We start from the raw sequence: 71,458 nt of genomic DNA on the forward strand, positions 1-71,458 counted from the left end.
TGTGATGTTAACTTTACATAATGGATTTGTGTTTTACAAAACCATATAGAGGGTTTTTAGTAATATAAAAATATGTTACTAACAAAATGATCTTGATGTATATGTCATTTATTTTGATAAAGAACTAAGGTGTTATGACCATAATTGTTTTTGTTTGAGAATTACCTTATTAAAAAGAACCCTAAATCGGTAGTTTAACCAACAAGTTTAGTCTCCGTTATCTTATAAAATAGGCTCAAGCTAAGTTTAAATCGTGCACAACCCTATTTATTTCAAACCTTGCTTGGTTACTTAACCGAAATTTACCAAAATCGAACCATAACCGACTTCATAACCGATTAACCGTAACCGAAGTTTGGTTATGGTTATGGTTATGGTTACCAAGACTCCATAACCGAACTAGCGGTTATGGTTATGGTTAATAGTAAAAACCGAACCAAACCGACCCATGCACACCCCTAACACCAACAAGGGGCATCATCAAGGGGCGATAACGAGCGTTAGAGATGATAATGTGGGGGTCAGCTTTAATCCAACCAATTAGATTTCTTTCTGTGTTTCTTTTTTTTAGTTAAACAAACCGGGGCTAGTTAAAGCTCCATTACTTACATGGTGCAGACGTGACGTTTTAACCAGCATGAGGACTTTGTTCTCAACATATAGCCTAATGGTATATAATTTTATTGGATACTTTGTCATGATGTACTAATGATAATGATGAAAGAAGAGTCTTAAAACCTTTTATGTTTTTCATGGTAAATTACTTTTTCGAGTCAGTGTGTTTTTAATGATTTTAACCATTTGGGTTCAAAATCAAAAAGTTTAACACTATGAGTCCATAACCATTCATTTTGTAACATTTTGAGTCCCTGTGTTTTAGTTAGGGTTGTGCAACTGTTCAGAACCGGGCCGGACTGAACCGAACCGGAACCGTTTAATGCTAAATATAAGAACCGAAGCCGAACCGGAACCGCATTGTAACGGTTTTGGTTCAGTTCCGAACCAGGTTAAACGGTTCTCGCGTAACGGTTCTTGCCAGAACCGGATGTCAATTAAATCCTAAAACTAACAACAAAAAAAAACAAAAAAAAACAATCAAACCGTTTAAAACGTATACCTAAGAGTGAAGTAAAAATAGCAACAATAAAATGTTTCAAATGAAATGAAATGAAACTATACAATGTAAAAAACAACATAAAAAAACTTTTAGTTAACCATTACAAAAACTTCATTCAAAATTCAAACTTTATGTAAAAACTATTTTTATATTCTTTAATCCTATAACCATAATTTCGAAACATCAAATTATGGCAGTTTTGTGGCAGTTACGTCTTAATTTTGAGATAACTTCCTAATGGTTGTTGATTATCCCCAACCACAAATTCGTAGACAGTTTTCTTAGATCATTCTTTTTCTGGTTGGGACAATTTTGCACAAACATACCTTGGTTCAATTTCTCGAAGAGCTGTATCTGATTGAATTATTCGGGTGAACCACAAAATTAATTTGATCTGAGAGTGACTACACGCCTCTCTGATCATCCAGTAATCTGAAAATTCCCCAACACTTTGGATCAAAGTTATCGTCATCCGTCTATATAAGGGGATAGGGTGCTCCACTTTCCATCATTCACCATACCCAATCATTGTCCGTCACATCATTGAGCTTGATTCCATCCACTAGTGATGGATTTTAGGGGTGCCTATCACTCACCACATGTGAAGGAGAGAAGGAAGTATGAGTGAAGGAGAAGGAATCAGGAGAAATCTTCAACGTGTCATGGTGGCTACGAGTTATACAATTCACGCGTGAAGTTCGATGGTGACGGCGGTGTATCACGTTGTTTGACGCGTGATATTTGGGAATCAAGGAGCGCCGGACCCCCTAATGCCCCTAATGGTGATGTTTTTTATCGAATTTTATAGTTCAACTATAATTTTATACACAACATTAAAACTAAAACTTTGTATATTTTATTTGTAATGGTGTATTACTCCCAAATGCCATAAGAGTTTTATTGCTTTTTTTTTATCAAACTAGAGTTATGCACCGTATGCGTTGCGGAGCGCTAAACCAAATATTTATTAGTTTAATAATATGTGCGTATTTATTTCGGTTAGTTATACATGCTATTTATAACACGATATAAAAAAAGATGCATCGAGTTAACCAAATAAAGAAAAACACTATCATGATAAAAAAAAAATAACTAAAACGATGGCAAGCGTGTAATTTAGAGTTGGGGGCAAAACAATAATTTGTCAGAACAATTAGCGAGTGCTAGGCAGATGTTTGGCACGAATAAAAATTAAATTGAGTAAACCAAGTAAAATAAAACACTACCATAGTTTTGCCCAAAAAAACTATGGAGACATTGCAGTTTTTAGCTTGGGTAAAATCGTAATTTTAAAATGGAGGTAAAATAATATTTTGAACTGAGGGCAAAACCATTTTTTTATTTTGAATTGGGGGCAAAATTATAATATTTTTACTGAGGGCAAAATGGTAAAATTTAGCTGGGGCAAAACAAAAAAATTATTTTGAACTGGTGGCGAAATTGTAATTTTAAACTGGGAACCAAATTATAATTTGGCAGGATTGTAGCGGTGGGCAAAAGTATAATTTTTTTTAACCAAGGCAAAATCGTAAATTTAAGCTGGGAGCAAAACATAATTTTAATTTCTAACTGGGGACAAGATCGTAATTTTAAAAAGGGGATAAAATCGTAATTTGGTAGGGGCAAGATCGTTATTTTAAACAGGGGATAAAATCGTAATTTGGCAAAACCTATAAATAACTATTTTATGAAAAAAAAAAACAAAAGAAAGAAAAAAAAGTTGGCCGCCACTTTTGGCCAACCAACAAACAAAACTATTCCCGCCGACATTAAACAGGGGATAAAATCTTAATTTAGTGGGGGCAAGATCGTTATTTTAAACAAGGGATAAAATCGTAATTTGACAGGACCTATAAATAACTATTTTATGAAGAAAAAAAAATTGACTGCCACTTTTGGCCAATCAACAAACACAGCTATTCCCGCCGACATTTTACAAAATTATGTTTGTATGTATTGTAAATGATTGCTCATTTTCTCGTTTATACATGCTTGTAATTTTTGAAAAAATCAAATTATTATTCGTTTCTCGTTTATACATTATAAAGCTTGTTTTTTTTTTTTTTTTTTTTTGAAAAAAAAAATTGATCCAAAGCTTGATTTTTTTCATTAGCTTAAATAAACTTGATTTGTTCAATACTAGTACCAACTGCTAATCAAGTTTCAAGTATAGTAGCCGAACCAAATTCTCATATAACTAAAGACGATTCGTTTTTATACAATTGTGAAAATTTAAAAATCGACAATCCCGGTTACATGTTTGATTTCAATTCATAACCAAACCAGCCTGGCTTATGTTCACCTTAAAAAGTTGAATTTACACTTCAACTCTTCTTGATTTTGAAAGTGGCATAATACATTAACACACCCTTGTAACTAAGGGTATCCGGGGCACCAGCGGGGAGGCATTTCGGTGACCCTATCCATCGATCGGGAACACCGCCGCCATCCTTGCGGTGACCCGATTCGGTGAGTGGCAGCGGCGAGAAGTTACCGATGAAGGAGAGGGGGAGATGGTGGGCCAGCCTCACTTTCAACCAATCAAAACCTTTTCCTTTTTTTTTTTTTTGAATAAAAAAACAAGGTGAGTTAAGAGGGGTGTGGCGCCATCAAATTGTGGGTGTGAGGGAGTTTAAGAGGGGAGTTGACGTGGCACACGAGGATTGGTTATGCGCAATGTTTTAAAAACCGGTTTTTAAATCAAACCGGATAAAGCTAAAAAATGGTTCAACCGGTTGAACCAGGTTGTACCAAGCGGTTCAACCGGGTTGACTAGCTAACTCTATAAATTCATAAATTACAACATCAACTCAAAAGTTAATCCAAAAATGCATGATTACATATGTTTAAGCCATTTGAGTGTTGAATACATCAACTATTTTCGTTTCATACACTATTAAATAAGAACTTTTAGTTACGAATAATCATAATATATAAAAATTACGTAAGATAAGTAACATATATAATAAAAATAAGTAACAACCCAAACTAAAATAACCATGGGCCGGTACCGGTATTACGTTTCAAACCGGTATACCTGATTTTACCGCCGGTATAAACCTTATGTCGTTTCACTTATTTACCGGGATGTTTCGCACCGGATTTACATCTGAAAATGGTAATACCGGTATAACCGGCCGGTATTTACCGGTTTTTAAAACATTGGTTATGCGTAAGAGAGGGGACTCCCCTCTTAGGGGAGTGCCCCTCTCACCCTAAGGGCCTAAGGCTATAGCCTCGATTTATGAAACTTTCATTTTTTTTTTCCTAAATGGCATCGAATATTAGTAAAACAACTAGCAAGATGCTAGATACAAAGTAAAGCACCCCAAGTGAGGCCTTAACGTTAAGAAATTAGAACACCAAAAGGACCACTCCAAAGATTACAATTTTGACCCATAAGAACCCGCCTGTCTTGATTTCTACAAGGATACTTGGTAGGGATAGTGATTAATTTGAACAGACCAAGTCATTGCAAGCTTTCCAAATACCCCAACATGTTACCAAAACCACTGATTGCACCATCTTCTTTCATTAAATCACCTACTTGTACATTTTAGTGTAGCTCCAGCAAAACTTTAATAGTGAATGCACAGATCGGCATAATTTTGCACCACAATCGTATAATTAACGAAATTAATAATAACATGGAAAACTAATTTCAAGGATATCAAACAACACAACAAGAGATTGATAAACGTTGATTTTGTTAAAAGATAATATATCAGCAACAAACTGAAAACCTTCATTCAATATAACAAAATAGAAACACAAACACCAATATTTCAGATCTACATTCTAGGGTTACAAACGAAAACCTAAGCCCTCTCACCACGAATCCTCCTTGCAAGCTGCATATCCTTGGGCATAATGGTAACTCTCTTAGCATGAATCGCACACAGATTAGTGTCCTCAAACAGTCCAACAAGGTACGCTTCAGCAGCCTCCTGAAGAGCAGCCACAGCAGAGCTCTGGAACCGCAGATCTGTCTTAAAATCCTGAGCAATTTCTCTCACAAGCCTCTGGAACGGAAGCTTCCTGATCAAAAGCTCAGTGCTCTTCTGGTACTTCCTGATCTCTCTCAACGCGACGGTTCCAGGCCTGAACCTGTGCGGCTTCTTCACTCCTCCGGTGGCTGGTGCCGACTTCCTTGCTGCTTTTGTTGCCAGTTGCTTTCTCGGAGCCTTTCCTCCGGTGGATTTCCTTGCGGTTTGTTTGGTACGAGCCATTGGATATCAGAAAGATGGAAATGAAGTGTTGTTGATATTCTCTGTAGTTGTTGTTTGTGAGTGTTGTGAGTGATTGTGATGTTTAGGGTTTATATAAGATGGGGATTTGGGGGAAATGGCGGGAGAAGTTGGAAAACTGAAATGATTTTGAGATTTTTGAAAATTTTGGATTGATGGTACACGCTGGCAATCCGGATGTAGTGTGTTTTATCCGATGGTGGTGTCTTTTGAATTTGATGAATAAATATGGACCGTTGGATTGGATGTTTTTGCATTATGCGGATTAGGTGAGTTTTCAATTGGGATTTTTTACCCTTTTAAGCAACCGACATTCCACCTAAGTTTTTTTTTTCATTTTAAAATATAAAATAAAATGTTTTATTTAATAAGAATACCTTTTAAAATAATTACTTAAAGTGAAGTGCAATTTGCGTCCATGTGGTTATCCAAAAAAACACAGGTTGACCCCGTAATTGTTATATTACAACCCAAGAGTCCCGATGATTACATTTTTTTTCTGCAAGGTGAGTCCTTAAGGCTAACAAGATTGGTTGTTTCAGTTAGATGTTAAGAATGGGATGTTATGTTGGGAGGCATAAACGACTTTCCACCAAAAAATCATGTCCTAAACCTTTTGCATCCTGCATTTTCAAGAATTTGAGTTCGAGTCCAGTAAATTGAATACGGATTTATTATTTTAAATTCGATTTGATCTAAAATTCGAATTCAAATTAACATATTTATATATAATACACATATAACTTTAAGGGTAAAGTTCTTGTACAAATAATCTTAACATACTAAACATACAAATTGAAGGAAAACTCAAAAAGACAAGGTGGCATTTTTGTAATTATCAATAACTATCAAAGTTACTCTACAAATATACCTAAAAAAACCTAACCACTCCCCCCACTCCCAAAAAAAACCTAAACCCCCCACCCCCTAAAAACCTAAAAAAAACCTACCCCCCACCCCCCAAAAACCTAAAAAAACCTAACCCCCCACCCCCAAAAACCTAAAAAACCTACCCCCCCACACCCCACCCCCAAAAACCTAAAAAAAACCTAACCCCTCCCCCCCCCCCCCCACCCAAGCTAAAATGCTAAAAACTAAATCCCCAAAAAACCTAAAAAAATCTAAAAAAATAAAAAAAACACACAAATTATTTTATTTTATTTTTTTAACATTTTTTATTAAAAAATCGCTACTTTTAGTAGCAGCCAAAAAAAAAAATTTTTTTTTTCTAACGAAATGTAGCGATTTTTTAATAAAAAATGTTAAAAAAAAAAATTTGTGTTTTTTTAGGTATTTTTGGTTGTAACTTTGATAGTTGGTGGTAATTACAAAAATGCCACCTTGTCTTTTTGGGTTTTCCTTCAATTTGTATGTTTAGTATGTTAAGATTATTTGTATTTGATCTTTTGTCATAACTTTAATCTATAAATTTAATGTAAGTCATAATATAACTCATTACTAAGCCCAAACAACCCATAACGAATGTATATATTTAAAATGAAATTGAATACAAACATATTTATTCGAATTTATCCGAATTCAATTCGAATTGACCATTTTTTAATGGATTTAGAATTCAAGAAGAAAAAATATTCGAAAAATTCGATTCAAGTAATTCAAAAATTCATTAATCGATTTGATAAACACCTCTATCGAACTTGAACTTGAGCAGTTGTAGCCGGAATTAGGGTCACTGCTACCCCTTAGCCACCTTGTATCACAACACAAAAAGAGTGTCAAAAACCATAATCCTATGAACTAATGAGGCCAAACAACATTATTATATATACTTATAGAAACCTTGAGCATTCTTATCAGCTTCTCTAAACATGTTCCTATCTCTATATATGAAGGGGTATGGTCCCAGATCTCGCGTCAGCATCGACCGCGAGTGACCATTACCCTTATCAAAACCCCCACTAGCTAACAACCTACTTGTGCCCATGCGGGAACGCGTCGACACAAGGGTTGAATCCAATCTATCTAGTAACAAAGGAGGACTTACATGGAACATGAGAACGGTAGAGTGATGCGACATAGCATCACATCTGGTGTATGAAAACGGAAGTATTCACAGCGATGCGGCATCGCACCGCATCCAGTGAACACTTCTATCAATACAGGAAAGCCTTACCTTAGGCATAGAAGAAGATGAACGTAGCGGTACGGCTGACACCGCACCATACGGACATTTTCGTCACGACAAGGGATGCAGGCAAGACGACGATGCGGCTAGCACCGCATCTCGCGTATTCCTTGATCACAAGTAGGAGACGCGGTAACTTCAGATGTTACCGCACGTAGCGATGCGGCTTGCACCGCATCCTATGCACTCAAGCAAGTGGTACTGACACCACAGTGCAAGTGGCACCAATGGCAGTTACCTGTCAGAGCTACGTAAGCAATGGACTGACGTGGCGTAACCTCCATAACCGACGAGCCTGACACACCTGAAAAGGTGCAGCACGTCGTCAGTCCATCCATCATCATCCTCCTTCACTCCTCGGCTATAAATACCAACCCCAAACCAGGTTTGAGGTATCTTCTCACAACTCTCTCACTACTACTACTATCTTACTTTGCTTCCCAAGCAAACTACTGATTCTCACGCCGGAGAGTGGTAACAAGGAGCACCCCCCACCTCATCCTCCTTGTTACGAGTCACGGCTTTGTTTCCTTGTGCAGGAGATCAACCACCGGTGATCCAGCCAGCGATCCTCGAGAGGAAGGGATTAACCCTTCTTGACGAGACCAGTGTGTTAACCCTGCCCGATTAACCATTGTTTCATCAATATATTAAAGAAAGTTTTAGAAAAGTCACTTAATCATTCACCTAATTGGCTTATTTAGCAAGCATTCAATTAAGAAAACTAATAATAACAAAGAAAAATACAATAAGTTGCTAACAAGGAAAAAGACATACAAATCATACGTACCTTATTTTCCTATCTAATAATACTAGCTGAAAAATAATCACAAACATCAGCAACAAGATCATTGCATGGGGAAGAGATTTATATACAAAATCGAGAATTTCTTGTATATCTTCTCCTTCCTCTTCTTGTCTGCAAAATTAGTGAAGAAGTTCAGGTTTTATTTGCTCAAACCATTTAACATTTTCGTCCTTAATGGTATGTAACTTATTTAGTAATGAGGAGTTATGTAGTATCGATTTACTTATTAACCGGTCGATTTGGTTGTGTATTCTCTTAAGTCTAATGGGTTACACAGGCAAATCATAAGAATTAGAATTACTGAATTAGTTTAAAAGGAAACGAGTCAAAAGTCTCCCAAGTGAATTAGAACATCATTATTATTATTATTATCAACTTGTTCAAAAAATGAGATTATTAACATAATATATATTTGTTATTTGACACGTTAAACTTTTTATAAATGAAGTTGGAGAAGAAGCGTATCACCATTTTCGACTCGTACCTAAAAGTTTCCAGTATTGACGTTATTGTGTTTTGACCCGTTATCCTAATCGCCCATTTTCTATCTGTAAAAAACGGAAGAATAAAGTAGGAACAAATTAACAGAACCTGAAAGCGTATAGTTTCGGAGTTTATAGATATCATGCATTGAAAAGTTTTCGGAAAGGTCCATCCTTTCTGTCTTTTGCTGCTTCTGTCAAAGCCAGAAACCTTTTGAATCCAGTTGTGGCTGCACCTCTACCAAGTGCTGCTGCTCTGGTAAGCACATCTTCTCTGGAGGCTATAACTGCAGCTGATGATGTTCTGGCTATGGGAGGTGGCACTGGAGTCACCGCCACCTGGACTGCTTGGGTAGCGACTGGTGATTCAGGAATCCCGGACCCACGTTTGTTGAAATCATCCAATATGGTTTGTTGGTCTGCTTTTTTCAGCCCCTGAGGAGTTGATGATTGTGAATGGAAGATCTAAACCTATAGCATAACTAAACATATAGCATAACTCAACATCTTATCCGTTTGATCCCCTTTCGCATCTCCATTTTGTGGGTCCCATTTCCATCTCTACTCATGAAAACAGGTCCAATAAAATGGAAAGATGGAGTATGAAATAAAATCACCATAACGAATATAGATTCGTTTTTCCCATTTGCTCCCTTTCCCATATCAATTTTGTGGTCTGATTTCCATTTCAAATCAAGAAAATGATACGATACCCACGATGAGAAACGGGGTGAAGTTGAGGAAAATGAATATATAGATACAAAGCTGGAGTAGCTGATAGACCTATAGCTAACGATTCGAGTGTGTTAGCCGTTGGAAAAGATCCAGATCCAAATGGGTTATCAAATTGGGTAAAACTAGTCTACATGGAGCCCACTATCACTTAACCATACATGCAAACATGCAGATCACTACACGTTGCCTGCTACTTTTACTTTCTCTTTTTATTTTATTTATTTAGTTTTAAAGTTGGTTTATTTTCCCTAAGTTGTAGCAAGAGTGGTGGGCCATGTTCTTTTCTTTTTCCTTATGTAATTGTATTTTGCATTCAAGGAAGACAGTTTTTTGAGTTTCATTGAAATTAGTTTCTCTCTTTGCATGAGATTTACTTTACCACTGCTATTCTAATTTTGGCTGAATTAGAAGGTGTTCTGTGGAATTCCAATTGAACTGTGTGGTGTCTTCTGTATCATAGTTCATTCGGAAGTGCCCAACGAGTAGATCGAGTGGTGATTTTTCTGTATCTCGATTCCGTTCGTTGTTTACCGTTACCGTCAATTTCTTGTTCAAAATTTTGAAATACCAAGTATTTGCCTATCATTTGGTATCAGAGCCGAAGACACGATTCGTTTTCGACTCATTTTCCTTTCTTCAACATCACAAAAAAAAAAAAAAAAAAAAAACCCTCAGTCCCAACAATGGCCTATGAAAACAGAACGATGGAGCAACAGTTAAAGGAATTGCAAGATCAGATGCAGGCGTTGACGCTAGCCATGCAGAGACGAAACACTGACCGAACCCCTCCTCGGTATATGCCTGATGATGATGACGACAGTGATACTGCCGGTGACTACAATCCATACGGGCGCCGACATCGTGATACTCATCACAGGAGCGATATCAAGGTTGATATCCCTGAATATGATGGACGTTTGGATCCTGACGAGTTTGTAGAGTGGCTGCGTACAGTCGAAAGAGTGTTTGATTACAAGCAAACGGGGGAGGAGAAGAAGGTAAAACTTGTTGCTTTAAAGTTAAGAAAGTACGCTTCAACATGGTGGGCAAATGTGTGTTTGCAACGTGAGAAACTTGGCAAAGAAAAGGTCCGATCTTGGAGTAAGATGAAGAAACTCCTCAAGACAAAATTTATGCCTCCATACTATCTTCAAGAAAGCTTTTCTAAACTGCATTTCATCAAGCAGGGATCAAGAACTGTCGAAGAGTATTCCCAGGAGTTTGAACATCTACTTATGAAGTGCGGTTTAAGCGAAGACGACCCCCAAACACTGGTGCGATACCTCGGTGGGTTAGAATCACCAATTTCTAATGTGGTGGAGTTACAGCCCTACACCACATTGGCTGAGCTTACATTATTGGCGCACAAGGTGGAGGGTCAGCAAAAGGCACGGGGTAAAGTTGAGGCGACCAAACCACCACACAAAACAACGGTTCATACACCTACACCTACACCTAATTCGACCCCATCTTCGAGTTCAGGCACTTTAAAGACTTTGGAGTTACCAGAAGGTTCAGCCACCGCCTCGAGACACACCCGCCGTTGTTTTCGATGCCAAGGATTGGGTCATATTGCGTCCGAGTGCCCCAACAAACGGGTCATCACTTTAGCAGAATTTGAAGCCTTGAGCGAGCCCAAGTTCGACGAAGAACCGAACCACCAACGTGATAAAGAAGAGGTAGTGATTGGACCTGATGATGGAGATTGTTTGATGATACATCGAGCTCTAAGCGGAACTGCCGTTCATTGCGACAACTTGCAACGTGAAGCCCTATTTCGTACCCGGTGCACCGTTCGAGACAAGGTTTGCTCACTAGTTATTGATGGCGGGAGTTGCACCAACGTTGCATCACAAACTATGATCTCCAAACTGAATTTGTCCACAGAATCACATCCTTTTCCTTATGCTATCCACTGGCTAAATGAAGGAAAAGGTATACGAATTTCAAAACGTGTTTTACTTTCATTTTCTATTGGGCAGGAATACAAGGACGAGATCTGGTGCGATGTTATTCCAATGGATGCATGTCACGTGTTGTTAGGTCGTCCTTGGTTGTTCGATCGAAGGGTTGTTCATGATGGGTATAAGAATACATACTCATTTACCAAGAATGATAGGATAATAACCTTGCTTCCTATATCAGCCAGTAGTGCCAACCGTCACCAAACCTTATCTGTTTTTACACTTTTCCGATCAGAATTAGACGGATTAAAGCTTCCCAAAGAGCTTGCCCAAATTGAGCTCTCCGAAGATGAAGAACCTGTTCCACCAGATCTACACTTCTTAGCCACGCTTGATAATAAAGATCAAATTTCAAGTTTGAGGACAAACTTTTTACAAGAAGGGGAGGATGATAGACCTATAGCTAACGATTCGAGTGTGTTAGCCGTTGGAAAAGATCCAGATCCAAATGGGTTATCAAATTGGGTAAAACTAGTCTACATGGAGCCCACTATCACTTAACCATACATGCAAACATGCAGATCACTACACGTTGCCTGCTACTTTTACTTTCTCTTTTTATTTTATTTATTTAGTTTTAAAGTTGGTTTATTTTCCCTAAGTTGTAGCAAGAGTGGTGGGCCATGTTCTTTTCTTTTTCCTTATGTAATTGTATTTTGCATTCAAGGAAGACAGTTTTTTGAGTTTCATTGAAATTAGTTTCTCTCTTTGCATGAGATTTACTTTACCACTGCTATTCTAATTTTGGCTGAATTAGAAGGTGTTCTGTGGAATTCCAATTGAACTGTGTGGTGTCTTCTGTATCATAGTTCATTCGGAAGTGCCCAACGAGTAGATCGAGTGGTGATTTTTCTGTATCTCGATTCCGTTCGTTGTTTACCGTTACCGTCAATTTCTTGTTCAAAATTTTGAAATACCAAGTATTTGCCTATCAGTAGCAGTTAGTGATGATTTGACTACCACCTTGAGCTCTAGAATTCGTTGAAACTCTGAAGGTGTTCCCTCGGGTAGAAGTGCTCCATACGTATCTGCCACAGAATCAATAGGGGACAATATAACCTGTATATAACAGACAGAGTAAGTACATATGCGAAGGCCATCGAAATATCATATGTGAATCATAATCTTCTCAAGGGAGATTTAACTGGTTTAGTCAGTCACCTTCAAGAGTGCTTCGGCTTTGCTCATCTCACGACTTACAAATTTAGCATAGCCAGCAGCTCCTGATGTCTGTTCAAGAACATGAAAATTACGATCGATAAACGAAGAAAAATCACTAAACCAAATGTAAAAAAAAAAATTAGAAGCCAAAAAAGCTATTTTACCTGTCTCCCAAGGGATGGAATATCTAAAAGTATTGTCTTTACAGCCTGAGTATCTAACAACATCTGCATAAGAACCGTATTAAATTGCATACAAGGATCAACGCTGCTTTTTGTAGCATATGCTAATAGGAGGGTAAAGGAAAAACAAAGTTAAAATGATTGATACTTGTTGAGCTCCAGTTTCTGATATCTGCTTGCATTTAAAGATATTGAGGTAGAAACGCGGACCTAGAGATGATGCAAGCTGTGCACCATATAATCAGATGATGATTGATAAGAACGTTAACACAATAATTATTACAGCAACCGCTAATACAAAACACAAGTATTAAACATGAAATAAAGACTATTCACCTTGTCTAAGAAGAATTGAAAGTAAACCGGAGACAGAAGGCTTCCAAGTGTGGGGACACTACCAGTGAGGATTATATTTATGTTATTGACATACCTGCAACAGTGAATAACATTTCTCACGACAGTGGGGGTCCTATATGTGATATTGTGATATATCCAACTGGGATCTTACTCGGATTGATCACCCACGCTTTCAAGCGTACCCCAAGGAACACGTGTCATTGCAGCCATTTCAATATCTGCTTTGGTTTCCACACCATGGACTAATGTTACTAATGCTTTTGTTATAACTGCTGTAAATTCATCCTGCATACATAAAAGAAATATTGTGAGAGGGTCTAAATTATACATATTCTCATGTCAATAATCATGCAATTACTGATGATGTTACCTGCACTTCTGACATATCCACTGCATCACTCAACTCAGAATCTATTATCTTCGAGACATTTTCGGCCAACTCGCCAGCCTGTATAATTAATGAACTCTCAATTAGTCAAGGAGTAGTTTTTATTAATGAAGATCAACCATACAAGAATGCAACATTTGACCACACACTGTAAAGGTCACACCCAAATTCATTAAGATCTGACCGTTTTATGACAATATTCGGCAGTATTCACAATATAGCATATTAGCCTTTCGTCTTTGTCAGATGTCTGCACATAGAGACTTAACAGTGTTAACACAATAGCGGTTACAGCGGAAAGCAACAATCCTCATCAAGATGAAACTGAATGATACCATGGCAGCTGCAACAATCCCCATGCCGCCTTTGGGCAACTTCATTAGAAGCTTTGCAGCATAAGCTCTAAGAACTCTTTGGAAAACCTGTGTGCCAAAATGATAATACTATTTATACCATAAGTTGTATTCACTAGTACATAGGATCAAATCAAGGAATACTATTAGTTTATTATATATTACTTGTATTCATCAGCAAAAAGTGTACTTACCTACATTATGGGCCAACACATACCTTGAATAAGTTAAGGAGCGTTTGGTTCCTTGTCAAGGCGCAACACCTTTTCAAGCTCCTTCTGATGATCAGAAAAACCTTTAGCAAGGGAAAATGAACATGTTAGCAGTTCAGCAGAAATACTGAATTCATTAGACTAGTCATCGGGCAGATTTCTATTTATATGAAGACTTTACTTGATGAAACAAGTTATCTTTTTATTATTAAAATGCTATTTGTTAGAAATATGTCTCTATGTTCATGTCAACAGGCTATTTGCATCAGCCTCTCTAGTAGCTTACCTGCATGCTACTGGATAAAATGTTAGTTTGGCTTCCATCATCCATACCCCATGCTTCATCCTGTAAGATGCACACATGTGATGAGAAAGTAAAAGTAAAAGCAAAAGACCAAAACATTCCAATCGACAAAACCTGAAGAAGCTTCTCCAGATGCTCCATAAGTGTTCTTTCTTCTAAATCCACATATACCATCAAGTGTGGTTCAAAGCAAGATGATATAATGCCACGGAAATTGAACTGCAAGCCGTGGAGAGTAGGTAATACGTAGTAGTAAAATCTATCACATTAGCGTATGAAATGAAATGCAGAAAGACGATAAAATGGTATGGGTATGATGATAAATGACCATGATGCGTGGTGCAGAGGACATACAACATTTGGACTTTTCCAACATGACATTGACATTTCAAGATGCAACAAAAATACTTAATAAGATACTTGATAACGGGTGACAATATGTGAAACACGTCTGTTCCTGCCAATAAACACAACCTAGCATATACAAAGCTTTCCATAATGTGGTACCATACGTCATGTAATGCTCATCAAAACCTCAATCTTTTATGTGTAGTAACCTATATCTAATCAAATACAATATAATCCTAGTATATCAAGACCAACCAACCCCAGGTAATAGGCTTGGAAGATGAATAGACTCTAGGTTATATCAATTATGTTATCTATATATATCCTTGTAACTCTTGTATTCACATATACAAAACACTTTACAAATTACCAAGTTTATTTTGGTATTAGAGCATTGCTTTAGGGTGAAGGGGGCACCCCCCTAATGAGGTGAGGGGAAACTTTTTGTAATTCAATCATACGTTGCCATGTCATTTCCCCTCTATAACTTCCCTCTTGTCCAAAAACGTACGGGGTGCACCCCTCTTAGGGGAATTGTTTTTTTATTCAAAAAAAAAAAGGAAAGTTTTCATTGGTTGAAAAAAAGGGTGGCCCACCTTCTCTCTCCTTCCTTCTTGGGTGACTTCTCCCCCAAACATCTCACCGATTTGACTCCCCTCTTGGATGGCGGCACCATACCCGCTCGGCAAAATTGGTCCCCGAAGGGAGTCACTGAGGGTGCCCCGCTCAGCCTTACATTGTCATTGTAATCAATCTTGTTATCTTCCATATGAAGGGTGTCTACTATCTCTTTCGAACAAAAACCAAAATATATTCCGTTGTTCAACACAAAACGCTTCCTTGAAGCCTCGGGATACTTGCATATTGCTGCAACAAGGGTTTATGAACTCCCACTTTTGTTGCTCACTGTTGAAAGAGATAACCCTTCATCAAATCGACATTTTCCTCTAAATTCAAGATATATATTTTTTTTCTTTCAAATTGGACATGAGTTTAATGGGTTGTTTCTTTTTTTGGTTGTTGACTTGGACTGGTCTATTCCATGTCTTCCACCTTTGCTTTAAATTCTGACTTCAAAACAGGAGCAACACCCATATAACTATGTTGACCATGAGCACCACCCTCCAGCCAGGTTTTTGTATGACTCGTAGAGGAATGAAGCTGTTTAATGTCCTTTTTACTCGGTTGACGGTTTTGAATGTGCCAAGATTATTGATCAGCTGCCACATTGAAATGTGCGGCTTCTTGGCATTGCTAGAACACAAGAGCACTTGCTCTACGAGATAGTACGACATCAATGCTCAAAATTTTCTGCAAAATTTCCTTGTTATTTGAGTGAACTAAGAGGAAGGTTTGTTGAAGGGGGTGATACAAAATGAGCTATCGTGTCCTCACATCCGAAGGAAATTTCGAGAAAAAATACTTTTGATGACGCCGAGAGCAAGCAACAGTTCAGAGAGCTGATGTCGTACTATCTCATAAAGCAAGTGCTCTTGTGTTCCAGTAACGCAAAGAATTCGCACAGGTCACTGTGGCGGTTGATTAATAATCTTGGCACATTCGAAACCGTCAACTGGGCGAAAACAACATTGAACCAACTTCATTCCTCTATAAGTCATACAAAAACATGGCCAGTGGGTGGTGCTTGTGGTCAACATAGTTTCATGGGTGTTGCTCATGTTTTTGAGAGTCAGAATTTAAAGCAAAAGCGGAAGGCGAGGAACAAACCAGTTCAATTAAATAGCCAAAAAAGAAACAACCCATTAAACTCATGTCTAATTTAAAAAAAAATATGTGACTTGAATTTAGGAGAAAAGGTGGATTTGATGAAGGCTTATGTTGTTGGTAGTTTTTCAATAGTGAGCAACAAAATGGAGAGTTTAGGAACTCTTGTTGCACACTTGCAGCAATATGCAAGTATTACGATGCTTAAGGAAACTTTTTGTGTTGAATGGAACGTATTTTAGTTTTTGTTCGAAAGAGGTAGTCGACATCTTTGGTATGGAATGACACCGGGATTGATTACGATGACTATGTAAAGTAATGCTCTGATACCAAAATAAACTTGGTAGATTGTAAAGTGTTTTGTATATATGAATATGAGAGTTACAATGATATATATAGATAATGTAATTGATGTAACATTGTAACCTAGAGTCTATTCATATTCATCTTCCAAGCCTATTCATATTCCAAATCTATTCATATTCTGAAACTGTTTAATGTACATAAACATTGGAACACGTTCTTTTAAGAACCAACAATATGTTGATAAATGCGAGAACCGCATAGTTCACTTGTACATAATGCAATCGGGATAATCAAGATAGTAGGAGGAAGAAAATGTGGCGCTTACGTAATCTTCTTATGTATCACATTTAAAGCACCACGTACAAATGTATTATGCGGTTCTCTGTTCTCACAATTCTCAACATATTTTATTGGTTCTGATTTGAACACTCCCCTACATATATAAATTTGGCATAAAGTCGGAGAGTTGAATCTGATGTGTAAACCACTGAACATGAAAATAAAACTGGATGTTTCAAAGTTACTATTCCTCCAAATTTCTTTATTCTTAAGATTTTCTTTTCCTACATCATGTAAGTGATGTCATATAAGTAATGCATTCAATGGACCATACTTCGGAACAACATATGATAAGAAAAAAATTATCTAAGAGGGAAAGCCTTTTCTCTGTAAGTAGGATTCACCTTCAACCATTATAATACAAGTTTAAAAAGGTCAAAAACGTACCCCAGCTCCAGGTACAGCCAAATCTTTATATGCATCTTTATCCTAAAATCAAAGAGTCGGTGTGTAAGACATGACTTTAATCAGAAACAAATATTGCAGAAGTAAAAATGGCTTTATATAGTTTAATAAGTAAATCAAGCAACTAGTGTTACACACATCATCCTGGTTTCCTTGATGTGCAACAAGTTTTTTCTCATATTTTCTTCGAATATCCATCACAATTTGATTACTTTTTTCCCCTATATCTGATTCCTCAACGCTGCTTGTAACCTTTTTGGTATCACCACTACCACCAAACTTCTCTGCTAGTTCTTCCTCGAATTCTATTGTCCGCTGCAATGCCTGCACATAATAGATATGTTATAGAATCAGATGCAATGAAGAGATTAAGAAAGTGGACTGAACAAGGGCCATATAGTAATCACCTTATATTATACTAATCATATCTTATATTATGACAATAAAGATAAAAATAGATGACGTGTCTTTGTAATTACCAACAGTAATGTTCCAACATCTGGCTTCTCTTTTAAGTTTTGAAAGACCTCCATAAGTTGTGTCCTAAAATCAAGGAAACTAGTCAATGTGCTCCCAAAAGTCCAATATATCAATTTATATAGAAGAAACAAGATCAGCAATGTTAGTGCATGCTCAAGTTGGAAATTTTGGTTCCCATGGTTAATGGTTATACAGACCTTACCTAATATTTTATTACATTTTTCAAGAAAATAGTTTTGCATTTAGAGATAGAATAATTAAGAATTAGAGCAATTTGTAGTAGATTTCTTAGAAGAGGATGTCGATACTTAAAAGAAATCAAAGGCAACCCTTAATTTATACGCAAGAATATACAATTCAAATAGATTAAGCATAGAAACCTGGTCAATTTGCTGAACTGGATACACAACAGGTAATCAACATGCCATGAAGCAGGAAAGGTTTTCCATATCTCCTCATTTGTCCGTAATCGTCGTTTGACCCAAGCATATCTCCTCTCTGTTTTATCTAACTTAGCTAACTCTAAAAAAATGCAGTAAGTTAGTAAATTAACAAAATGTATTTTAGATTTAGTTTGTATAACTACCAGGATAATAGTTATTAATAACCAACCCGCTCCTTCAAATATCTGTTGATAAGAAAGAAGCTCTCTATTGCAGAAGTTCTTCACCAATTCTTCTCTCACAGATGGCTCTAGTGCATCTACAACCAAACAAGCATCTGATAATTGTTGCAACAAATTACTCTCCTCTGTCTCTTTTCCTGTACCTAAGCTGGGATGAAACAAATGCGGAAAAAGAATTTAATGTAAGATCTTAAACTAAAAGAAATTATAGTTTGTGTATAAAAGAAGAGTATTTGTTTTCCAATAAAACTTTAAATAACAATGGTGGAAATAACCGGTATGATCAGGCACTCAACTCAATTTTTATAAGAATACTAGGAACATGCTCCACATAAATTCAAATTCACAAACCTTGAGAAATCAGAGAAGACATGAGACTTTAGTATTTGTTTAATATTCTTGAACTTGTCTCTTAGCTCGATGATCTTTGGAATATCTCTGTATGCATCAAAATGACTACATAACTGGTTGACAGCCTGAAACACATAAATCATATATATTACTCTATAACACACTTTCTTACATGAACGTATTAAGCAACATGGGGGAGACAAGGAAATGAAATACATTGAGCAATAATAATAGAAAAAAGTTATATATTCTTTGCCCAGCTCATCCGTCAAAAGTGTGTTACTTTCATGTGTTATAATCTTTCACTTACATGCCTATATCAACTTTACAGTTGTCGCTTTGAATAACTTTAAGGAGTTAACCTCGTAACATTTTGGTGTTGAAGTAAGATCAAAGATGTTAAATCAACATCCTTAATCACAACCTTGGTTCTTACATAATTCAGTATTTAAGTAAACCTCAACTGAGTGCTTTTCCACTATAGAGCAATTGTGGAAGCTATCATTCAAATATCAAAGTAAACTACATAATCTATTCATCTAAACTCCCATTAACTGGACATGTGTAATGTTATTAGGTGGTAAAAATATGGTGCCATAGCAGTCGAATACTTTGAATCTATGATTGTCTTAATGTACACAAGATACAAATAATTCTTATGTAGCTTGTTAACGGAAAATAATAGAAAACAAGCTTACACACCTCTACTTGTGCAGCAGCCTCTTTATATCTTCTTTTTGAAGCCATTACTTGGAGTTGCTCGATCGCAGAGACTGTCACAAATAGCATAAGATATTGCATTAAAAGTGTGTAGCCTCAAAATAAGACATCTTATTTTGTATCGGGATGATATCTTAAGTACTTAAAACATAAAAACTAAGCTTGTCTTCATGCAAAATAACCAACCTAGCATAGTAAGGCGATGGAGGGCAGTGATGGTGGTCGTTATGTGCTTCTTTGCACAATCTAGCTTTTTAATGTCCCGACATATTTCTTGGACCATTGTTTCACTTTGCTCGGCTTTCGTTTTAATTTCTCTGACCTTATACATTAGTTCCTGCAACAAACCCCAAAGTAGCACAGGAAATATTAAGTGCTTTATTCATGGAATAACAATGTCACAAAGACGACATTAAAACTAATTTTTAATTTGCCAATGTTGACCAACCTCCACAGCATGCGTAGCTGCAGCTAGATCCTGTTTTGCTTTGGTTCCTGAAGTACTCTGGATAAATAAATAAATATGATCACATTTAATAATCAGTTAAACATAATGACTTTAAATTGATAAAAAAACACGAAATAAAAGTGACTGACACTTAAAGGTGTAACCAACAAGAATCGGACCCGCAATAAATGTTTTGATTGAGAGAAAGGAACAGAAAGGGATGCCATATAACCTGTTGACGGACAGCCGCAAGAATTTCAGCATCCACCACACGTATCTCACTATGTATTTTCTGCATCAGTGGCTCTACACCTGATAAAGATGCTTCTAGACAGTGAACAAGTTCCACAATGTTAATCGAAGACAAAACATGATTAAAAGGAAAGGCATAAAAGACCAAATCAGGATTAGAGATCAGTGTAGGACTTAGCACTTAGCAACACTAGCATTATATAGCTGAAATAGCAATTGTAGGTAAAACTCTTCATGTATAACCACACAAATAGTAAAGCTACATGTAAGTAGGGTCTGGGGAGGGTGGGATGCAGGCAAACCTTATCTTTACCCCAAGAAAAAATTTCACATAAAACATATAAGCATTTTAACTTTGAATATGCATGTGTATTTAATTACATTAGCCTTTTCGTAAAGGTTTTCAAGCTTGTCCTAACAATCTTTGATTGCGAATAATTCAAATTTATTTGTATCTATTAACATGGACACACATGCAATTCAAGTATGAATAAACTAATAGTGTATGTACGGATTTTGTGGAAACATATCCCTTAAGTCGTAACGATTCTATCTCGAAACACACACAGACGCAGAATATAAGATAAATAAACCTGTAGGAAACATGTGGTTGATGTAATCCATGGTACTAGCCTTCTTCTCCATTTCTCTATGCCAAATCTAACGACAACATATAAATAATCAATGAATAGTCAAAATGTTTCGGAAATCAACACGTTAAACAACATGCAATCACGCATATATGATTGTTGCATAGATCTAAATCACCTAAATTGCCATCACGAAGCGGTTGCGGCGGTTGAATTGTAATGATGAATCACCAAAGGACAGATTGTGTGATTTTCATGAAGATAATAATGACAGAGTGACGTGAGAATCTGATGACGATTATGGTTTTAAGAAGGGGCAGTGAAAGATCGTAAACGTCCTACAGTAATGAGACTTTCGAAACATGCACTTTAAGATTTAGTTTAGTTTTTGATTTACAATACATGTGTGTTTTCTATAATTAGTATACATGTTTACCATATATTTAGTTTTGTATCTTCTTTTTAATGTAAACTCTATAAAAGAAAAGAAGTGGTTGTTTAAATTTTTATCTATACAAAATTAATACATAACTATAATTATATTAAAACCAGTGTTTTTAGACACAGATCGGGCGGTCGGATCAGGAACCGGAGGTTGGGCCGGTCCGGGTCAAGGTATCGGACCGGAATAACATTGAACAAGAGGTTGAACCAGGAAACCGGCCAGTCGAACCGGTTTTTAAAGGGGTTGGACCGTTTTTTATATGTTCTTCAGATCTAACCCTATTAATTTTTATAATATTTACGACACATCCCGATTCTTACGTCCAGTCCGACTGATCCAACTGGTCGGGCCCGTGAACCGGTAAAAAGACCGGTTCTGAAAACATTGATTAAAACTAGGTGAGACACTCACGTTATGTGACAAAAATTAAACAATGTAAAGTGACGAAGATGCCTCTGAGTTAATGTTGGTTTTTGAATGAAGTCAGTGGGTGAAATGGCAAAATAATTATAAACGGCAAGAACAAATGATAAAAAAAAAACTTTTTGGATTGAAGTGACAAATTTGTTCAAACCAGAATGACTAAAATGACAATTTATTCCAAGAATTATAAAACAAATGTCTTCTAAAAACAATATATAGTTGGTTTTAACTATTAATACTAATAAAATTTCAACATTCTAACTCTTTAAATAATGTTTCAAACTCAATATATGAAACATTATATTATACTATACATAGATAAACGTTGACAATGAATAGTGTTTGGCTTTAATTGGTGGAAGAGGGTGGCTACCCAACTTCCACCCAAGTAATATTTTTTTTTCAGTGAGTTATTTTGTTAGCATATATAAAATAACTTTTAAATGCTATTGTAACGTCGGAGTAACCTTGGTTAGTTTGGGGTAAGCTTGGTTAACCTAAACATTCAGTTGAATTCCTTTCTGGCCCTTACATTTTGCTAATTTTTTAATAATAAAACATTTAGAATTTTACATATATCCCTTATTAAGTGGGTTGTTACATATTTATCTAAACCTTTAATTTAATTACACATTTCCCCCTTTTTCACGTGAATTTACCCAATTACCCTTTTTCCAAGCCTTTAATTTAATTACATATATTCTCTTCTATCAAACGAATGGTGCTTCAGTTTTCTCCGTCCCTTGGCAAACCCTACGCTTCTCCCACCCTTTGCTCTTGGATCGTAATTCGCAAACCCTAACAGGTAATGAGAGGATATGAATGTTCCTTGCTTCTGTTCCATATAGTCGGTTTTGGCTGTAATTCACAAACACTAACAGGTAAGGGCATCTTATTTAATCCATGCATAATCTCATATTCTAGCCACATATATGCAAGCACTCAACATATAATTTCTTCTACCTCATGATCCATGAGTTAGTAACCTGCAACATTTGATTACCAAAAAAGCTCTAAATTGATATAGCTTATGTTTTGTATTATTGCTTTGATTATAAGATAATACGTAAGAGTAGATGAACCCGGTGTAACTGGTTCATTTTCTTCCAGTCTACATGTTTTATTCATGAGACCAGCCTGCAAAGGCTATAAAATTTGGAATAAATAAATAATCCAAAACAAAAGTTTGTTGTTTGAGTTCACAAAGAGAAAAGAAAAACAAAACAAGAGTAGCAATTAATTAGTATGTAATTGGACTTTGACTTTGGCCCAAACAAGTTTGATCCAAAAACCAAAACCTTAATCCAATTAACCTTCCTTCTTATCTCGACAATTCCCTTTGATAGATTTCTGCTGCTCTCTTCATTACACCACCCCCTTTGGTTTTGGCCGACAACGGTACTTTGATCTCCTTCTCCATCCAAACACACCAGCGAATATCCTAGCTACGGGAAATTGAAACCGGAACCTTTAATTCGAAATATGTGTTTTTTAAGCACATTGAAGTAGAAACCCCAACCCAACTTTGGGTGGTAAATTACCTCACCTGTCATGTGAGATGAAGATGCATACATCCGTATGCTCTTTTGAGTGGATCAAATCAATACCGACTGAGCAATTAGTTAGCTAGTTAAGCAAACAAAGCAGTGTACGTCATTTGTATAGATTGTCATTATTCTGTATAATTGTATGGTGATTATGTTTCCTTATTAGATTTAGGGGTAGGTTATGATTGTATCTTTCCCTATATAAAGAGATTATTATTATTATTATCAATAACAAACAGAAGATCATTCACCATAAACACTTTTATGGTATCTGAATATCACCTAAGACTAAACTCAAATGTCAAAAGAAAGGGGGTGAAACGACATGTATTATAAACTTTGACGATGGTTTTGCTTTGGAGGCTACTTTTATACGGATATAAAAGAAAGGGGGTGAAACGACATGTATTATAAACTTAGGGGTTTGATATGTGAAATTGAGTAATTGAAACACGTTGAGAGGTTAAAACGAGTTGTATAGATCAAAGAGTGGAACTGAGAGAGCTAGCAAAGAAAAAAATAGAAAAAATTACTGCTGCGGGGACTAATTAGAGAGTGACATGTGGACCAATGGGAGTATACTACTCTAGATCCTTATTTTCTTTAATATAATATATAGCTAGTTTTTCTCATTTCTATTTTAATCTTTTAAAATATTGCAACAACGATCCATTGCACTACTTTAGTATTTTTCTTACTAACCCCAGATGTAAAAAAACTAAGTATTTATCAATGTTGATAACTTTACGGAATCTTGTTTTAACTGGTAAACTGCAAGCTAACATGCCGAATTGGAAAAATAAAAGAAATAATAGAAAAAAGGTAGTTAAAAAGAAAACGGGTCAAACACGGATGAATGTTTGCCTAAATTGTTTTACTAATGCAAAAAAACCTCTTACAATGTTTTTACTTAAGAAATCACATTATTAGTGAAAAAAATATAACTTCTTATTAATATGAAACACGCTAACTGTTTATAAAACACATCGTGTTTTGGACAAAGTGTCCTAGGTCCATTTGACCCGACCAATTTCAACCCATATCGGTTATTACCTTAATTCAAATGAATAAATACTCATCAATCATTATTGGTTGAGACTATTATGTCATGCCTACACAAAAAGTGAGACATAAGATCACACCAATAGTTGTTGATCGAAATATAGGCGTGTGTGCGCGTGCACGGGGTGTGGTGCATGGGTGTGCTTTGTTTTAAAACCAAAATTTTTAATAATTCAATAAATGATATGTGTGTGTATATATATATATTTTAAGGCCCTTTAGCTGTCACACCCCGAATTTATCAGAGCTGGCGTGACTGGACTGGTATCTTCATTGCACAGCGGAAGAAAATAAGCTAAGTCTTTTAGAAAATGAACGCCACTAAGTACTCGTCTCCACATGGCTCTCCTATTCCAACCGTGCCTTGACTTTGAAAACAACTAGAGAAAGAAACATGCGAAAAAGTCAACATAAAGTTGAGCGAGTTCATAGTGTGTTTGTAAAAGATCTGAAATAAATCTTTTGAGTGACCAGTTTGTGAAATAATATTGAGAAAACGAATTTAGAAATCATCTTCTTGCCAAGTTATATGGAAAATTTGTATTTGTAACGCATATGTTCATAAAACCATGTATTTGTAAAGTATGTATAACCGTCAATGCCCATCCTGACTTTGACTCTATGCCCGTATAATCCTATACTCTGAATTTGTATAAAACATGGTTTTTGTTTTGTATAAATCAAGCATTTTGTAAGTGTGTATGATAAAAATCCCTGGTATGTAGCAAATAAGGAAAAAGAGATAACCATTGGGTTGCAAAGCCAATGATATGTGTGAAGTGTTGTAGGAAGACTCAAACCTAGCAGATTTTTCCGTAAACCACCGTTCTCGCCCTGTAAAGTTGGTTAGCCTTTTCTAGGCACTCCAAGGCCTAATAAGTTAATTTGCGTCATAAACATTATTTATTATCGCGTTAATCGCCTGTTAATCACGTAATTAGGAGCCGTAAATCACCGGTTGTCACATTAGCTACCTTTCAATGATCTCGTGAAGTCCCTCTGAGGTATTAGCTTGTGATTCTTTCAACTCAACAATCTTCTTCATTTCTACAATTTCATCCGCACATAATAAACATATAGTATGCGTATATTTTGGAATCAATTATTTAGCCACAAAACCAAAACTACCGAAACAAATTGATAGGATCTTCATTATTTTGGCAATACCTCCAGTATGATTACGATTTTCCAACTACTCGAATTTCATTTTATCAATAACTACTGACACTTCTTTGATTATGCGGAGCTTGTACAGTAGCGACTCAACTGCTTCTTTCTCATGAATAATTTGATTGTGCGCCTTTTCCAATTTTCCTTGCATTTCTCGGATAGCATTCCACAACTTTATGATTTCTTGTCCCTTTCCTTCTTCAAGATCGACATGTAAGTAACATAAAACATTTAGAAAATAATTTTTTTATTACTATTAACATGTTAATCTCTGTTGGACATATAAAAGATGTACCATCAAATGCTTTTTAAAAGTCTAACTAGATATTAGACCCGCGCACGTTTCGACGCGGGCTACAAAGCTGAAACATCGCCAATACGCATTATAACTTATGATATCAAACGGACTTTTTAACTTCGTCTTGGGTAATTTCTTTGCGTTACAGTAACGCTTATGATGTCAACCATGAATTTACTGAACTTTGCAATTTTGTAAAAGCTGCCATAAATATAAAAAGGGGGAAAGTAATAAAAGTTAAGTGACACATTCATCAAATTCACAGTATTTATACCTCTATACACATGGATCAAATGAAGCAGATCCTTTTGTCACCCTATCTCATATATAACAGAACAAAGTGAGTGTTGCAACAATGCCTTATACTGGTTAATAATATCCTTTATAATCTTGTTTAATGCATGTCCAATGTGTAAATCACCATTAGCATATGGAGCGCCATCATGAAGAATAAAACGTCCCTATAGAATTCACAAACTATATCAGATAGTAGAGAGAGAAACTTTGTAGCATATAAGAACTCGAGTAATCCTCAAAACTGACCCATTATTCTTTTCAAAAAATTGATTATCATCCCTTCTGGATTTCAGCATCCTTCACAACTCGGCAACCTTTGATAATGTCATTCAAATCTTAGATACTAACCCAATTTTGACTGAAATACCATTCAATCATCACAACCATACATAAAGATACCAATATTTTAATAAAACTAATGACTATGAAATAAATTCGTTAGTTCAAACCCGATTCCTTATTCCTCCGTTGTCCAATGGAATAAATGATTTCGCCAGTGAAAGTATCTCAGATCGACGCTTAAAAACAAAGAAAGTGTCAAAATTTCGAGAAAACACCCATCACTTTTATTTTTTCTTATACCATACAAAAGAGACCATTAAAATATAAAATGATAAACGATAAAAACCGGTCAATATGTCACCTCGTAAGTCATAAAAAATAAACAAATTTATAATAAATAAAAGATCCACATACTCGTATTTATTATTTTACCCTTATGTCTAATGTTATTCCCCTCTTGTTCAATGGCATGGTTATTACCACCTGTCATCACGAAGTTTCCGCCTACACACAATCATACCATCAGTTAAACTTAACCATAGATCTTTAGCTTTGTCACACTTCCAGCTAGATGAAGGATTATTCTAGGGTCAATGCATGTACACAAATTCGCTTTTTTATTAGCTGTCCATGATGCAATTTCCTTCTTTCGTCAAGATAGACCATTACTAATAATATCCGAATAAAAAGATAACCTCTAAAAATACTGCACATCCAAACACCCCTTATACATTATACATCGAAACACCCATTTATATGATATCATATGATATCCCTAAAACTACAAAATAGAGCACACAACACCAACTCAAATAGTTCAAAAATTAACAAACAGAACATATCCTAAATATCACAAACCAAACCTTGGACATTTTTCACAAAAAAAGAAATAAAAAAAGTCAAACAACAATAAATAAAATCAGCCAAATTTTTACCAGAATTAGGTCAAAAAAAGTGGTTTGATCCACTTTGACAAACTCAGAATCAAAAGCTTTCAGCAGCTTTCTCGTCTTTCTTGGTCGACTCCACATGTTTCTTACAGTATTGAATAACCTTGGAAGGGACCTTACTGGTGACGCTAGGGAGGGGCTGGTGGTTGCCGGTGCTGAGAATCGGAAAGATAAAAGAATAGAGATGTAAATCATTAATTCCTTGATCGGTCGATCTACATATCTATACCTAATCACAAACAATCTATAAGTTTCAATTAAACACATGACAGTAATATTAACAACTAACAATTAACAACTAACAACTAACAACTAACAACTAACAAATAACCATTAACAGCTAAAAATTAACAGTCAAACTATACTCAAAACTGCCTCCGACGACAAATTAACGCCGTACCTCGAACACCTGAGACCAAAAGACGACGAAGTCGGAGTGATCAGCATTCAACGACGAACATGCGTCCGTCATTGGCACTTTTAGAGACGTAAAAAAACGTATTCAGCCCTAACACAAGCTCCATCTTCCTCCGTTTACTCTCACCTGCCATAATTCGAATCCTCAATGCTGAATGAAAACGTATGAAGGAGAATCTCCTTCAAACATGAGTAAACTTCTCTCCGATGCAAGCTAGGGTGAGGATTATACCTTCAGAGAGACGGGTTGTTGATCCGATTCACTCTCAACTGTTCATAACTTCCCAAATCTAACAACAATCAATTGGTAAACAACAACAAAAAGAAACCATAAACAATTTCACTTAAATCAAACCCCAAATTGCACCTTAATATAGAGACAGGGACGCCGGAACCCTAAGCACCGTCGTGAACCACTTCGAGACACCTAATCGTTGCTAGAAAGGTTGCCCTCACCGGTGGTTGAGTGAGTCACCACCGTCTCTCTGTCGACGGAACCCTCTACACTTCATCTCCCAAAACTCCGATTTGGCGTTGATTGACGACATTTTTTTTGGGGTTTAGGGTTTAGTGAGAGTTGTGGGTCTTATTGTTTAAGCAGAGATGGTATATTTTGAGGTAGTGGGACATGTGGGTGGACAATTTTTTTTGAAACACACCCTAAGCACATGGTACAACCCATAGAAGCCCAAAGTAGTTGCTAATTTATATATGGGATAATATTCATGTTAGCTTTTCACGTCGCTTCTCCAGCTTGTCTTTAGCTTCTCTAAGGGCTCATGCTTCAAAAAATCTAAAACTTTTGCAGATAAATTATGAGTAGGTTACGTTCCAGTAATAAAAAGAAAATACAAAGCTTTACGGAAATAAGAACCTCCTCTGAAGAAGGAAGTGGCTTACGGAAGCCATGTTTTGCAAAACAGGAGGAGTTGGGCAGGTGGTGAGTTTTTTATGATAAATTGACATTCTGAAACTAATGAGAAATATGATAGAGAAATGTGTTTGATCTAGAAAAAGAAGAAGACACGTGAGATGAAAAACATGTTAACAGCAAAAAAAGCTTTGTTGGGTAAAAAATAAAAATCATGTTAACAACAAAGATAGAGTAAATAAAAAAACTCAAAATAATTAAAGGTTATTTGTTTTTTACCCATGACAGTTGACACTATTCATTAGCTAACTAGTTGGATTTCTCCGCGCTACGCGGCGGAAACTTGGTTGGTATCAGTTCGGTTTGTTATAGTATCGACACTCGCTATAGCAACAGTAAAAGAAAACCCAAAAAATAAAATCGTGACATATACAAAAGAATATCAATACATGTGTTTTATCTGGCGAAGACCATAAAGACGAATACCTATCGAAACGTCGATACCGGTTTGGTTCGATACGGTATGGCGCGATATTGTTACGGTATCGGTACTCGTGTATTTTCTTATGAAAAAAAAAACAGTTAAAAAAGAAATTAACATATCTACGCATTTTTTTAAGCTAACAAACTCAAATGATTCAAATTTAATTAAATAATAAAGGAAGCACTTGCTCTTGTGTTTGCAGGAATTTGGCCCTGAATCACTCCAAGCCTAATTGTCCATTTTATTACTTAAAGAAACTCCCCAGAGCTCATTTTGAATATCAAGAAGTTGTTGGGCATCTGGCCCATTAGCAGGCACACGTACCCAGTTCCAACACCAACGATTCTTGCTTCCTTCTTCAATAATGGCAGTATGGTAAATAAGCTTCAAATGTTGGCTAGTTGCTATACTGTTCATAAGGTCCAACATTAATTGTTATATACAAGTCCTTGCAATTAGGGTTTAGGTTAATCACCATATTCACTAGAGACTAGAGAGAGATTTCATGAGAGCAAAAGCTCGGACGAATTTGTGTGGTTAGAGATTTTGATTGATTGTAATCGTTTGATAGATAATCAATAAAGATCGGTTTGTTGGTGATTTACGTTTCTGCTTATTTCTGTAACAATCTGATTTAGAGGATTCCGCACTCTAGATTAGATAGACAATTCTCTTAAAATCCATAGGACTAAAGGGACCTACAAATTACCTATATTATCTCTAATAATAGGGTTAAAATGATAATTGGTCGGATTAATGAATAAACTAATGATTTTAACATGTCTATGGTGAATTTCTTCTTTACAGACACACCAGTAATGAAACCAATCAAATAATATTAGCAAACAACAGTACACATAATTATAATCAGCAACAATCAAAAATATTTTAAATTTTAAACATAAACTTGGATAAAAGTAAAACTGGACAAGTAAAAAACACATGATTAGTTCATCAAACCTAGGCGACTACAAAAGTTTAGCCTCTAAACATGTTTGTATAATCAAAACAAAGTTCAAAAGCAATAAACATCATGTTCAAAACAAAAAAAAAAATGAATAAAACTTGAAACCAAAGCCTTAGAGTAGTTGGCTTCAATATGCGATCTCAACCTTCGAACTTCAAATCTTTCACCACGTTGTCTACTCTTATTCTCACCAGATTCACCTCACTGCATAACAGTAGCAGATGGTCTCCATAACAGTAGGTTTGGTATATTAATACCGATTGCATGTGTTATACGGTGGTACAATTGGAATAAAACTCAAATTCTACTAATGGGTTGCTAGGTGTTTACTTTACTACGGTTGTATTTAAGTTTTCAAACAATGCATATTATAAAGCAAATAATTTGTACTTGAGTGAATGTTTGTTATTGTAATTTATTTTAATTACTTTTACAAATTACAAACCAAATTTATTTTGTATGTAAAATAAATAAATAAAAACTTATTTTGTTAAAACCGGGTATACATGAAGCCGATCATACCCTACCGTACACAAGGTATGGCTTTTCTCCTCAATACACGTACCAGAACTCTACCCGGTTTCTCTCAATATTTCATTTTTCAATACACAATCATACTTGAAACCGGATCCATACTCCATGTATTAGAAAAAGAATCCGATTTATGCACCTCTACCACCCGAAAAACCCCTGCCTTAGGGTGTGCGGGGTGGGTTAGGCAACCCCCTTCGGCAACCCCCTTGCCGCACGACATGTCCACCGCCAACATCAACTTGCCGATCGGGTGGAGGATTTTCGAGGAAACTATGCCGCATGCGGCAAAGATGAGGAGAGGGAATAAATGTGGGGCCCACTACTTCTCAACCAATCACGTGTTTTTTTTAATTAGTTTGCCTAATCTCATTTTAGGCATGCACCCCTTGTGTTTTTTGGGCAAGAGAAAAGAATAAGAGGGAAAATGACATGACACAATAAAATTGGGTGGGGAGAAATTTTGCTAATCTCATTAGACATGCACCCCTTACACCTTTAGAATTTTAAAATGGCCTAAATGTGTATCCTTAAAGCCTAGTGTAGAACTTTAAGATTAGACTAATCAAAGGCCTGAATGTGTATCCTTAAAAGCCCAGATGATACTGGGTTACACAAGCCCATAACGTTCACCTAAAACCCTAATCAGGCACACTCAAACGCCATAAATACGCATAGTGATCTTCTCTTCTTCCATCATTCGTAGTTCTTCTCTAATGGCTGGACACCTTACCATCACTGGTAAGTTGGTAACTTCATTTTTTTAATTTCTGTATTCAAATCGTTTTTGAAATTGTTAATTTGTGCGGTGATGAAGCATATATTGTGGACTAGAGTTTCTGATGTTGGGCTCTTCTTCCCATTTCTTTTGACGACAAACCCTTGGCTGTCTGAGCACCAATTATCAATCTTTATTTTTTCTCCAAGTTTTCTTAATTTTGTAAAATATTTTCACTCAAATTTTGATTGTTTGTAAATTAGGTTAAGAGCTAATGATGAGAAATACAATTATCTTAGCGGATTTCAGTGAGATTTCTTTGAATCAATGATCTGATTGTTACACACACTGAAGCTCTTAATAATTTATTTTTTATAAAATGGGATGTAAATAATAATAATAATAGCAGTGATGAGGTAAAACACATGAGGATGTGTTTAGGGAAGTGGACAAGACGATTAAAACCGTTTTGCCGTGATCCCCAATTTAAACGACTTCTCCTTCCACTGAGCTTTTTTTTTTATTTTCATTCCAACTTTTATTCAAAAATACAGTTTTTGTCGATTTTGAAGAGATATGGTGCGTCCATTTACCAATTCTGGAGGATAAGTTGGTTCCTCACGGTGTAATGGCTCGGACGCTATATTAATGTTTGTGGCCATCCTGATCAATGGGTTCTCAATACCATTGCATCCTGGAAACACCTCATACATTTTATTCTTTGTTAACATCCAACTATTTTAAACATAGATTTTTATTTTAAGAAACGTTTTGTGTATATATTGAGACTCTTTTCTACTTGCTATGAACTTGAGTTTGATTTGCTTTTAAAAGTATAATGGGTTGTGATTTGCTAGACAGGTACTGTTGGTCGGACTCAATTTGCTGCTTAATGATTTCGAGTAATAGTGAAACTGTTACAAAGCAAAATGAATATATGGTCATCAAACAATTTAAGGGTGCTGAAAGTAGTAGAGAAGGAGAAAGGACATCCCATAAGGATGATGATGATAAGTATGTTTTTAAGTTATTATTATTGTTTACCATTTTTCAATTAGAAACCTGAGTTAAAAGTTTTTTTCAAGAAGCTTTGGTAAAAAAGATAATGCAGTTGTGATATTGGCAGTTCTGCTGGTGGTACGATGATACTTCAGTGGTCCGTTAGTAATTCAAATTTGCTGTTCAAAAAATATATTCATGGGTGCAAAGTTGTTGGGCGCTCTCTAGTTGTTTGACTAGGGAGCTGAGAGAACTTGGCTTAGACAGGGAGAGAAATTAGTTTTTGCAAATATAAATATAAGTCAAATAATTTAAAGTCAAATTCGGCTCAGTTGATGAAATTTGTCTCTGCAGCTACTAAGGAAGTAATTGGTCTTAGAGATCTTGCTTTACAACCATGGTAATAATGTATTATTTAATTTGAAGACATGTAAATTGTTAGTTAGTGCAGTGATGAAGTATATATTGTGGACTAGAGTTTCTGATATTGGGCTCTTCTTCCCATTTTATTTTGACGACAAACCCTTGGCTGTCTGAGCACTATACCTTTCATCCTATTCATAAGTTTTCCACTGATTTTTTAATACTCAGAGTTTATTCTTTTTATAAATTTAGGTTAAGAGCTAATGATGAGAAATACAATTATCTTAGCGGATTTCAGTGAGATTACTTTTAATCAATGATCTGATTGTTACACACACTGAAGCTCTTCAATCTCTTTATTTTATTAAATGGGATGTTATAGCAATAATGAGGTAAAATAGAAGATAAGTAGTTATTTATTAGGCCACTCGGTGTGGAGTGTCCCCTGGCCGTCATGGGGTGGCGCCGCCATATCCTCCCAATTTCCCTTGGAGTGCCGGTGTCAAGAACAGCATCCACAAGACGTTGAAGACTTGCCATGTGAAGACAAAATATTGCTCGTTCCAAATCCACCATCTGAAAGCTCTGAATAACCGGTGGGTAAAATTGAAAACTTGAACCAAGATAAATTTGGTGAAAATTGAATTTGGGGTTCTGGGTCTGATTCTGTTGAGATTGAAGATCGAGTGAAGTAACGATCTCTGTTGGTTTCCAAATCGAAATCTTCTCTGTCACAGTTGCCGGAGAAAGTGATGGAAATGGTGAACCAGATGGCATCAGTGATGGTGAACCATCTGCCATTCTTGGTGGTGGTTGGTGATTTTTGGTAGGGAAAATAATTAGTTTGGTTTTGATAGTGTAGGCAACGGCGGTTGGAGATGGAAGATGGTGGAGGTTGGATGAAGGTGGTTGTGCTGTGGTGGTTTTGTGGAGGTGGTGGTGGGGATGGTGGTGTTTGTATAGAGAGACTGAAATTAGTTGGTTCTCTCTATTTTTTTAATACTGTTAACTTTTGTTTAATATTTTAAACTAGAGGATGATCCGCCGCGGCGGGGTATTTCGTTCCGTGGCAGGGCATATCGTTTCGTTTCTCTGTTGATAGTATTAGTTACAAATAATCTTCTCAGTTTTCCTTATGAGTTTAGGCTTCTTGCAATTGGTGTTCGAAGAATACTGTAGTTTACAGGTTCCCTTGCATTCCTATTGAAAACTACCTTAATTCCCTAATTGCTTATGGAAAATGATTGAGAAGATAAAAATGAAAATAATCTCTTTTACCCACGGCCCCTTCTACCAACAGAATTTATATATAAACTTGAAGAACAAATAGTTGGATAAATTCAATGACGAATACAGTAAACATGGATGTATTAAATTTTAAGAGTTACTTTTTAAGAGCAATGTTGTAAGACATTCAGAACTTTGGCACAGACTGTATACCACACCAGCAAGTTGATTACCATCAGAATTGTTCAACCACTTTTGTCCGCCATGGAAGTTGTAATTACATTACCATTCTAGCAACAACCTACATTAAAACCATATCATGTCCACTGACCAATACGTGTTTTCGAATTGTACCTAGTTCTCATGACTTGTAACTCATTTAGTTGTGGGTTGTAGTTGTAGATGGTGTTTTTTGACCATTAATTTTACATTACAATCAGTGTTATTAAAGATATGAATTAACTGTTTTTCTCAGTCATGTAATGCAACCAGAACGCTTGTGGGTAGAGGTATTAAAGACACAGTTGAACACACAGAATTCCAAAATATGCTTTTGTAGTACTCAACAAAAGCACACATAATTTCAACCGAAGTGCATATAGAATATTATATATAGATGTTAATCTCACATTAAGCTTTATGATCATGAAGTACACAAATTCAGGAATTATATTTATCTACTATTTTCTATGGAGTCAAATTTTGGACCTTTTGGAAATCAATAACCACATAGCAGAGTAATATATTTTTTTTTTTGAAAGTAAACTTCATTAACAGCAAGCCAATCCAAACCGGGCCAGCCAACACTACAACAAAACTACATATTTACAAAGGAGCTCCAATCTCCCCAATCTAGTAATATATGATGATACAAAAAATACAAGGCATGAACCTTGATTGATCTCATAATTAATTAAACCATATAACTCAACGTGTATATACCAATTCTGGTTTGGCGCATTTTGTTGAGGGAAAATCTTATGTCAAAGTCACATACATAAGAAAAGAAGAACAAAGCCTCGCTTTTTTTTCTTGCAGATACAACGACCAAACCAGATAGTAGTTTTCACTTAGACAAATCATCACACACAATCAAGGCAAATGTAAACCTGTTACAAATGTTACACAAATTCAATAGAGTTATAGTCATATATCGCGTAGAAGATACATCATGAGCGGTCATTTGCACAAATTAAAACCTCCAGTCGATTGTAAAAGCTCCTAGGTCTCGATGGTTCCGTCAAAAGCAAACAAAAAAAAGGTCGCTGCAAGCAAAGCCTCTAAGCAATCGCCACCTCTCGGAGAATTGAGCGGAGAAGATATAACTTACGGTGATGTTTGACATGATGAATTCCAACTTCTATAGTTCAATACTGAAGATTAAAGGCGTAGCCACACGAATCTCCATTAAGGAACATATAAATTCAGAAAGAATCGAGAGAGTTTTTACTCGTCTACCTTCGCCCTTCCTCTGAGACTATATGTGACCCGTTGGAGCCAATAGCGTCATACACCGGCATAAACGACTATCTATACATTAGCGTCACACACCATTGACGACGACCATATCGCGACCGTCTTCCACTGTCGTCTAGCCATTAGCGTCACACACTATCGTCGATGACCATATCGCGACCGTCTTCCACTGTCGTTGCCTACGAAGGCCTGGTCACTGGTGGTCGGCTTCCTCCTTCGCCGAAGGCTTTCTCTGATTTGATGGGCGACGTGTGCCTGGTGTAAAATGAAATCAAAAGTTAGCACATGGCAGTTTAGGGCTTCTAAACCTAAAGTTGTAAAGTTCCCACCAGGCCACCAACAATTAAAAACAAATAAGTTTAGCTATGTATATAACCAAAACTAACCTCAACAAAATCAAACAGATAACATGCGTAATTGTTTGATTTGCATAATTCAAACCAAATTCAACAAAATAAAACATACCTATTCCTGAATGGAGACCAAATTCGAGTAGCTTTTAAAACTGCAGAATCTACAATCAACACAAGTAAACCCAAATTTGTACATGCAATCTGTAAACAGAAATGTAAATACATAAAACGCCATAGCTCAAAGTGCAAGGATTTACGCAAAAGTAACTAAAATTCGAACCCTAATTGCTGAAACATACCTGTCAGATCTCTAATTTCAGACGACAAGCATCAAGCGTGGATTCCGATGGAGGGTTCGCCGGAATCGAAACTGGGAGAAGAGGGAGGAAGGGGAGACGTCGAGGGATGCGGCGGAATTGGATTAGGGTATTCATTTGTAAACGAATCTGACTGGAAACCGTAGGCGCTACCGGGCTAGAACCCGGGGGGGGGGGGGCGAAAGACAGAGATGGTCACCAAAACATGGTGGCCGACCATGGACGATTGCCGGATCCCTTCCGTTCACGCTCTCTCTCTCTTCGATTCTACCTCTGTTTCTTCTCTCTCTCAACCGAATTTCTGGTCCTCTTGTCTATTGAAGAAAAAGGAAGCTGGGCCTGGGCAATTTTGTAAATAAGAGCCAAAAGTTGGTCAATTATTGTACTGTTCCTAAGAGTCGACCCATAAAATAAAATAATATATAGTTAAAATAAAAATAAAATAACCCTACCAAAACTAAAGCAGCCGTATCTATCCTGTTCGCTCCTCCTCATCTTCTAAACCTAAAAAACAAACAGGCGACTGACAGATCTTCTTTCATTATACGATTCAGCAGGGAGGGAGGGAGGGAAGGTTAGGTTCAATCAGCCAGCAAGAAGGTAAGCTTCGATTCAGCAACTTCGATTAGCCACCCACCATTTCTTCTCTATTAAATTTGAATTGTTTTTTCGGAATTGGATCGGACGAACCAAAACGAAAATCACCAGCGAATTATTATGTGACTATGGTTTTGAGTATTTGAAAATGCTTTGGAGCCTGTTTCATTTCTAGCTAAGTCGTAACAGGTCACCCATATGGAGATAAAATACAACCCTAATCCCTTTATTGCTACTTATATCACAAAATTCATGATTTCACATTGGAGTTTGTATTGTATATATTCTCTAGGATAATTATTCAGAGCAAGATCAATGGAAGAGTCAACTCAGAGGAGAGAAAGACTAAAACTTATGAGATTGGAAGCTTCGCAAGAGGCCGCTGCTGCTGCAACTTATAATGATGATGATCCTTCCACTACTAGTCTCTCAAATCCATTTCTTCAATCCACAACCAACCCTGAAAGTCAGGCCCTGCAGTCAGTTTCGCAGAGCTTCAATTATTACACCAACCCCATGGCAGCATTTTCTGGGAGCCGCCAGCCCAGACCTCAAAGTAATTACATATTTTCCTTTTCTAATCCTATACTTTTAATTTCTTGTGCATGTTAATTTGCTTATATTCATCTCACTTTTATCATCCTGGATGTCTTCTTTTTTCTACTTTCTGCTTAAAAAAGTGTATGACTTGTTGCACTTATACAGATAATGGGTGTATCTATGTTTGGCTTCTTGTATAATTGATTATTCCCACCAATTTATTTGACCTTTTTGGATGATTGGATTGGAAGCACATAACATCCTAGTTCGTTTCGAAACACGTGTTCTAAACTTCTGTAATTAAAATGGTGATGCTGTATAGGTTGCAATATGAATATCAAGCTCTTCTTGGAAGGTCATAGGTTTAGCATTAAGTGGTTGACTTGTTAAACCATCATATTTAGCTTTGAAAATTAACGATGTGAACAGTGAACACACACACACACAAAGGTGAACAATTAGTTTCTAAGATCTCGTTAGTTTGGACAAAGTACCAAGATTATTGTATGCTAGCTGCTTCTCTCTTCGGATTGGAAGTTACTAAGTTAGTGTCGGATAGTAAAAATTTTCTTGCCCCATTCGAAGTGGTTGGACTTGGACCCCACAATATGAAAGTATTAAATGTCTGAATAGGCTCTTACTTAGATCATAAATGGAGGTGGCAAAATGGGTGCGTTGGAGACATTTGACCAGCAATAATATGAACTTTTCGATTTATTTGTTCCGTTGGCCTTTTCCCATTTAGCTATTTTTTCAATTTTTACACATTTGAGCAATTAGAGATAGAATTTAACTGGATTAACCGATTTTTCAGTAACTGGTTCAAAGTTGCCACTTCTTATCATTTTTATAATATTAACTTCAAGTAACTGTAGGATTTTGCATGCATTAGATTAGATGGCTGTTCTTATCAATATACATATTTACTTATTGGTTCAACAGGGTCACAAATCAACGAAACATTACCCTCACCGCCTCTTCAACCTCATATAAACCGCATGCCAAATCCGCAAATGCAGCAACCACAAGGACAATATGCGAACCCTCATTATGCCAATTTCTCCAGCCCGAGTTGGAATGCCAATAGTCCTCACGCGGGAGCTTATCGTGGCCCAGGAAGTGTTGGATTTCCTAGCCCTCAAACCCACTTCACGAGTAGTCCAAGCCATGGTTCAGGACAAGGCAGCTACCCTAGTCCCCGTTTCACCAACCACCCAGGTCATGGTCCAGGACGCGGCTACCATAGTCCTGGACCCAACTTCATGAATAGCCCCAACCATGGATCAGGTCAAGGAGGGTACCCTAGCTCTGGTCCTAATCAAGGCAGAGGGCACTGGTCTGGGAGAGGGATGGGTCGTGGGTCAGGACAGGGTAGGGGGCGAGGACGGGGTGGGAACCATAATGATATATCGGCAGAAGATCGGCCTGATCGTTTCTTTAACAAGTCAATGGTGGAAGACCCGTGGAAGTTTCTAGAACCTGTAATTTGGAAGTCACACAAGAAACAATGGCTTCCTCAGTCTCTTGGTGCAAAAAAACCTCGAGTCTTGGAATCTCCTAAGCAATCTAGTTCTCAACCGAGCCTTGCGGAAATCTTGGCTGCATCGTTTAATGAAGCTACAGACGATGAACCAAATGCCGGATGATTTGTTTGGATTTGTTTATGGGACCTTAAAGTGATTGTCTCATGGGTTAAACTTGTATCATTTTTCTAGTTTATAGCTTTTCCTTTCCTTTCCTTTCCTTTTTTATTTTCTAGTTTGTAACTTAAAGCTCCAGATTTGGTTTTATATGGTCGTTTATTTTAGCAGCTACAAGTTAAAATAAGGGGCACTGCAGAATATAAGAATAAGGTTAAATTGGTCAAAAGGTTAAAACTCCCAAAGCCTAAACTACAGTATGACGAAAGTATCTTTTATTATTGTCGAACTGGTTAAATGAATTAGAAAAGGGACCTGCGTATAGTAAACCAGCTGATTATACCTGGAATTTATGCACCAACTGACTCGTAAACTGTTATTTACCATATAGCAAACTACACTTGGCAACATTTTATTTAAAGTAGACTCTAGTTTCCGTTTGAATCTTAGGGTAGAATCGAGTGTACATAGTTTATATGTTGTGTGTTTGTGAATTTCTATTTATGCCAATTTTTTGTTTTGTTTTTTCTAAAAAATATTGTACTTTTCAGTTTTTCTAAAAATTATAAAAAGTTTTAAACTTTTTTTTTTTTTTTTTTATAAATGTCTGTTTGAAGAAACACATAACTAATTATGAGGCTAATCAGTTGGGTTTATGTTTCTACCATGAGGGTTAATCTTCTAATGATTATCTGAGCTTCGTCTTGAACGTCTAATCCTGCAAAACAGAACACCGTTACTCGTTAAGAGGGGAATATGGGGGTTTCCCTCTTAACCGGGCTCCGGCGTGAGAATAAGCGATTGCTTTGGGGAAGATAATTAAGTATTAAGAGTGAGAGTAGAGAGAATGGAATGTTTAACCTGTGAAGTGAGGTCTCTATTTATAGCCGGAGAGGTGTAAGAGGATGTGGGCTGAAGGGCCTTGGGCCGGAAGGCGACAACACAGCGGATATGCTCCTTGTCTCACTGGTGTCGACCGTTAGTGGCTTCTAGAAGTTCTCCGGCGTTGGCGCGCCTTGATTGGAGCCACGTGTCACTGTTGTCGGCCTTGTTGTCCTTCTGCCATCAGCGGACAAGTGGAGATCGTGGGACAGATGTCTCTGTCCTCTGATTGGTACCACGTAGGCGTCCTTATGTACTTTTCGTCTTCTGCACGTCAGACGATCGTGGCGCATGATTGAACAGAGCCTGCAGGATGTTCATTGGCTCCTTTTTCCTGCCACTTGTACCTTTTTGTACCTTCCTACTCTAGACTTGCGCTGCAACCTTTATGCGATTCTTGCTGGGCATGGAACTAGGTCGCGCAGTTTTATAGGTACTGAAGACTCTTATCAGAATGCTAAGTGTCGTAATTGTAGTTCCCTTCTGGCTGGACCTCGCGCCTTGTTAGTGGAATGTGTTGTAGCTCGCGCGAGGTTGCTACTAAGAGAATGGTTGAATAAGGAATATGGCCCTGCGCGCAGCCTTGATGAAGGCTTGCGCGGCTTTTTTGGGGCCATACCCCTTCACTGTTATAATAAAATAATATTAGACATCTTATATTCTTAATTTAATCCATAAGAAAAACATATAGAAATCCAAGTATAAAACTTAAAAAGACAGTGTTTTAAACAACTTTAAAAGGTTTTCGTACTTTAAAAAGTTTTAGTTTTAAAGACAGAAACTAATATAAAATAGTTTTTGAGTAAATTGCCATTTTAGTCCCTGAGATTTGGTCCAATTTGTCATTTTAATCCAAATAGTTTTTTTTTTCCTCCTTTGAGTCTTTGACTTTTTCATTTTCTTGCCATTTTCATCACATTGCTAAACTCAGTCTAAAAATCTGATTATAACCAGGGGTATTTTTGGCATAAGTGTTGTGTAATGATAACTAGTGGTAGTTTACAACATAATTTATAAACCTCATAATAATTTAATTCAAAAAATATCCCTGATTATAACTTGGTTTTTAGACTAAATTAGACAATGTGATCAAAATGACAAGAAAAAGGAAAAGTCAGGGACCTAGAGGAGGAAAAAAACTATTGGGACTAAAATGACAATTTCGACAAAAACTCAAGGACTAAAATGGCAATTTACTCATAGTTTTCTAATAGAGTTAATTATTGTTTTCGTCCTTGTGGTTTGACAAAAATCACTATTTCAGTCTATTAGTTTAAAAATTGCGATTTCAGCCCTTGTTGTTTCACTTTCGTAACCATTTTAGTCCACCTCCGTTAACCCCATCCATTTATTCTGTTAAGTACATGTGAGTTGACCATAATGCAATTATTAATAAAAAAACAAAAAGATATCTAAATGAGTTAATTACTGTTTTCGTCCCTGTGGTTTGTCAAAAATCACTATTTCAGTCCATTAGTTTAAAAATTGTGATTTCAGTCCCTGTGGTTTCACTTTCGTAACCATTTCAGTCCAGCCTCCTAACACCGTCTATTTTACCGTTAAGTTTCTAATGAAATACCTAAATTACCCTTGTGTTATTTAAATATGGAATTATATGATTTTATTATTGGATTTATATGATTTTATTGTTGTATGACATATGGACTTAAATTGGATTGTAGGGTTCGACCCACCATGGCTTCAGTAGAAGTAGATGTCTGGCACTAATTTTACATATATGGTTCCAAAATTTTAATTTTGAATTTTAGAATAAGAAAATGTCCAGGTGAGCATTATTTTTCAAAGTTATTATGTTAATTGATGCTGCTAGGAAGATATTAATTGGGGTGGGGTAATGGGTCGCCGGACATTAAGAGGGTGGGGTTGTGATGCCGGAGAAGATGATCGGAAACTTTTGCCAGAAATGAGAGCAGGGATGGAATGGGGTGGGGTGGGGTAGTGTGGGGTTGTGTTTTAACAAGTGGGTCCTAGAATACAATATTTTAAATTTCTATGATTTTTTATTTAATTAACACATGAGTAATTTAGGTATTTCATTAAAAACTTAACGATAAAATAGACGGTGTTAGGAGACTGGACTGAAATGGTTACGAAGGTGAAATCACAGGGACTAAAATAGTGATTTTTTACAAACCACATGGACGAAAACAGTAAGTAACTCATTTAGATATCTTTTTGTATTTTATTAATAAGGGCATTATGGTCAATTCACGTGTACTTAACAGAATAAATGGATGGGGTTAACAGAGGTGGACTGAAATGGTTACGAAAGTGAAATCACAGGGACTAAAATCGCAATTTTTAAACTAATGGACTGAAAAAGTGATTTTTGACAAACAGAGGGACGAAAATAGTAATTAACTCTTTTTAATATGTACATTTTAAAAACAAATGTTTTTAAAGGAATAAAAAGTAAAACCTCTTTAAAAGAATAAAAGTTAGAACATTAGTAATTAATTTTATTTGTGACTAATTAATCGGAAAGGATGGGGTAAACTGAACGGTGTATGTTTAGTCGTCTAAGTTATGTATTGTATTGTATTTTTATTTAAAGTATTTGTTAAAGTACATTATATTATAATACTTAAACAATATGGGTAAGTTTTTGTAACTTTCATACATGGGTAAGTTACGCATGAAACTAATCAACTTGCAAATGAAAGTTATAATTTTCGAAAATTTGTGAAAGAAAGTTGCAACTTTCATATATGAATAATCTATATGTTACTCTACTGATTTGTGTTGTGTGAAACTAAGCAAATGACGATTGCGAGAAAATGAGGACAATATTTTAGTAGTAATAGATCACAATCAAATGAATTGTTTTATTTTAACAACTCACTTTTTATAGGACTATAAATGTGACTCTCCCACCTAAGTCTAAAAATAGGTTTTAAGTTTACTTAGCTCCTAAGCATGAGAATTGCAAATAACGTCTTGTTAGATAATGAGTTAAGATGACACTTCTAAGTATCTTAGAGGATGTCAATGCACCTTTTAACACAACACAAAACGCACGAGCATCCCGCCATACAATGTCATATTTTTTGCTTAGTAAGAGATTAGTATCAACAATGAGGTAACCTAAGAATATCACCATGTTCAACTGCACGGGGTTGTCCCTCCTTTCCCCACAGGCCCACACCTCCTCCTCTCACAGTCTAGTTCAAGGTGTCTTTTACTACTCTTTTCATACAAAACTCTTCTTTTTTTAACGTTTTTTTCTCTTTCCTTTAACTTTTTTTTGAAAGGTGTGGATTACTCGTGAATGTCGGGAGGTCTAGCATACGTTGTCTTACCCGGGTTCGCGTTAGAGAGCCCACTCGCACAAAAGATCCTCAATTTAAAACCCCTCAATGAGAATTCCTTATCACCAAGACTCAAACTCGAGACCTGAAGAGAAAAACCCACTCAAGCCCACCATATGTGAAACTTAAATATCGATGGCCAACCACTAGAACACCATTGATGGTTGATTCCTTTAAGGCTACCTCCAATGCACCTGTTAGGCTGGACGGTATGGGGCTCGGCCTGGCCCGTCGCCGACCCAAACACCATTTCGCCCCTAGCTTCGTCGCCCCTAAGACGATTGAGACAGGCATGTAAAGACAAAAAAAGGGACCGTTGGCATTTATTACCGTTGGAAAACAAAAAAAAAAAAATTCCATATTCAAACTAACGGCCATATTTCAAAAAAAAAACATCAAACTTTTTTATAAATACAACCTAAACACCCCATTTTTTACTCACTTCAACCTCATCCCCCTCTCAACTTTTTATAAACTCTTCTACTTTTTTATAAACATTTTTCTACTTTTTACAATGGATCCATACAACCCGAACAATCTGACAGCCGATGTAGAAAATTATCCCCAAAAAAGCGAGCTACTTTAAAAAAATGCAAGAAATAATCATGAAAAAGTGGGGTAGTTCTTAGAATTTTTATTTTTTTGGGTTATATATATATTTTTTTTAACTTATGTAATGTTTGGTTTTTTAATATTAATGAATTTGTTTTTATATCTTATTTAATGAATGTTAAAAAAGTAGATGAAGTTAAAAAAAAAAGTTGGTGGGGGTAGACTCATCCTCCATTTCCATGTTTTCATCCTTGGAGGAGCATCTTCCAAGTACTACACGTGATGGGTGAGATCATCCTCCAAGGATGAGCCTCTACCATACTGTATAGCCTTAGCATTGTGAATCTTTGTCCATACATGTAGCAAAAAGCACTTTTTACAAGGGCGTTCATTTTTCTTGAATTTTGCATACGGGTGGGCCCCGAGTAAAAAAATAAAAAGGTTTTATTTATATTGTGTGTATTGAGTATGTGAAGAGGTGAAAATTAATAAAGGTAAAGAATATTTGTAGGGTTGAAGATGAAATAAGGGTTTTTAATGATTTATAAGGAATTTAATGTGTTTGATGACGTAACACGTAAGGGGAACATAAGGCTATGCGGTATGGTGATGGTTCTCCTTTGGAGGATGATGCGCCACGTAGGATGGGTGTGAAGATGGGGCAAAGAGGATGGAGGTATGGAAATGGGGGATGGACCTAAAATGTATACGTATATATTGTATGTATAGGTGTGTGAGAGAGGGAGAAGCCTTGTTTTTGTCTTCTTGTGGAGCGTCCCCATCGTCCTTCGTCCCATACTCGACGCCAAGGACGAAGCGGGGGGGGGGGGGGGGGGCGGTGTTCCCACCGGCGCCGTTCCGAAACTATCCGGGGACGGTCTCATACCCGAAGCCTAAGGCTACACGGTATGCAGACGGGATGAAGATGGAGGACGGAGCTCGACGGGGGTGGGCGGCATGGTGTTGGCTCCGGCGACGGACCGGGGGCCCACCTGGAGGATCGTCACGTTGAAGACGAGGACGGAGCTGAGGACGCAGAGGGCGGCATGGTGTTTGCTGCGGCGCCGGACCTCGACGGTGTGAGGACGTCCCCATACCGTGTAGCCTAATATTGGTCACTGGAGATAGTCTGACTATCAAGTACTCATCCATAAATTCAAAGGAAAAAAAGAACAGCGGTGCCACACACAATGATGGATACGCGCGAAGCAAGACGTGGTAGCGACGCGTAGGTGTACAGAGCATCTGCCATTGTTGATGGCTGAAAGCAGCGTCTGCAAAGACTCTGACAACCGGCAACACCCAATTTTGTTTGTTGACCATCCACCGTGACATTTTACTTTTGGTGCTAACATGTTCGCCCAACAGCCCTAGGTATTGCGACTCAATTTTCAGCTTATATATTCAGTTTTATTTATCATATCTGTTCATAAGGATTGAGCTCTGTCGCTGGTTCTTCGCTTCAATTCACCAGGTTTTGGCTTTGTTACATAAACACTTTTGGTATTCCACAATGAAATCTGAGCTAGGGTTTTCGTTTATTTTTTTAATGACGCTTTTGTTGTGAATCTTTGCGATTCCATGCTGAAATAATATTTGGTTGGATTGGATAGTGTTTTGCAAAATTTAATTATGTTTATTCAAAGTCAATATTATAGCTTTGTAGAATAGAAGCAGCTAATAAGTTGCCGCCCTAAGAACGTTCGTCATTAATTGATCTAGTTTTGACTTTAGGTTGCTTAGGATCCCCCCCCCCCCCCCCCCCCCCCCTAACAAGGAATTATGTATCAAAACCTAACTAAATATTAAATATGTGCAACTTTCAGTTATAATTACAAGGTAGAGGCTGCATATTCGGTCAAACCCAACAATTTTCACTCGGTTGGGTTGACTTGGAACACTTTTTTTTCTAGTTTTTGTATCAGTGTGTCAAAAACATGTTAGCAGCTGTAATTTACCTTGGATCGGTTCAAATAAACCCAAATTCAATAAATGTTGACTTTTTTCAGTCAAAGAGTTTGACCTCTTCTGCACGGACGGAGGCCTAATGGATGCAGAACCATTTAGGTGTAGAAGAACCGATGGGAAGAAGTGGAGGTGTCGGTTACCTGTGCTTCCTGATCACAAGTACTGTGAACGTCATGTACACAGAGGCCGCATATGTTCAAGAAAGTCTGTGGAAGAAGTTGTTGATAAAACCTTTTTAAACTCAAAGATAAAGTCACCCTCAACGACCCCCATTTCATCTCTGAAAACCGCTCATAATCTTCAATCCTATGCAAAGACCAATGATACCAAAGTTAGCATCGAGAATCAAAGCTTGAAAACCGAGAAACATAGCAATGGTATGTTGTCCCGTATGAATAGCAAAAAAATATTATGTCTAAAACGCTAATTTCTCTGGAATTTGAAAGCGCTAGGTTTGACCTTTGACAATACAAGTCAAACTTATTGTTGTCACAATGTTTTCTCACTTATTTCTGTGATCCATCCATTGTTTTAGTTTCTTATTTTTTGTATTATTTGGCAGATCTTTGAAATATGATATTTGTTTCATGTAGATCTAGGTTGTGGGGCCTCAAGCAACGATCATAATATTGGTCAATCTGAAAGATGCAGAAGAACAGATGGCAAGAGATGGCGGTGCAAAAAAGACGTGCTTCCTAATCAGAAGTATTGCGAACGACATGTACACAGAGGCCGTATATGTTCAAGAAAGCCTGTGGAAGTTGTTGATAAAACCTTTTTAGAGTCAAAGTCAACCGCAATGACCTCCATCTCGTTTCCGAAAACCACTCCTAATCTCCAATCCCATGCAAAGACCAATGAAACCAAAGTTAGTATTAAGAATCAAAGCTTGAAAATCAAGAAACATAGCATGGAAACTGCTTGCAATGGTAATGGTACGTTCACTTATTTCGTCCTGTATGAATTGCAAACTTATTGTTGTCACAGCTTTTGCGACTTATTTTTGTAATACGTCCATGGTTATTATCATTGTCTTTGTTTCTTAATTTTGTATTATTTGTTAGATCTTTAAAATATGATATTTGTTTCATGCAGATCTAGGTTGCGGGGCCTCAAGCAACGATCATAAAATTGGTCAATCTGAAAGATGTAGAAGAACAGATGGCAAGAAATGGCGGTGCAAAAAAGACGTGCTCCCGGGGCTGCAATACTGTGTGCGACATTTACACAGAGGGGTTATGAAGGTCGAGAACGGTCAAAGTTCAAACCCCTCTTTATCGTTTCCGGTAGGGGCAAGGTATCAACAAATGGGTGGTAATGGAAATCAATCAAATGACTCTAGAAGTAGCAGTGAGGCCACCACTATCTCTATGTAACCCTTGATTGAAGAAACCGGGCTTGTTTTCGTTTCAACTTTCTAAGTGTGTGGCTAGTCCTTGTTTTAGGGTCTGTTGGGTCCTTTTGGTCTTTTGGTAATTAGCTAGTTAAGTTCATTAGATGACTGTATGTGGTTCCGTCGGGTCTTGAACCGTGAACTTGACTGTTAGTAAGTGGTTAAAAAAGTTTTTGAACTGAATGGGAGCAGTCTAACCTTTGTGTTGAACTTGTCTTGTTTTTGGTTAATTACTATTAGTATTTCGTGTTGGTTTGGCTTGGCTTTGAACCAGAAAGCTTGCTTGCAATTTAAAAGTGATAGTCAAAACGATTTACATTAAGTTCTTTCCTTTAGCGATGTTTGTCAAATCGGTTTCGTGGTGTAGTTGGTTATCACGTCAGTCTAACACACTGAAGGTCTCCGGTTCGAACCCGGGCGAAGCCATTTTATTTTAAATAAACCCAGACAATAAGAACAGATAAGTTTTTAATTGAATCAACCAAATAGGCTCTCACACACATGAGAATAACAAATTAGCTTCCTAAACTTCAAAGCCAGCTTTTTTTTGGGTGAACTTTCATGATCTGAACTTTATAGAACTTCACCAAATAAGCCCTTAGACCAATCTTCTTCGAAGCATGAGACGTCTTTCACTTAACACACTAGTAATACCACCATCTTTCACCTCGTGGCTTCACCATCCTTCTAGTGCCAACTAGCATCCGGTGGCATTCGTCCAAACCTTGTTGTGGATGCTCTTATTGGGTTATGGTAGTTGTATAGTTCTTGCATGATGTTAGTAGGTGTGGTGTTTTATTATTTTTGCAAAAATAAAGGTGTTACAATAGCCGTGTCAATTAACGTTTTGCAACAAGCCATGCAATACACATGCATAGTCTTAAATCAAAATCGATAACATCTCAGATTCATCAGCTTCAATTTGAGCCATTTGCAACATTCCGGATCTAACACCCCTTCATGTTAGGCAATGGGGTCGTAGCTTGTATCCACTTTTATATTTTGTCATAGCAGTGAAAATCTATATATCTAATGATCATGAGGAGTCTTGTGATTTACTTGTGTACCAACATAACACCAAAAGTTACTTTTGAGATTGGTTTTTAAAGGAAGAACGGATGGAACCCTAAAAACTATGCAAAAACCCATGCCAGATCACCTAACCGATTAACCCAAGCATAACCAAGGGTACAACCCGATTCAAAACACCCCATCTCATCACCTTAAAATCTGCAAAAAGCTACAAAAAGTCATACCCCAAAGAGACAACCCAGATTAGTAATTATCTCCTGATCCCGCAACCCGATTTCACCACCTAAATCACCGACGACATTGTACCCGATTGAGCATCCCTACCCGATTGTCACTATCCGAGAACGCTCCAACCCCCTAACCTCATAATAATATTATTATTATTATTATTATTATTATTATTATTATTATTATTATTATTATTATTCTATAAATAATGAAACCGATCTTTATGTCAATCTGTTCGTTAATTTTTATCTAGAAAGTAACTTAAACGACACATAAATATTATCTATTTAGATTTCCTATATGTAGGCCACTGGCCGTTTACCACGTGTGTATAACTTTTTTTTGAACGATCAACTAAATCACCAGATAAGCATATGAGATAAGCATCTCTGATGACTCTCAAGCAAATGCATTTCCTCCTCCATAACAGTCAGAATTGATGCATACCCGAGCCACCAAGCCACCAATTCCGGGGAAAACCCGCGCACCCGAAGGCCCACTGCAGTAAAACATGATTCGGCTCAATTTCGAACTAGCGGCCTCCAGAGAGGCCTAGTTCTAAACTTTATTGTCACCATCAAAGTACTTCAAAATGATGCTAGTGGGAGTTGAACTTGAGACATCAAAAAGAGAAACCAAGTGACTAACCACTAGACCAAACTTAATGTCAAATCTAGTTTGAAAATATTATTGTATTATAACGTGTTTCTTTATAATAAAACTAATTAATCAATAGGTTTTGATAAAAAAAGTATCTTATCAATATTTTATGAGTATGTTTGAAATGAAACTTTAAATTCAAATCATTAAATTTTTAAAGGCATTGATAAGTCTAAAGTATTTTTTGTTATATTCTAGAAAAACGAACATTTTACTCACATCATGAAAGATAGTATTTTTAGACTATGTGCAATGAACGTTTCCTCTCTGCCACATCATATCACATAGGGGGTCACACACCGTTACTTGGGCACCATTGAGGGGTTGTGTTGCCTTGGTAACGACGGTGAAAGGTGGTGATGACCATTCGAGGGTTGCTCTTGTAACGACATATCAATCAACCTTTTTTATGCCTTATTGAGTTTCATGGGTTCAAGTTAACACCTAATGACATGATTTTTCCAAAATTTTCTAAAGCCAACCGGCATTTAATACAAAAGGGAACCACAAGCAACTTGAATTAGTAATGACTAATGACTGTCGTGAACGTCAATAAAAAACCTATTTAACCTAATAGATAGGGTAAGCAAGGCATCGAACCAAAGGAGTTTGTGGAAAATGTTATGAACTAAGAAATATTAACCTAATTGCAATAATCTAAAATCAATTTGGTTGGTTGTTTAATTAACTAAAAATTACTAAGAAAATGAGTTTGTAAACAGTTGGAGGAACGATGATTCCTCCAAGTTTCAGATTCAAAGTGGATTTCAGATGATTAGTTTTAGTTGAGAAAATCACTTAGACATGATCCAGATAGTTAATTAGCTGATTGTGATAAACGAGGACTAAGTACTTTGATTGATTAACAACGAAATGTTATCGAACGATTACCAATTGAAATTACTAAACCCAGTCCCTATCTAATATATCCCAATTACTAGAACTCTCGAGAAATGAAAGAATCAACACTAGATTTTAAGTAAAATCAATTGTTTACAATCAACAAATAAATCCCTAAGCAAAAAGCATCGAATGCTTAGATAGCTAGTCTCAGTTACAAATAAAGACTCAAAACAATCATCCACTTGCAAGAACCCTCCACTTGGAGGAAACCGCAGAAGGTTTAGTCGCTCAAGTCGGTTGAGTGATCTTCGCAAGTTTGTATCATAATTAAAATCATCATCTTTATTCTAAGATAATATAAAAAAGATGACAAAATTAATAAACATCAAATCTTTAATTCCTCCCTCCAATGCCACATGATCTCTGATGTTGTGATGATGGAGATTGATCTTCAGTAAAAATTGAATGGTGCCCTTCAAAGTCTGCTGTAATGATGATGTTGTTAACTCTTGTTCACATCCAACTGTATGCGTGTAAGATGATCCACCTTTTAGGGTGTTAAGAAAACCTTTTTAATACCTCCACATAAGTCCACGTAAATTTAATGATGATGAAGATATATTGTGATGATTCAATAATACTTCTCCTACGTGTGCTTTCTCAATTCCCTATGTCGTCCCCTCACATGTTGTCCAGCATGCGCACGTGATGGCTGCCTCTTTCTTTAGGGTTTGCCAAAAAAACTTTTATTAATTTTCAAAACCCAATTATGTGCTGCCTACATGTTACTACCGTAACTTACGGTTTAGTAGCCGTAGGCTACGTTTAGAACTCACTGGAACTTTTTGTTTGATTGGCACACTTAACCGTAACCTATGGTTCAACCACCGTAGGCTAAGTCGAAATCCATAATGTCCCTTCTCCTTCACATACCAACTTTCATATAATGACCAGAAGGCCCCTGGACTTCGTTATTTCTCGTTTCTCGCAATTCCAAGCTATTTTCCAGCCCGAAACACATCCTGAACAATCTCGTTTGCCTTGTTTATCATCTTCGGGTGTTCCGCTTCATCTCTAACCACTTTAACTTCACCGAATTAAGCGATTAACCTGCAAAACCATAAACTTTTGTAGTTAACATATTCAAAGCGTATAATCACGTAAACGACAATAAATCACATAAGATAAGCACGTTAACACTCGGGTTTCACACCCTCTATCACATCCCCACACTTATCTTTGATTTTCCTCAAGCAACCATTACTCACCTTATTAACAAATCACCATTGAATCCCTTACCGAATTAGCAATTTAAGGTCCCAAGTCATACCTGTCCCATAGACTGACACAATCGAGGTTGACAATCTGACGATTAGATAATACATCTTTGAAACAACTTTAAGAATTACCTAACTAACACTAACATGCTTATGATACTACGCACATGCCACACGCCGCTCACAATAATCACTCCTCTCGGTTTTATCTAGACTAGTGTGTAATATGCCAGTATACAATTCGCTCAAAACCAAATATGCTACCTTGCAATCATACTTGTATAGCAATCACACCTCCACTGTACCAAATAACGTAGCACATATCAAAAGGACTTTTGGGTTTTTTGGTTCAGGTAAAGGTAAGAAATTTTGGCTTTTTATATTTATATGGCGAACACAAACGAATATACACTACTAGCACTTTGGGTTATTTGCGACCCATTTGTATAACACGAACATAGTAATGACTTTTGTTTTTCTTTTTTTCTTTTTTCATAACACACTTCTAAATACACTTGTTATTCATGGTTGGTAATTCAAACGGGTCACATGAGGTTTAACAAACAAAAGGTATAAGGCTCAACATGGTTAACTAAGGTGGGTTAAATCAACAATCAACATATAAAACAATGAATGGATCCTAATGGCTTTATCATCTATGTGCATACGCTAAACCACGGTCTCAACATATATCAAACCACACAAGTTCTAATACAAAGCAACATATGGCCTACTCTTAGTAAATGAACAATTATGCAATTCAACTATAATTCTAGTAGGCTCAAATATCTCATAGAACGAAAGGAATATGGGTTGCCGACACGTAGCATGTGTAATTCCTAAAGCATGTTACCACTAGTTAGGCATCTCTTCTCAACTATTCTCTAAAAATTGTTAGAAATACTCTCATGAAACTTAAAGGGACAAACATGACTAGGGATCTTAGTTAGTTTAATATCAACAGGAACCCTTTAGCGATTGAAAATTTTGGTTTTCATGTAGTTCAAGCATACTTAAGACAAAAATTTTCAAAAACTTTCAATTTTTAGCAATTTCAATCCTTCAAGCATTTAAGATCATCAATCCTATCAACCCTCTCTCGAGTTACCGCATCCCCACACTTGGGATGCATTGTCCCCAATGTATAGTGCAATTTATAGTCTAAACTCGAGATGTACCACCCGCAAACCATGAACAGCTAATGAACTAATAAACTCGACACATAAAACCACTCCTAACACAAAGACTCACACCACCAATTTCACAAATAAAATAAAAGACAAAATAGAGAGACACATGAACTTGATCAGTAAATCAACAGTGTCAGTAGTGATGCAGCTGCTGTGATCGAACAGAGACGTAAACATCTCTTGGATTATCTGATATCTCATCGGGGTTGTTGCCAAACATCCCCACACTTGAATCATTGCATCCACGGGAATTGAAATGTAGTAACCAGCCAAAACACAACACACACCAAAACAAAACAGCAACTACAATACTCTACATCCTCGGGCTGCCTCCCGAGAGCGCTAAGTTTTAGGTCTTCAGCCAGATTGTACCTGGTGTGCTCATGGTGGTTTAGCTGACTGCTTGCCTCCCCACTTCTCCACATACAATCCCATCCAATTTCTCGAGAGGTTCGCCGCTTCACGCCAGTTGGGGTTAAATGCAATTCCATTTCCCCATTCCATCCCACTATCAGGTGGTTTTCCTTCATCCAATCTCCGACTCACATCCGACTTCCATTCATCTCTACATTAGACCTGTGACCTTCAACACCACTCGCATCTAACCTGTCCTTAGTCACACTTGAAACATACTCGTTAGTAGCAACTGTGTAACAAGAATCATCAACAAGATCGTAAGAAATGGATTTTAAAAACACATTAAAGTACAACTTACGATTCTTGTAGCTCATAGTGACCATTCCGTTTCTGCAATCGATCTGGGCTTTCGCTATATACAAGAATGGGCGGCCCAAAACCACATGTGGCTGCTCGCAGGTCCTTGTCGGTGCGTAGTCGATCACCATAAAATCCACCGAGTAGTAAAACTCACCCAGTTGGATTACCACATCTTTCACAACTCCCCAGGGTTGTTTCCAACTAGCATCCGTGAACATTGCCATGCTATCACATGCTTGTAGAGGACCAAAATCGTACTGGTCATACAAGTTACCGGGCAGTATGCTCGTCCCCGCTCCATAATCTAACAATGCCTTGTGGATTTTGAACTTTCCCACTCGGATTGGAACAACCGGTTCCCCTAAATCAACTCCATTTCCTTCTTCCGTTGCTTCATGTAAACCTGCAATTACATGAGAAACATACATATAGTTATCATAACATTTACTTTTAGGAACGAGATTTACCCCACTGATTAGTGTGTTCCTTGCATTCTTAGGGTTTGCTTGAGTATCACTTGGCAGCTTCCCATGCTGCTGCTTCAATGCTGCTATCTCGCTAGCCAATTGTCCCATCTGAGTGGTTAACGACTGAATGGCCTTCTCCCGATCTCATCTTTCAATCTTCTAGCCTCATCCAATTGACTCATCTTTTGTATCTCTTGCTACATGGCCTTTAACATTTCTATGATCTCATTATTGCCCTGTTGGTAGCTTCTTTGATAACCAAAGTTGTTCCCCCTTGATAGTTGTTCAGATTACGGGGCTGAAATTATTGGTTGCTACCTTGGAAACCCGAATACCTGTTTCCATTCCCTTGCAACATATGCACCTCATCATATTTACCTACAATGCTAGGGCACTGATCAACTATTTGCTCTAGGTCTCCATAATGCCCATACATTTGCATCTGTGCACCCACTTCCTGTACGTTCTCTACTACTTTCACTGTTGTGTGCCGACCTCTTCTCGAAGATTGAGATTTTCTCTTCGACGTACTTCCCATCTTTTCTAAATAATAAAAGTCAACATTCTCGTAATTTATGCCAAAGGTGCCATTTGATACCAAGCTGAGGTCCCGTGCATCTTTCGGTAGTAGCCCCTCATGGAAGGCATTAAGCGACTCCCACAGTTGTATACTGTCGCAACCCTCGTCCCCTAGTTACCCGGGAACGGGCGGCCGTGACCATTTTCGGTGGTATATGTGTTTATCATTTTGGCAGCGGAAATTCCATCAGGACCGTAGTTAGGAAATATTTTATTAGAGTAAAATACCACACTTTCATAATATAAAACACATGGGAATAATCCCAAGTTTTAGGTACACACATTTTCATAGGGATAAACCCTATTTTATTTAATAAAAACATCTCTTTATTTTAGGTAGCTTTATAGCCACTTTTCTAAGCCTTCAGCGCTGTCCAGCTGGCTTCTATTTGGCTTTCACATTTTGTAACCTGAAACGCGTTTAAAAACATTTTGTCAGTGGGAAATACCGGTGAGTGAATCTCAGTTTAATCAAGTTAAGTAAAACCATTGTACAGTATTGAGGGCGGTCGCGCAATTACATTTGTTTCCATCTACTTTAATCACCATCCACGGTACTGTCAACCCGACTTGTGGTCATGTTACTACTCTCAATGTAGTAACAAATTTTGTATACAAAACTCCAACATACCGACGATAATTTTAGAGGGTCCAAACCTGGGTAGGCTGCTCGATTCGGCATAGGTTCATCTTCTGGTATTGGGTAGCGTTGCTGGTAATCCCTTTTGTCGTCTAACCACGGGTCATAGTCTGGATCTAAGGGATTGGGTGCTGGTACTCTAAGTATCTCTTCTGGGTTAAAATCAGGCATTGGGATTTGATTTTCTGGGTTGTTCTCAATTTCCATTGGCTGGGTGGGAAACAGTGGTAAAGGCTGGGGAGCTATGTGTTGCTCCAGGTTAGGGTCGGCAGCTGTGGTTGCTAGGATATGGAAATTTGCTAGACTCCTATTAAGCATATCCTGTGTGTGGGCATCTGTTTCTCTCTTGGCGGCTGCTACAGCACGCTGTTGTTGCAACTTTTTCATTCTTTTCCTACGTTCATGCGCTCCTCTACTGAACCATCCTCTCTTTTTAGGAGGGAATGACTCTTCAGACTGAGCCTTAAACACGAATATCCCATCTTCATTGTCCGCTGAATACCCTGAGAGGGCAAGCTGTGAAGAGGTGCCTTCGCTCCTAGGTGAGCTGGACAACTGACGGTAGGCGTCGGAAGGTCCTTGGTCGCTCATACTGTAAACTAACAAATAGTCAGATAACACACAACAATAAAATACAATTATGCACGTATTTCCGTAGAAAATTTCCTAACATATTGAATAATATCTTGGTGTCAGCAGAACACTTCTGTGGCTGAATCAGTGGCTTAGCTCTGATACCACCTTCTGTCGCAACCCCCGTCCCCTAGTTACCCGGGAACGGGCGATCGCGGCCATTTTCAGTGGTATCTGTGTTTATCATTTTGGCAGCAGAAATTACATCAGGACCGTAGTTAGGAAATATTTTATTCGAGTAAAATACCACACTTTCATAATATAAAACACGTGGGAATAATCCCAAGTTTTAAGTAGACACATTTTCATAGGGATAAACCCTATTTTATTTAATAAAAACATCTCTTTATTTGGCTTTCACATTTTGTTACCTGAAACGCGTTTAAAAACATTTTGTCAGTGGGAAATACTGGTGAGTGAATCTCAGTTTAATCAAGTTAAGTAAAACCATTGTACAGTATTGAGGGCGGCCGCGCAATTACATTTGTTTCCATCTACTTTAATTACCACCCACGGTACTGTCAACCCGACTTGTGGTCATGTTACTACTCACAATGTAGTAACAAATTTTGTATACAAAACCCCAACATACCGACGATAATTGTAGAATACAAATACTCAATCACTGTTTAATATAGTATTAATTAAGTGAGGTTTTGTAAAAACAGTTTGTAAAAAGGAGATTACTCACATTGCTGTCTTAGGGTTTTCCTTAAGGATTTCCTGGTGATTATCTATTAAATACACAAATGCACACGTGTTAGTATAATAACCCAATATTTACATTAGTAATACCCTCCCCGAGACGGCATTCCAACGACTACGTCGGGCAGAACCTCGACAGCCGTTATGGAATCCTGGATCAATCGGGCAGCGTATATAATACGTAACCGGGGTTATGATACTTACAACGGGGCAGAACTTCGTTATTTAGGTGGGTATAATACCCAAAAATTATGTTAACTCTTCAGAATTTCGAGAGAGAAAGAGATTTGGTGCGAATTGGGACTGAAGCCGATGCCCTCAATTTATAGGGCTGCATTTGGACTTCGTCGCGCCCCGCGTAAGAGAAGGAGGGGGCCTTCGCGGCCCGCGGCATAGGCTGGGTAGGCCCTAGCCTTGTCGGGTCACCGCTCTAACTTCGACGTGTGGTTGCCACGTGGCAGCTCAGGGTGCTGCCTCGTTGATGAGCGCTCGCGGCCCGCGTAAAACCATGCTTAGGTCTTCGCGGCCCGCCACAGACTAATAAAAATTGTTTTTTAATTAATTTTAATAAAAATAAGGTATTCGGGGCCCGTTTTCGTATTCGGGGTGTATTTAGGAGCGTCTAGGGTCACGTTAAAGGTTCCGGGAGAGCTGCTACATCTGTGGAGGTAAAGAAGTACATGAATTTAAATTTTATGTTAGATTTGTTGTCATATCTATTTGCCTACCTATGTTTTGTTATCTTCAAACACACACACACACACACACACACACACACACACACACACATATATATATATATATATATATATATATAAAAGTGTATTTTAGGACATATAGTGTCACACCCCGATTTCCACGTGTCACCGGTGGGCCCGGTGGGGGAATATCGTAACGTGGTTGGCAACGTAATAGTCAAACAACACAATATTTAATATGCACAGCGGAAGCAAATTTAAAACATAATACAACCGAATTTAATTATTGTAATATCAAGTATCACAATGTTCGGATGTTTATCCACAGAACGGATCGAAATAAAATAGAAACAATGGTTCAACAGACTTCAGGCATCCTAAGCTTGCGAGAATTTTTATTGATGCTAAGGAGACAATCCAGCCAATTTCGTTTAGTACCTGCATTCAGTCTTTTTGGGAAAATACGCCAGTTTACACTGGTAAATACAATCAACTGACTCATTTTGGAAAATGATTGAAAATTGGTTTGGATGCACGTGGCATAAACATTTTTATCTTAACTTGGGAGAATTATTTAATATTATAATCTTGTGAACGAATTACATGTTACTTGTGCGTTCAGTAGCCCGGATCTTGTCCGGCTTAAAGATCAATGGACACACCCCATCATAGAGTTATACACGGACGGTGTACGCCTACACCCCGTGCTCAGGTCGTGGCCATCTCGTAAGATGATGCCTAGGATATCCGGGACATGGTCATTAACCCCCCAAAGGCTTTAAGTAATCAAGACTGTTTAAACGAGCCGATCAAATTAGTCAACTACCCACTTACTGTGGAGATTTGATGCTCAATCAAGCGGTATGCTATATACCGTAACCCAAGCCCGTATAGGGAAAATAAGTTAAAAGTATTTACCTGAGCAATGTATAAATCACAATAAGCAAACGCAAGTAGCTTTTACTGGTCCTCCTTATCTGGAACGAAGGTTTATAATAACCTATTAGAATTCTAACAGGTCTTTTATTAAGCTTAAGCTTAGACCGACTAGTTTCAAAGATACGGTTCGTACGCCTGATTAAGCGAAGACCAGATAGAATGTGATTTAGACCCGACAAATCCAGAGACTTGTTTAATATGGGTTTATTATTCACATTCTGGATTTCGAGATAAAACCGTTAAGGTTTAACCCGTTTCGGTTAATTTATGTAAACTTGTTACATAAACCGAACCGTACGCGTAATAAGCGTGACGGGTAGTCATGAGAGCTATATACAGGTTTCCTAAGTTAATTAAGTCTCAAATATGTTGTGACATCAGTAAGGTGTCTTTCATTATGCCCGAAACGTGTTTAAACACAAACTAGGCCCCGTAGGGGTAGTTTGGTCATTTTAAAGGTTGTAAAAAGGTTTAAGTGTTTAACTGAGTTACAGGTCTGATGTAATCAGTAAATATACTCCAATTAATGAGCTATAACAGTAAGATAAAGCATATGTGTGAAATTTATCGTTTTTAACCAAACTATGCCCCGTAGGGGTATTTTGGTAATTTCACATAAGCCGAAAAGCTCAGAACTGAAGTCTGAGTTTATCCACCTTTGCTTACTGTTAAAATATTATAATTTGCCTCTTATATCAGTAGGTATCAACCCGGGTATGTCTAATATGATTTTAAAACATACTATGCGTTAAAAACGTTAATTAAGGCGATTAAAGGCCACTTCCGGGTTCGATACTTAAATCTGATATTTTTATATTTCCAGAAGGCTTAAAAGAATTTATTTATCATATGTGATCAGTAGCAAAAGGTTTGGAGTCGTTTAGATATGTAAATCTCATTTTATGGCCCGTAAGGGCAAAACCGACATTCACCGAATTAAGCCTACGACTATGAGTTATGCTCAACCTAAAATTAATTAAAAATCTTTAAAAATCCCAAAATAATATATTACATCAGTGGGTAAAAGATTTGATACCAAAAAGTATGTTTAACTAGGCTATACGTTAATTACGCCATTTTATTAGCATAAAGCATTCATTTTGCGATAATGAGCATAACTCTTGATCTACAAGTCAAACTGATGTCAAACTTTGCATACAAGTCTATATATCAGTAACTAAGCTTTCTACACTTTTATATTTTCATAAATCACGTTTTAAGGTAATAAGGGCATAACGGTCAACATATGAGCAATTAACGGAAGCATGCATATTAATCGGATAACTAATGAATCAAGGTGTATAATCACAGATGGTTGTTCTAACATGTAACCTAGTCCAATTAAAGCCCTGAGGCATTTCTAAAATATGCCTAAACGGGTCAGAACTGAAAGTCAAAGTGAAAGTCAAACTATGTGACTTTCGGTTCCGAACCGGGTCTAAACAGGAAGTTGTCGGGTTTGAACATGTTTAGACATGTTCTTACACTTATTACTAAGTTGTAACAATGATCCAACAGGTTGTAAATGATCTACAATGTTAATTATGCATAAACGGCATTTTAGACTTCCTGTTGACTTTTTAAGTAAAGGTTTGACCCGACTTTTGACCTGGTTAGAGTGATGATCAGGGGAAACCCTTTTGAGGTTTTATTACCCACATAAATACCATCTTATATCTACTTTTGATTCGAGAATTGACTGAGCCACTACTTATTGATCTTGAAGTCAAACCGTAATTACGACGGATTGACTTTTAGCTAAATAACTAAGCTAAAATTAATTTAGAAAGATTAAGACAACTTACAAGGGTCTAATGGATGATTAGGAAGGCCTGGAGAGTGCTCTTGTGCTCCACACTTGATCAGAAGGTTGTTGAGGAATGAATGATCAAAGTGTTGCACTTTGAGAGCCTTATATAGTGCACTAAGACACCATAATGTGTTGACAATTAAGTCTAGGACTAACCACAACATTTCCACAGGTGTCCTACATGTTTAGGGGTTGTTTAGGGGCCAAGAGAGATGAGGAAACACTGTTAAATTCGGTTTCATGCGCGTAAAAACAGGTAATAGCCGGTTTCTGGTCGCTGGCACTTGCTTACGGACCGTAAGCCCTCTCTTGCGGTCCGTAAGCCTGACATCAGGCTTAAAAACTTGTTGTTCTTTGGTATCTTGAAGGGGTAACTTGGGGCTTCGACTTTGGGACATGTTTTATCAGATTGGGGCCTCTATAAAGTGCTTAATACAGTAACATACCCTACCATCTTGGTATGCTTGCTTGGATTCTTCATAAAAGTACCGAAAACTAAGGGTTACCGTAGGAATTCCTTCGTGGGAGTCCACCAATTGATTCATGAATCATTCATTGCTAATATCCACTGAACTTGAACATACACTAGATGTTTTTTAATACGTTTTGAGTCTTGGGATTTATAACGAGGTCGTTCAGAGGTGAAATAGTTAACATGACGACACTTTTAAATCCTGTCAACCATCTTTCATAAATCCGAGTTTATAACGCTTTTCGTCTTATACGACACGTGTCGTTATTTTATTTAACACGAATTTTCGAGGTGTTACATCCTCACCCCTTTAAAATAAATCTCGCCCCGAGATTTACTGAAATAAATAAGGGTACTTTTCTTTCATGGTGGATTCAACTTCCCACGTATACTCGGGACCTCTTCGGGCATCCCATTTGACCTTTACAATAGGTACATGTGTCACACCCCGATCTCCACGTGTCACCGGTGGGCCCGGTGTGGGGTACAGTGACGTAGTTGGCATCGTCATAGACAATCAACACAATATAATAATGCACAGCGGAAGCAGAATAGATACATTTCAACTTTAAATAAAATGACATAATAAACATCATAAGTAGTTGAAACGGATCCACAGGCGGATCAAATAAAAATAAGATAAAATTGTTCAACAGTTATTTGTCGTCCGAGCTTGCGAGACTATAGTGGACGCTCTTAGGAAACAGCCAGCCTAGTTCGTATAGTACCTGCACTTAACCTTTTGGGAAAAAATACGTCAGTTTACACTGGTAAATACAAATCGACTGACTCATTTTGAAAATGATTGAAAATTGATTTAAATGCACAAGGCATAAATATTTTTATTAACTTGGGATAATTATGCAATATAAACTTGTGAACGATTTACATGCACTCGTATCTTTGGTGGCCCGGGATCTGCTGTCCGGGCTAAAGATTAAATGACACACCACATTAAAGAGTTATACACGCCGAGTGTACGCCTACACCCCGTGCTCTGGTCGTGGCCATCTCGTAAGATAATGCCATGGATATCCGGGACACGGTCAATAACCCCCCAAAGCCTAAAGTAAGACAAGACTGTTTAAACGAGTCGCACAAGCTATTCAAGACTGTACACCCATAAGGTGCAGGACTTGTGCGCCCGATCAAGCGGTATTTTAAATACCGTACCCCAAGCCCGTATAGGGAAAATAAGTCAAAATGTATTTACCTGAGCAAGTATGTAACACAACCGGTAAGTGTGGTAGCTTTTACTGGGCCTCCTAATCTGGAACAAAGGTTTATAATAAACCTATTAGATTCCTAACGGGTCTTTTATTTAAGCCTAAGCTTTGACCGGTTAGTTTTAAGGATGATACGGTTTACGCACGATTAAGCGAAAGACCGGATAGAATGTGATTTAGACCCGACAAGTTTGAATACTTGTATAATATGGGTATACTAAATACATTCTGGATTTTGATATAAAAATGATAACGTTTGACCCGTTTCGGTCAATTTACGCAAACTAGTTACGTAAACCGAACCGAACGCAAAAAGGGCGTTACGGGTAGCCAAAAGAGTCAAATGCAAGTTTCCTGAGATAATATGCTTTAAATATGATATAATATCAGTAATTTATGTTCTATATTGCCCGGGATAATTTTAAACTCAATTTATGCCTTAGAAGGGCATTTTGGTCATTTAAAAGATTATAAAAGAGTCAAATTAGAAATCTGAGTTTCGGGTCTGGTTTATACAGTAAATATACTTCATTTAACATATTATAACAGTAGGGTATGACCCATATACCAAACTTAACATTTAAAATCAAACTATGCACCGTAGGGGTATTTTAGTAAATTCACAAGGGCTAAAAATGCCAAAACTGGAAATCTGAGTTCATATACTTATACTTACTGTTATTACATGAAAATATGCTAATTACATCAGTAGGTACAAGTCTTATATGTTTAAAATGGATATAACGCTTACTATGCGTTAAAAATGCTTAAAATGCGATTTAACGGCGTTTCCGGGTTTTCAAAATAAATCTGGGATTTTTATATTTCCAGAATGCTTAAATAATTTATTTAACATATAAGATCAGTAGAAAAGGTTTCGGGTCAAAAGAATGCATAAAACTCATTTTATGGCTTAAACGGTCAAAACCGACATAAACCGAAATAACTAAGCGATCTAAGATACGATCAGCCAAAAATTAAATAAAAATCATCAAAAATTCCAAAATATTATATAATATCAGTGGTTAAAAAGTTTTGTATCAAAACGTGGCCTGAAATGGGTTATATGCGAAAAGGGCCGTTTATGTAACTTAAGAACATAGTTTTACGCTAATGGCCATAACTCAAAATCTGGACCACCAACTGATCCGAAATTTTCGGTGCAAGTTTATATATTAGAAATAAAGATTTCTACTCTTTCACTTTTCCAAAAATCACGTTTTATATCAAAAAGGGCAAAATAGTCAACTTTTAAGCATAATCGGAAATATGCAAATGAACCGGCTAATCATAGACTCAAGCAACAAAATTCCAGAGAGTTTTACCAAAATAAAAATGGTCAAAAATACTCTCCAATACAGATCTCAAACATGCATGTACGAATCCGAATCGATAGTCTACGAATTAGTCGTTTTACAAGACTTTCGGTTCCGATTCGTATCTATACTAAAGATTGTCGAGTTGATCATGGTAAAACACATTCTTATATTCATTATAAAGCTATCTATGATGATCAAACAGATTGCATGTCATCTACATTACCATTTAAGCTATTTTTCACAAAAACCATTTCTGTTGACTTTTTAGAAACAAGTTTGACTCGACAATTAGCATGCATTAAGTGGGAATCAGAGAATACCCTTTTGAGGGTTTGTTTCCCACATAAATACCAACATATATCTGGTTTCAATTTGAGAAATGACTGAGTGAAACTCGTTTAATCAGAAAGTCAAAGTGTATGAACAATCAGTTTGACTTTTACTAATAATCGATGCAAGAACGAATTAAGGACTGAATTAGAAGCTTACAAAGGTCCTATTGATGCTTAGTTAACACTAGGAGTCGGCCTTGATGTCCAGAAATGCTCCAGAAATTGCTTGTGAAGTTCTTGCAAGTTGAGAGCTTCTTGGTTACTATGAAATTGCCAAAGAAATGGACTTTTGATCTGATTTATGGTGTAATCAGAGGTTGGGAATAGGTCACTGTAGTTCTAGGCATGCATGGGCACTTATTGGAGCAAAATGGAGGTGCTAACAGCTGTTTACAACTTCAAATTCGGACCCAAAATGGTCATTTTCGCGATTTCTGTTACTGGCAGTCCCACGCGGCCCGCCTGGGCATGTCCAGGCGGGTCGCCTGACCCTCTGATCAGCCAAACAAGTTTCAAACATGGCAGATTTGGTCCCTGAACTTGCACGCGATGTTTCGGCTACTTATTTTGACTCGTAAACCCCCAAACTTGGTTTCTAAGAACCTTAGGACATTTACCAACATGGTAATGTCCTCGGATAACTTTGCGCTCAACCGAAAAGCCATGAAATTCGACGTTGATGCTTTTAACCCCTCAAGTACGGTTTTGGCCATAACTTTCTCATACGTTGACGAAACTTCACGAAATTTTAACCACATATTATAGTGAGTATATTTTAGCTTCTCAAAGCTTCGGGTCTGCCAAAAGTTCACTCAGAGGTATAAATTAAACATGTTGACACTTTTGGCCCCTATAGTTTGTAATTTCTCACTTTGGTGCAATTTCCGCGTCGTATGATCCATGAACCATCCGTTTAAGGTTATGAACATTATGTAGGGTTATCATAGAGTCTATTTATCAATTGTTGACACTTTGGACCCTTACGTTCCATAGTTTTCACTGTTTGTCACTTTTAGTCCCTCTAAAGTTTGTTTTCACATACCGGAACCTTATGACACGTGTCAAGACATTATTGGACGAAATTTTTCGAGGTGTTACATCCTCACCCCCTTAAAAGAAATCTCGCCCTCGAGATTTACTGAAACAAATGAGGGTATTTCTCTTGCATCGTGGATTCCACTTCCCACGTGTATTCGGGACCTCTACGGGCATCCCATTTGACCTTAACAATAGGCACGTGCTTCCTTCGAAGCTTTTTCACCTGTCGATCCTCAATCGACAAAGGTTTTTCTACGAACTTCAAACTTTCGTCTATGTGTATATCTGTATGCGGTATAACCAGTGAATCGTCAGCGAAACACTTTTTCAAATTACAGTTGTGGAACACATTGTGAATAGCACTAAGCTCTTCAGGCAAGTTTAACTTATAAGCAACTGACCCGACACGTTCGATAATCTCGAAAGGTCCTATATATCTCGGGCTTAGCTTGCCTTTCTTTCCAAATCGCATCACACCCTTCCAGGGTGATACTTTAAGCAATACTTTTTCACCTACCTCGAAGTGAAAGTCTTTGCGCTTAGGATCCGCATAACTTTTCTGCCTATCCCTGGCAGCTTTCAAACGATCGCGAATCTGAACGATCTTGTCTGTCGTCTCAAAGACGATATCTGGTCCTGACAGCTGGACTTCTCCAACTTCTGCCCAACAAATGGGCGATCTACACTTTCTACCGTATAGGGCCTCAAAAGGCGCAGCCTTTATGCTGGAATGGTAGCTATTGTTGTAGGAGAATTCAATCAGTGGTAAGTTCTTATCCCAACTACCACCCAAGTCGATCGCACATGCACGAAGCATGTCTTCCAAAGTTTGAATAGTACGCTCACTCTGACCATCAGTCTGAGGATGATAAGCCGTACTAAAATTCAAACGAGTGCCCAACGATTGTTGGAAACTCTTCCAAAAATGCGATGTATATCTAGTATCTCTATCGGAGATAATAGATATAGGTATACCATGTAACGCTACAATCTTATCGACGTATAATTGGGCTAACATATCTGAGCTATACGTCTCCTTGATGGGTAGAAAATGAGCTGACTTAGTCAGTCTATCTACTATGACCCATATGGTATCATTTCCCTTTTTCGTCTTTGGCAACTTGGTGATGAAATCCATTGTCACCATTTCCCATTTCCACTTGGGAATTTCAGGTTGCTGAAGCAAACCTGACGGCTTCTGATGCTCAGCCTTGACTTGCGCACAAGTCAAACATTTAGCTACATGCTCAGCTACTGACTTTTTCAAACCAATCCACCAGTAGTTTGCTTTCAAATCCTGGTACATCTTATCAGCTCCAGGATGAACGGAATATTTAGAACTGTGGGCTTCCTGGAGGATAACATCCCGAAGTCCTCCATAGACTGGAACCCATATTCGTCCGTTTAGTCGTAGCATTCCATCTTTGTCGTAGGATAACTGCTCCTCAGTTACTCCTAACTTTTCTGCAGGATAGTTAGCTTCCAGCACAGCTTCCTTCTGTGCAGCTAACACCCTTTCATTCAAATTATTTCTTATTTCAATGCGCTTGGCATTGATTCTGATTGGTTTCACCCTTTCCTTTCTGCTTAAGGCGTCGGCAACTACATTTGCCTTGCCTGGATGGTATCTTATCTCGCAGTCATAATCATTTAGAGTTTCCATCCATCGCCTTTGTCGCATGTTCAATTCCTTCTGATTGAACAAGTGTTGAAGACTCTTGTGATCCGAATAGATTATACACTTGGTTCCATACAAGTAATGTCTCCATAGCTTCAAAGCAAACACAACCGCACCCAATTCCAAATCGTGGGTGGTGTAATTCTTCTCGTGCACCTTTAGCTGGCGAGAAGCGTAGGCAATGACTTTGCCTTTCTGCATGAGTACGCAACCCATGCCAGTATGTGATGCGTCACAATACACCACAAATTCCTCTATTCCATCAGGCAATGTCGCATTGCTCAGCTTCTTCTTCAAAATATCGAAGGATTCCTGCTGCTTAGGGCCCCAATCGAACTTAATCTTCTTGCGAGTCAACGAAGTTAGGGGCGCAGCAATTCTTGAAAAGTTCTCGATAAATCGCCTATAATATCCTGCCAATCCGAGGAAACTGCGAATCTCGGTAGGAGTCTTCGGCTCCTGCCAGTTCATGACTGCTTCTACTTTAGCGGGATCTACTTGGATACCACGCTCACTTACTACATGTCCAAGGAACTGGACTTCTCGAAGCCAAAATTCACACTTCGAAAATTTGGCATAAAGCTTCTCTTGATGCAGAAGTTTGAGAATGCAACGAAGGTGTTTCTCATGGTCAGCTTGGCTCTTCGAGTAGATAAGGATGTCGTCAATAAAGACGATAACGAATTTATCTAAATAGGGTTTGCAGACACGATTCATGAGATCCATGAATGCGGCTGGTGCGTTAGTGAGCCCAAACGGCATCACTAGGAACTCGTAATGTCCATAACGAGTCCTAAACGCTGTCTTGTGCACATCTTCGTCTTTGACCTTTAGCTGATGATAACCTGACCTCAGGTCGATCTTGGAGAAATAGCTTGCTCCTTGCAACTGATCGAACAGATCGTCGATCCTGGGTAACGGATACCTATTCTTGATAGTGACCTTGTTAAGCTCACGGTAATCGATGCACAGACGCATCGACCCATCCTTCTTTTTAACGAACAAGATTGGCGCTCCCCAAGGAGATGAGCTAGGCCTAATAAAACCTTTAGCTAACAATTCATCCAACTGCGTCCTCAACTCCTTCATCTCCGTTGGTGCCAATCTGTATGGTGCTCTTGCTACAGGTGCTGCGCCTGGAATGATGTCTATCCGAAACTCCACTTGCCTATCCGGTGGCAAACCGGGTAGTTCTTCAGGAAATACCTCAGGATATTCTGAGATAACAGGGATATCCTCAATCTTCAGCTTCGGCTCATCAAGGGTAGCTTGTGCCATATAAATGACACATCCTTTCTGCATGCATCTGGATGCCTTGAGCATGGACACTTGCTCAGGCAATCCATGCTGGGTATCTCCTTGAATAGTGAGTGACTCCCCAGACGGAGTCTTCACTACTACTTGCTTTCTATTGCACAGAATCTGGGCTTGGTTACTCGACAACCAATCCATGCCTATCACTATGTCGAATCCAGCTAGCTTAAAGGGAAGCAGGGATAACGGGAAAGAATGATTCCTAATGGATATAACACATCCATCTAGAACAGTCGAGGCGGTTTCTATGGTTCCATCGGCTAATTCCACCTCATATTTCACGCTTAAGGTTTTAACAGGAAGGTTCAACAATTTACAAAACTTATCATCTACAAACGACTTATCGGCTCCTGAATCAAACAAGACTCTAGCAAAAACATCATTTACAAGAAACGTACCTGTAATGACGTTGTCGTCAAGGACTGCTTCCTTGGCGTCCATTCTGAAGACTCTCGCATTAGTCTTCTTCCCGTCATCAACCTTCTTCGCATTCTTTGGGCAGTTTGGCCGAATGTGCCCTTTCTCGTTGCAACCAAAACAAGTTGCATCCTTCATTCTCTTGCAATCCACTGCCTTGTGGTCTGTGGACTTGCAGATTCCACAGCGTCTCTCGGAAGACTGGGATTTTGCTTCCAAACGACACTTCCCAAAGTGGTGTCTTTTGCAGTTCTTGCATCTGGGTTTTTCACCCGACTGATGATCTCCTTTCTTAGATCCCGACCCTTTCCTATGGTCGTTGTTCCCTCTGTATCGCTTCTCAGATCTTCGTGAGGTGTCATCCTCACGTTTCCTTTTGTTCTCCTCTGAGCTCTTCATAGCTCTCAATCTGACAACATCTTGAGTGAGGGAGAGGGATAGATCAGCTACTGATCTAAATGTAGTAGGCCTTGAAGCCTTGACGCTTGCCTTTATCTCCGGTGCCAGACCCCCAATAAATCGAGCAATCCTACGCGGCTCCGGGGTCACCAGATAAGGCACTAAACGAGACAAGGTGTTGAACGTAGTAAGGTACGCTTGACAATCGAGGTTCTTCATAACCAGAGATACAAAATCTGATTCAATTCTTTCGACCTCATGCTGCGGGCAGAAATTTTCTTTGATCAGGGCCACAAACTGTTCCCATGACAAACCGTACAGTGTGGCCTTACCGGCAGCTTGTAGGAGTGACTTCCACCATGCTAACGCATCTCCCTTGAACGACTGGGACACGTACTTCACAACGTCCCTATCAGCACACCCGCTGATATCAACCACAGTATCCATCTCATCCAGCCATGTCATGCAGTCAACTACTCCTTTTTCCCCAGTAAAATCTCTGGGTTTGCAAGATACGAAATATTTGTACGTACAGGACTTGCTGTGCGTATCATGCTTCAGCTTGACTTCTTGCTTAGGAATACTGCTGTGGTTGGAGGAGTGATTATCCTCCTCATCCTTCTTCGGCTCACTCTTTTTAGAAGGTGGCTTACTATGAGCCTCAGAATGAGTATTGGGCTTTACGTGCGATACTGTTCGGGTCCTACTCCGAGTACCGCTAGATTCCCTGAATTGCCTATCCATAGCTTTGGCAACAGCGTTATCTATCAGTGCTTGCAATTCTTCACCAGTGACGTGAATCCTGGTATTATCTGGGTGTTCTCCAGAATGACTGTTGGTCTCCTCCGATTTGGCCATGTAGCTTTAAGCTACATAAAAGGACAAGGTCTTATTTAGAAACCTAACAATATTATCGTTCTAGACGATTTATTAACCATGGTATTAAGAACCATAATAGTTAATTTATTTAATTTCATTCAGGGCTTTTACTAGCAACTATATTATGGAATGAAATGTATATTGGCATAATAGGCCTAGTCACTTCGGACAATTACTAAATTATAAATTTAGATTTTTATAGGATTAGAAATTGTATAATTAAACAAATAATCCTTTACTAGGCAGGGAGTCATAAACCACAACTGCCACTATATGACATAGTCATAACCCGTAGGTATCAAGTCATAATTAGACTTGTATACAGATATAATCTGTAGATAATTTATTAAAAAGGGTGGCTTGTGTGATTCTACAGATCACGCTTAGCCAGGAATGTTAACATGTTTTCAGATGTTAACAGAGATTTGAATCTTTTCAACCAGGTTTTACCATATTGGCTAGGCCTGTAAATAAGGCATTCAAGCTAGGTTCTACCTTACTAAGATTCTTATCAAAATGGCAAATCAAATAAAAATTGATATTTTCCATTTATTTTAATATTATATTCATGCACATAAATAAAATGAGAAATTCAAATTAACCATTTCAAATTTTAAATAAAGTAACTAGTACATCTTTGCCCTAAACGGGACTTTAATTCAAATAACATGAATAACATGCCCACGCAGGGGCTAAACAAATAACAACAACAACAAATAAAATAAAACAAACCCACGCAGGGGTTAACAGAACAACATACCCACGCAGGGGTAGAATAAGGGAAATATACCCACGCAGGGGTAGAGTACAGGAATAGATGTCCACGCAGGGACATGAGTGAATGAGATAACAATCAAAGGATTCAATGATCCTTCTTACTCTTACCCTTGAGCAAATCAAACATCTTCTTAAACATGCCATCGTTGCGTCGGCGATCAGCTCGCATCTCATGTTGCAAATCACGTCGTACATTGTTTATTCCTTGCAGGATTTCCTGAACCTACGGCGGCGACATCATAGGTGCCGGCGGTGGTGGCTGATACTGCTGTGGCGGTGGAGGCTGCGGCTGCTGGTATCCCTGCGGTGGGAATCCAAAAGCTGATGGTCCCGTAGCCCAGGGACCTCCAAATGTACTCTCCTGGTTGAGAGGGTTGTAGCTTGAGGCTAACCAGTAGGGATCTCCCGTGTAATCATAACCGGAAGGAAAAGTTGGTTCAAACGGGTTGAACTGCGCTGCGCTGGCGTAAGCCGGAATCGGCTCTCCGAAGTTCTGCGGCGGCAAAGGCGGAATCGGCGCAGAAGTGACCTCCGAAACGGGATGCGGAGACTCCCCCATCTCGGACTCCTCATGAAGAGGTGAGTAGCGGCTGCTACCAATGTGCGGAGGGGTACCAATGCGAATCCCTCCTCGCGTAGACATACGCGCATTCCTCCGTGGCCTCTGAGGTGGAGGAGGCAAAACTGGTGGTGGCGGTGGCGACGGAGTGATCACGTCGCGCCAGAGGGCCTCAGATAGGTCCTGCTGCAAGGGCGGCTGCTGAAGCTGCTGCTGCTGAGAGTGGTGCTGCGAGTGCACCGGCGAACCATGGCGAGACTGGAGCATCGGAGAGTTGTGTTGGCTGGGGGTGTAATACCAATCGTGCTGCCAAAACCTCTCCTGAAAGCTGTCCACACCATTGAATGGTGATCCCCTGTATGGTGACCCATCCGATATCTCAATGGGATGGTTAGGCGTACCTGACGGTGGCAGTGAAGGGTCCGTGTCCTCGCAACCTCCATCTCGTGACCACCAAAGAAGTGGTCTTCCGGTCCTAGTGGGTTATGACCCACTGGCTCATCCAAGAAAGCGTCAGGGTTGTATAGGCCCTGATAAGCTGGTGCTGGGTAGTGGTGAGGTGACTGATGAAGAGGTATATAAGATCCATGGGAACCATGGGGCCCATTTTCCGAGTGGGGCCCAAATGATTGGGGTAGTGATGGCGAAGTGCTCGCAGATACCGAGTGCCTGGCTGGCTCGGCAAATGATCTCCAAAGATCGTTGGCTGCGGTGTTGTGCGAAGCTGATGGAGCTCGCCTGTGTGAGGGTCCTGCCTCATGATCGTGCGATGTGGCGAATCCTCCTCGTCCTCGCATACGTGGCGGCATGATGAACCTGTCAAAAATTAAACAAGTTGCACAACAAAATATATAAGACAAAGCTAATAATAAAAATAAAGGTAAAATAAACGAAATGTCGAACATTTCCTAAGTTCTTTGTCTAGACTCGAAAATCGAGGATTGTGCAATTGTGTAACTGAGATTAAACACAAAGGACTAGTGTTTAATTCACTCAGCGTTGGCTCTGATACCAACCTGTCACACCCCGATCTCCACGTGTCACCGGTGGGCCCGGTGTGGGGTACAGTGACGTAGTTGGCATCGTCATAGACAATCAACACAATATAATAATGCACAGCGGAAGCAGAATAGATACATTTCAACTTTAATTAAAATGACATAATAAACATCATAAGTAGTTGAAATGGATCCACAGGCGGATCAAATAAAAATAAGATAAAATTGTTCAACAGTTATTTGTCGTCCGAGCTTGCGAGACTATAGTGGACGCTCTTAGGAAACAGCCAGCCTAGTTCGTATAGTACCTATACTTAACCTTTTGGGAAAAATACGTCAGTTTACACTGGTAAATACAAATCGACTGACTCATTTTGAAAATGATTGAAAATTGATTTAAATGCACAAGGCATAAATATTTTTATTAACTTGGGATAATTATGCAATATAAACTTGTGAACGATTTACATGCACTCGTATCTTTGGTGG

The 71,458-nt window shown here is 37.9% G+C and overlaps 4 protein-coding genes, 3 long non-coding RNA genes and 7 other non-coding genes across 19 annotated transcripts; 10 read left to right on the top strand and 4 right to left on the bottom strand.

The window, feature by feature from the left end:
* Positions 1–4,839: 4,839 nt before the first annotated feature.
* LOC110931089 (histone H3.2) lies at positions 4,840–5,421 on the bottom strand. Its single transcript, XM_022174490.2, has one exon. The coding sequence runs from the start codon at positions 5,344–5,346 to the stop codon at positions 4,936–4,938; it is 411 nt and encodes a 136-aa protein (XP_022030182.1). The 5' UTR covers positions 5,347–5,421; the 3' UTR covers positions 4,840–4,935.
* A 3,478-nt stretch (positions 5,422–8,899) lies between these two features.
* On the bottom strand, positions 8,900–21,085 carry LOC110931087 (vacuolar protein sorting-associated protein 53 A). Its single transcript, XM_022174488.2, has 24 exons — positions 21,049–21,085; positions 20,436–20,530; positions 20,204–20,260; positions 19,942–20,092; positions 19,738–19,808; positions 19,036–19,160; positions 18,672–18,832; positions 18,440–18,581; positions 18,059–18,122; positions 17,718–17,903; positions 17,562–17,603; positions 14,571–14,675; positions 14,439–14,498; positions 14,158–14,235; positions 13,927–14,009; positions 13,772–13,862; positions 13,570–13,647; positions 13,351–13,484; positions 13,179–13,272; positions 12,991–13,068; positions 12,825–12,887; positions 12,661–12,729; positions 12,463–12,558; positions 8,900–9,235 (listed from the first exon to the last, which is right to left on the bottom strand). Exons 1-24 carry the CDS (start codon positions 21,077–21,079, stop codon positions 8,942–8,944), a joined length of 2,448 nt encoding a protein of 815 aa, XP_022030180.1. The 5' UTR covers positions 21,080–21,085; the 3' UTR covers positions 8,900–8,941.
* Positions 21,086–26,201: 5,116 nt separating this feature from the next.
* On the bottom strand, positions 26,202–28,495 carry LOC118490291. Of its 2 annotated transcripts, XR_004889004.1 has the most exons (5): positions 28,304–28,495; positions 28,169–28,226; positions 27,920–28,063; positions 26,534–27,674; positions 26,202–26,451 (listed from the first exon to the last, which is right to left on the bottom strand). It is a non-coding gene; the product is annotated as an uncharacterized LOC118490291 (long non-coding RNA). The 2 variants fall into 2 exon arrangements; XR_004889003.1 differs by having other exon boundaries at positions 26,534–28,063.
* Positions 28,496–31,300: 2,805 nt separating this feature from the next.
* LOC110931086 lies at positions 31,301–34,011 on the top strand. 3 transcript variants are annotated; one of them, XR_004889005.1, is made up of 2 exons: positions 31,301–31,530; positions 31,771–34,011. It is a non-coding gene; the product is annotated as an uncharacterized LOC110931086 (long non-coding RNA). The 3 variants fall into 3 exon arrangements; XR_002588181.2 differs by having other exon boundaries at positions 31,357–31,530; positions 32,369–34,011; XR_002588180.2 differs by having other exon boundaries at positions 31,361–31,530; positions 32,365–34,011.
* Positions 31,589–31,691, top strand: LOC118491034. Its single transcript, XR_004890259.1, has one exon. It is a non-coding gene; the product is annotated as a small nucleolar RNA Z157/R69/R10 (small nucleolar RNA).
* LOC118491036 lies at positions 31,776–31,864 on the top strand. Its single transcript, XR_004890261.1, has one exon. It is a non-coding gene; the product is annotated as a small nucleolar RNA R11/Z151 (small nucleolar RNA).
* LOC118491039 lies at positions 31,910–32,022 on the top strand. Its single transcript, XR_004890264.1, has one exon. It is a non-coding gene; the product is annotated as a small nucleolar RNA Z152/R70/R12 (small nucleolar RNA).
* On the top strand, positions 32,099–32,222 carry LOC118491048. Its single transcript, XR_004890273.1, has one exon. It is a non-coding gene; the product is annotated as a small nucleolar RNA snoR80 (small nucleolar RNA).
* On the top strand, positions 32,948–33,051 carry LOC118491035. The gene has a single exon (XR_004890260.1). It is a non-coding gene; the product is annotated as a small nucleolar RNA Z157/R69/R10 (small nucleolar RNA).
* On the top strand, positions 33,127–33,215 carry LOC118491038. Its single transcript, XR_004890263.1, has one exon. It is a non-coding gene; the product is annotated as a small nucleolar RNA R11/Z151 (small nucleolar RNA).
* Positions 34,012–34,965: 954 nt separating the features above from the next.
* On the bottom strand, positions 34,966–36,593 carry LOC110931085. The gene is made up of 3 exons (XR_002588179.2): positions 36,225–36,593; positions 36,038–36,126; positions 34,966–35,827 (listed from the first exon to the last, which is right to left on the bottom strand). It is a non-coding gene; the product is annotated as an uncharacterized LOC110931085 (long non-coding RNA).
* Positions 36,594–36,690: 97 nt separating this feature from the next.
* LOC110931084 (protein SICKLE) lies at positions 36,691–39,206 on the top strand. The gene is made up of 3 exons (XM_022174487.2): positions 36,691–36,842; positions 37,132–37,395; positions 38,322–39,206. The coding sequence occupies exons 2-3, from the start codon at positions 37,155–37,157 to the stop codon at positions 39,023–39,025; spliced, it is 945 nt and encodes a 314-aa protein (XP_022030179.1). The 5' UTR covers positions 36,691–36,842; positions 37,132–37,154; the 3' UTR covers positions 39,026–39,206.
* A 5,443-nt stretch (positions 39,207–44,649) lies between these two features.
* Positions 44,650–47,353, top strand: LOC110931083 (growth-regulating factor 9). Of its 3 annotated transcripts, none has more exons than XM_022174484.2 (4): positions 44,650–45,256; positions 45,792–46,127; positions 46,344–46,685; positions 46,846–47,353. In XM_022174484.2, the coding sequence occupies exons 2-4, from the start codon at positions 45,830–45,832 to the stop codon at positions 47,124–47,126; spliced, it is 921 nt and encodes a 306-aa protein (XP_022030176.1). In that variant the 5' UTR covers positions 44,650–45,256; positions 45,792–45,829; the 3' UTR covers positions 47,127–47,353. The 3 variants fall into 3 exon arrangements, with proteins under 3 accessions (XP_022030176.1, XP_022030175.1, XP_022030178.1); XM_022174483.2 differs by having other exon boundaries at positions 44,650–45,156; XM_022174486.2 differs by having other exon boundaries at positions 44,650–45,156; positions 46,344–46,679.
* Positions 47,354–47,495: 142 nt separating this feature from the next.
* TRNAV-AAC lies at positions 47,496–47,569 on the top strand. The gene has a single exon. It is a non-coding gene; the product is annotated as a tRNA-Val (tRNA).
* The last annotated feature ends 23,889 nt before the right edge of the window (positions 47,570–71,458 follow it).

Source organism: Helianthus annuus, chromosome 3 (assembly GCF_002127325.2).
Source record: "Helianthus annuus cultivar XRQ/B chromosome 3, HanXRQr2.0-SUNRISE, whole genome shotgun sequence".
Taxonomy (NCBI): domain Eukaryota; kingdom Viridiplantae; phylum Streptophyta; class Magnoliopsida; order Asterales; family Asteraceae; genus Helianthus; species Helianthus annuus.

Bases quoted from the DNA above. Each gene is read 5' to 3' on its own strand.
- LOC110931084 (XM_022174487.2), top strand. From the start codon at position 37,155: ATGGAAGAGTCAACTCAGAGGAGAGAAAGACTAAAACTTATGAGATTG. The intron at 37,396-38,321 runs GTAATTACATAT...TTGGTTCAACAG, and splicing joins CCGCCAGCCCAGACCTCAAA to GGTCACAAATCAACGAAACA.
- LOC110931087 (XM_022174488.2), bottom strand. From the start codon at position 21,079: ATGGATTACATCAACCACATGTTTCCTACAG. The intron at 19,809-19,941 runs GTTGGTTATTTT...TATTTGTGACAG, and splicing joins CCATCGCCTTACTATGCTAG to TCTCTGCGATCGAGCAACTC. The intron at 13,273-13,350 runs GTAAGATCCCAG...TCACTGTTGCAG, and splicing joins AGCGTGGGTGATCAATCCGA to GTATGTCAATAACATAAATA.
- LOC110931089 (XM_022174490.2), bottom strand. From the start codon at position 5,346: ATGGCTCGTACCAAACAAACCGCAAGGAAATCCACCGGAGGAAAGGCT.
- LOC110931083 (XM_022174484.2), top strand. From the start codon at position 45,830: ATGGATGCAGAACCATTTAGGTGTAGAAGAACCGATGGGAAGAAGTGG. The intron at 46,128-46,343 runs GTATGTTGTCCC...TGTTTCATGTAG, and splicing joins AACCGAGAAACATAGCAATG to ATCTAGGTTGTGGGGCCTCA. The intron at 46,686-46,845 runs GTACGTTCACTT...TGTTTCATGCAG, and splicing joins AACTGCTTGCAATGGTAATG to ATCTAGGTTGCGGGGCCTCA.